General features: G+C 42.0%; 13 non-coding genes and 1 pseudogene across 13 annotated transcripts in view; 11 read left to right on the forward strand and 3 right to left on the reverse strand.

The window, feature by feature from the left end:
- Nucleotides 1–3,167: 3,167 nt before the first annotated feature.
- On the reverse strand, nt 3,168–3,274 carry LOC140275884 (U5 spliceosomal RNA; annotated as a pseudogene).
- Nucleotides 3,275–12,163: 8,889 nt separating this feature from the next.
- On the forward strand, nt 12,164–12,277 carry LOC140275747 (U5 spliceosomal RNA). Its single transcript, XR_011908465.1, has one exon. It is a non-coding gene; the product is annotated as a U5 spliceosomal RNA (small nuclear RNA).
- Nucleotides 12,278–12,585: 308 nt separating this feature from the next.
- LOC140276055 (U2 spliceosomal RNA) lies at nt 12,586–12,769 on the forward strand. Its single transcript, XR_011908744.1, has one exon. It is a non-coding gene; the product is annotated as a U2 spliceosomal RNA (small nuclear RNA).
- A 2,197-nt stretch (nt 12,770–14,966) lies between these two features.
- On the forward strand, nt 14,967–15,080 carry LOC140275748 (U5 spliceosomal RNA). The gene has a single exon (XR_011908466.1). It is a non-coding gene; the product is annotated as a U5 spliceosomal RNA (small nuclear RNA).
- A 308-nt stretch (nt 15,081–15,388) lies between these two features.
- LOC140276056 (U2 spliceosomal RNA) lies at nt 15,389–15,572 on the forward strand. Its single transcript, XR_011908745.1, has one exon. It is a non-coding gene; the product is annotated as a U2 spliceosomal RNA (small nuclear RNA).
- Nucleotides 15,573–17,840: 2,268 nt separating this feature from the next.
- Nucleotides 17,841–17,954, forward strand: LOC140275841 (U5 spliceosomal RNA). The gene has a single exon (XR_011908552.1). It is a non-coding gene; the product is annotated as a U5 spliceosomal RNA (small nuclear RNA).
- Nucleotides 17,955–18,262: 308 nt separating this feature from the next.
- On the forward strand, nt 18,263–18,446 carry LOC140276173 (U2 spliceosomal RNA). Its single transcript, XR_011908852.1, has one exon. It is a non-coding gene; the product is annotated as a U2 spliceosomal RNA (small nuclear RNA).
- Nucleotides 18,447–21,692: 3,246 nt separating this feature from the next.
- Nucleotides 21,693–21,806, reverse strand: LOC140276305 (U5 spliceosomal RNA). The gene has a single exon (XR_011908911.1). It is a non-coding gene; the product is annotated as a U5 spliceosomal RNA (small nuclear RNA).
- A 21,817-nt stretch (nt 21,807–43,623) lies between these two features.
- On the forward strand, nt 43,624–43,737 carry LOC140275758 (U5 spliceosomal RNA). The gene has a single exon (XR_011908476.1). It is a non-coding gene; the product is annotated as a U5 spliceosomal RNA (small nuclear RNA).
- A 308-nt stretch (nt 43,738–44,045) lies between these two features.
- LOC140276080 (U2 spliceosomal RNA) lies at nt 44,046–44,229 on the forward strand. The gene has a single exon (XR_011908767.1). It is a non-coding gene; the product is annotated as a U2 spliceosomal RNA (small nuclear RNA).
- Nucleotides 44,230–50,657: 6,428 nt separating this feature from the next.
- On the forward strand, nt 50,658–50,771 carry LOC140276311 (U5 spliceosomal RNA). The gene has a single exon (XR_011908916.1). It is a non-coding gene; the product is annotated as a U5 spliceosomal RNA (small nuclear RNA).
- Nucleotides 50,772–51,079: 308 nt separating this feature from the next.
- On the forward strand, nt 51,080–51,263 carry LOC140276081 (U2 spliceosomal RNA). Its single transcript, XR_011908768.1, has one exon. It is a non-coding gene; the product is annotated as a U2 spliceosomal RNA (small nuclear RNA).
- Nucleotides 51,264–54,512: 3,249 nt separating this feature from the next.
- Nucleotides 54,513–54,626, reverse strand: LOC140275777 (U5 spliceosomal RNA). Its single transcript, XR_011908493.1, has one exon. It is a non-coding gene; the product is annotated as a U5 spliceosomal RNA (small nuclear RNA).
- Nucleotides 54,627–71,116: 16,490 nt separating this feature from the next.
- Nucleotides 71,117–71,191, forward strand: part of LOC140275749 (U5 spliceosomal RNA) — a 114-nt gene continuing 39 nt past the window's right edge. The window contains exon 1 of the small nuclear RNA XR_011908468.1: nt 71,117–71,191. This exon is cut by the window's right edge and continues 39 nt beyond it. This is a non-coding gene — a small nuclear RNA (U5 spliceosomal RNA).

Genomic DNA, 71,191 nt, shown 5'->3' on the forward strand with positions numbered 1-71,191 from the left:
CAGCGGAACACCTCCGCTCCCTCTTTTGATGGTGTATGTTCGGGCATTCAAACCTTTTCTTACCCGCTTTTTCCAAACTATGGTCGGCTATTCACAGCTTCCTCTCCACCATACTTGTATGGTGGAATATTCACACCCACTTGCATCCGAAGACCTCCGCCCCAAATTTTGTTGATATTTAGTCGGACATTCGCACCTTACCCGCTTTTGGAAAACTATGGCCTTCTTGCAGCCAAACACCTCTGATCTCGCTTTTGATGATGTAAGGTTGGGCATTCAGACCTTGCTTCACCTGCTTTTCACCAAATATAGTCGGACATTCACACCTTCTTGCAGCCGAACACTTCCGCTTTTAGTGTTCTATGAGGCATTCACATATTTTTTTTCACCGTATTTTATAGATTATGGTTGGAAATTCTCACCCACTCTCATCCGAAGACCTCTCCTCCCGCTTTTGTTAATATATAGTCGGGCATTCGAACCTTTTCTTACCCGCTTTTTACAAATTATAGTCGAACATTCACACCTACTTGCAGCTGAATACTTCCGCTCCACCTTTTAGGTATGTATGGTTGGCATTTGCACCTCTTTTTATACTGATTGCTGAAGATTAAGTTGTACTTTCTCAAACTACAACATTTTTTTATTTGTTGAAACTTGATTTGAAGTGGATAAATAAGGAGGACAAACAGTTTTAAGTCAGGCTGATAGAAGGAATTCATTTTATAGCAAAATCTGTACTTCGTCATATGTCGAGAGATGCTTATTGCTGAAGAAGTTCTTTCTCATTCTACAAAGTACAACGTTGTTTATCGTTGAAACTTGATTAGACATGAATAAATATGAAGGACAAAGCAGTCTTAACTTGGTTTGAGTTAAGGAATTCGTTTTATAGGAGAATCCGAATTCGTGCATAACTCATAAAATAGAGCTTATTTTCGGATTCCTGAAGAATGATTCTGGTTCTTTCTCATAATACAAAGTTTGTTGTTTATTGTTGAAACTTCATCAGAAGTGAAGAAATAAATGAATGCCTATCAACAAATGTGGGATCTAAACTCTAGTGCTTCCTCTAAAATAATTTCCTTTCTCAATTTAGAAATGTGTGTGTGTAAGTCACAACACCCGTGACACCAAAACGGCTTTCTTTTCTCTACACTCTGCACTATGAGCACACACACCAAATCAGAAAGGCTTTTTTCTCTCTTTTCTACATTATGGACTGTGGGGACACAAAACCGCTCTCTCTCTTTTTTTTTTTTATCGTGTGCCAGGGCGTTGTCTCATGTATTAGATTATGCTTAAGATACGAATGGGTTTATCAGTCACATCAGAATCCATACATACTGATCCTCCCGTAATAAAATGGTCGGATCTTATCAAACACACTTTGTTTCTTGTGACAATCAAGTCAGCGAAACAGCGTATACACGTCAAGACACTGAATCAAGTTTGCCACAAGAACTCATAAGTTTGGCAGTATTGCTCTGCCATCAGCAATGATACACCCATTTTATTTTCGTGAGACATGTGCAAGCACCTGTTCATCTACTGTTCTATCACTATGAATTAGTGATCTATTATCAATAAGGATACTTCTACAACTACTATCAAAGTATGTCCGGACTTCTTATGTTGTCAGTTGCTATATATGAATAAGTGGGTAGCTACTGACAAGCATTAAGCATGTCACACAGCCCAAACATATAACATTTCAGGACACACCACACAGTTAACAACCACAGTGAAGCGTGTCAAAGCCCAAACATGTAACATTCAACAGGACACTTACACAACACATTCAAATCAAACAGTCAGACAACATACAAGAACATATACCCCAGCCGGCATTGCTCCCTGCCTATTTTCGTACAGCACACTATGTGTGCGCACACCTTTATTCACAAACTCTTCAACTTATACTCTTTTACCGAAGCTGCTACAGCTTGATTACCACCTTTTAGGTATGTATGGTTGGCATTTGCACCTCTTTTTATACTGATTGCTGAAGATTAAGTTGTACTTTCTCAAACTACAACATTTTTTTATTTGTTGAAACTTGATTTGAAGTGGATAAATAAGGAGGACAAACAGTTTTAAGTCAGGCTGATAGAAGGAATTCATTTTATAGCAAAATCTGTACTTCGTCATATGTCGAGAGATGCTTATTGCTGAAGAAGTTCTTTCTCATTCTACAAAGTACAACGTTGTTTATCGTTGAAACTTGATTAGACATGAATAAATATGAAGGACAAAGCAGTCTTAACATGGTTTGAGTTAAGGAATTCGTTTTATAGGAGAATCCGAATTCGTGCATAACTCATAAAATAGAGCTTATTTTCGGATTCCTGAAGAATGATTCTGGTTCTTTCTCATAATACAAAGTTTGTTGTTTATTGTTGAAACTTCATCAGAAGTGAAGAAATAAATGAATGCCTATCAACAAATTGACCTTCTGTTGACCTTCGGGGAGGTGAGTATCTTCACTAGACTCACCTGTCTGCTCTTCCTCCTCATTTAGCGTAGCTCCACCCTCTGCCTGTGAATTCTCACAGACTTCAACACTGAGTGGTGAGGCCTCTACAGGCCCCTCCCCTTTTTGCTCCTCACTTCCAATCCAAGCTTTTGGCGGGAAGTTTGAATTTATTGGGTCAACCTCTTCACTTTGTTCACCAACTGCCACCTTTGGTCCTTCTCTTTGTTGGCTTGACTGTGGCTTTACCGTCTTTAATTTGTTTGCAAAAGATTTAGGGCAATCTCTGAAGAGGTGATTTAATTCTCCACAGAGATTACATTTCCTGCCATTTGGACACTCTCCAAAAGTTTGCCCAATTTCTCTGCTCTTCCCACATAACACCTTGGTACAAGCCTCAACCAGGTGCCCATGCTCACCACACTTGCGGCAGAACTTGGGCTGCCCCTGGTAGTGGATGTAACCTCGGTTTTCAAGGTGGCCAGAGTGTCGCCCACCCGCTGCACTGAGCACTCTTCAGCCCTTTTAAATGGTATAACTTTGCACTCCCGCACGCTCCAGCAAGCACCATTCAAGCAGCAACTTTGCACTCCAGCTTCGAACATCGGCACAGTCGCAACAAGTAAGGCGACTCTACTCAGAGAAGTCACTCTGCACAGTAAGAAGATTTATTTTGCACAGACAGAAAGGGCTTCACCCGCAAAGGTAAAGCCTGCCAAAAGTAGAAACAACTCATTAGTGCTGCTCTCCACAGAAATCTTTAGTAAAAGGCGAAAGACTTATGAAGAGAAACCAGAGTACGATTATCCATCACTGCGGGAGCAGGGCATCAGGCTAGTTGGCATAGCCACCTTCCCCATGGTGAGCTTTGCTTGGTTGAGACGCTTGCTCCCCCCCCTTGCTCCTCGGCTGACCAAGTAGGAACATAATTTGTAAAAAGTGGGTAAGAAAAGGTTCGAATGCCCGACTAAATATTAACAAAAGCGGGAGGAGAGGTCTTCGGATGAGAGTGGAATTTCCTACCATACAAGTATGGTGGAGAGGAAGCTGTGATTGGCCGACAATAGTAAAAAGCAGGTGAGAAAAGGTGCGAATGTCAAAACATACATGATCAAAACAGGGAGCGGAGGTGTTTGGCTGCGACAAGGTGTGAATGTCCACCCATAATTAATGAAAAACGGGCAACAAGTAGGTTCGAATGCCCAACCATACATCATCAAAAGCAGGAGTGGATGTGTTCGGCTTCAAGAAGGTATGAATGTCCATCAATAATTGCTATAAAACATGAAAGAAAATTTTCGAATATCAAACCGCACATAATCATAAGCGGGAGAGGAGGTGTTCCGCTGCAAGAAGGTGTGAATATCCACCCATAATTACTGAAAAATGGGTAAGAAAAGGTGCGAATGCCCAACCATACATCATCAAAAGCAGGAGTGGATGTGTTCGGCTACAAGAAGGTTTGAATGTCCGACCATAGTTTGTAAAAAGCGGGTAAGAACAGGTTTGTATGCCCGACTGTACACAATCAAAAGAGGGAGCGGAGTTGTTCAGCTACAAGAAGGTGTGAAAGTCCGACCATGGTTTGTAAAAAGCGGGTAAGAACAGGTTCGTATGCCCGAATATACACCTTCAAATGCGGGAGCGGAGGTGTTCGGCTGTGAGTAGGTGTGAATCTCCAACCATAATTGCTGAAAAATGTGTTAGAAAAGGTAAGAATGCCGGTCCATACATCATCAAAAGCGGGAGAGGTGGTGTTCGGCTGCAAGTAGGTGTGAATGTCCAGCCATAATTACTCACAAATGGGTAAGAAAAGGTAGTATTGCCAGACCATACATGATCAAAACAGGGAGCGGAGGTGGTTAAGCTGCAAGAAGGTGTTAATATCCGACTAAGGTTTGTAAAAAGCGGGTAAGAAAAGGTGCGAATGCCCGACAATGTATGATCAAAAGAGGGAGCGGAGGTTTTCGGCTGAAAGAAGGTCTGAATGTCCAACCATAATTTGTAAAAACCGGGGAAGAAAAGGCTCGAAAGCCCGACTATACACCATCAAAAGCTGGAGCGGAGGTGTTCAGCTGCAAGAAGGTCTGAATGTCCATCAATAATTGCTAGAAAACATGAAAGAGAATTTTCGAATATCAAACCGCACATGATAATAAGCGGGAGAGGAGGTGTTCAGCTGCAAGAAGGTGTGAATGTCCACCCATAATTACTGAAAAATGGGTAAGAAAAGGTGCGAATTCCCAACCATACAGTTCTGACCGCTCATTCGGTGTCGCGTTTCTTTCAAGCAATTCTCCCGGTTAGCCGACACTCGGCTCGCTCCCATAGCCGTGTTAAAGTCTACTTCGCATTCACTCTCTTTTCTCTGCAGACTCTTGGGATTTTATCTATAAAATTAATTCCTTCACTCAAACTATGTGAAAACTGCTTTGTCGTTCATATTTACCATGTCTAGAAAGATTTAAACAAAAAAAACAACGTTGTACTTTGCAGTAAAAGAAAGAGCAAATCTAAAGTTTCAGGAATCCAAGAATAAGCTTACTTTCATGAGTGCTTCACGATTTCGGATTTTGCTATAAAATGAATTCCTTCACTCAAACTAAATTAAAACTGCTAAACCGCTAATCTGTTACATGTAAGGCAGATGTCAAATTCACGGAAATAGGATCTAAGGGTATTCGGCCAATCGAGCTGTAGCAGCTTCGGTAAAAGAGTATAAGTTGAAGAGTTTGTGAATAAAGGTGTGCGCACACATAGTGAGCTGTACGAAAATAGGCAGGGAGCAATGCCGGCTGGGGTATATGTTCTTGTATGTTGTCTGACTGTTTGATTTGAATGTGTTGTGTAAGTGTCCTGTTGAATGTTTGGGCTTTGACACTTCACTGTGGTTGTTAACTGTGTGGTGTGTCCTGAAATGTTATATGTTTGGGCTGTGTGACATGCTTAATGCTTGTCAGTAGCTACCCACTTATTCATATATAGCAACTGACAACATAAGAAGTCTGGACATACTTTGATAGTAGTTGTAGAAGTATCCTTATTGATAATAGATAAACTAATTCATAGTGATAGAACAGTAGATGAACAGGTGCCTGCACGTCTCACGAAAATAAAATGGGTGTATGATTGCTGACGGCAGAGCAATACTGCCAAACTTATGAGTTCTTGTGGCAAACTTGATTCAGTGTCTTGACATGTATACGCTGTTTCGCTGACTTGATTGTCACAAGAAACAAAGTGTGTTTGATAAGATCCGACCATTTTATTACGGGAGGATCAGTATGTATGGATTCTGATGTGACTGATAAACCCATTCGTATCTTAAGCATAATCTAATACATGAGACAACGCCCTGGCACACAATCAAAAAAAAAAAGAGAGAGCGGTTTTGTGTCCCCACAGTCCATAATGTAGAAAAGAGAGAAAAAAGCCTTTCTGATTTGGTGTGTGTGCTCATAGTGCAGAGTGTAGAGAAAAGAGAGAAAAGAAAGCCGTTTTGGTGTCACGGGTGTTGTGACTTACACACACACATTTCTGAATTGAGAAAAGAAATTATTTTAGAGGAAGCAGTAGAGTTTAGATCCCACATTTGTTGATAGGCATTCATTTATTTCTTCACTTCTGATGAAGTTTCAACAATAAACAACAAACTTTGTATTATGAGAAAGAACCAGACTCATTCTTCAGGAATCCGAAAATAAGCACGAATTCGGATTCTCCTATAAAACGAATTAATTAACTCAAACCAAGTTAAGACTGCTTTGTCCTTCATATTTATTCATGTCTAATCAAGTTTCAATGATAAACAACGTTGTACTTTGTAGAATGAGAAAGAACTTCTTCAGCAATAAGCATCTCTCGACATATGACGAAATACAGATTTTGCTATAAAATTAATTTCTTCTATCAGCGTGACTTAAAACTGTTTGTCCTCCTTATTTATCCACTTCAAATCAAGTTTCAACAATTAAAAAAAAATTGTAGTTTGAGAAAGAACAACTTAATCTTCAGCAATCAGTATAAAAAGAGGGTAACAAAAGGTGCAAATGCCAACCATACATCACTAAAAGGTGGAGCGGATGTATTCAGCTGCAAGTAGGTGTGAATGTTCGACCATAATTTGTAAAAAGTGGGTAAGAAAAGGTTCGAATGCCCGACTAAATATTAACAAAAGCGGGAGGAGAGGTCTTCGGATGAGAGTGGGTGAGAATTTCCTACCATACAAGTATGGTGAAGAGGAAGCTGTGATTGGCCGACAATAGTAAAAAGCAGGTGAGAAAAGGTGCGAATGTCAAAACATACATGATCAAAACAGGGAGCGGAGGTGTTTGGCTGCGACAAGGTGTGAATGTCCACCCATAATTAATGAAAAACGGGCAACAAGTAGGTTCGAATGCCCAACCATACATCATCAAAAGCAGGAGTGGAAGTGTTCGGCTTCAAGAAGGTATGAATGTCCATCAATAATTGCTATAAAACATGAAAGAAAATTTTCGAATCCGCTGCAAGAAGGTGTGAATATCCACCCATAATTACTGAAAAATGGGTAAGAAAAGGTGCGAATGCCCAACCATACATCATCAAAAGCAGGAGTGGATGTGTTCGGCTACAAGAAGGTTTGACTGTCCGACCATAGTTTGTAAAAAGCGGGTAAGAACAGGTTCGTATGCCCGAATATACACCATCAAATGCGGGAGCGGAGGTGTTCGGCTGTGAGTAGGTGTAAATCTCCAACCATAATTGCTGAAAAATGTGTTAGAAAAGGTAAAAATGCCGGTCCATACATCATCAAAAGCGGGAGAGGTGGTGTTCGGCCGCAAGTAGGTGTGAATGTCCAGCCATAATTACTCACAAACGGGTAAGAAAAGGTAGTATTGCCAGACCATATATGATCAAAACAGGGAGCGGAGGTGGTTAAGCTGCAAGAAGGTGTTAATGTCCGACTAAAGTTTGTAAAAAGCGGGTAAGAAAAGGTGCGAATGCCAGACAATGTATGATCAAAAGAGGGAGCGGAGGTTTTCGGCTGAAAGAAGGTCTGAATGTCCAACCATAATTTGTAAAAACCGGGGAAGAAAAGGCTCGAAAGCCCGACTATACACCATCAAAAGCTGGAGCGGAGGTGTTCAGCTGCAAGGTCTGAATGTCCATCAATAATTGCTAGAAAACATGAAAGAGAATTTTCGAATATCAAACCGCACATGATAATAAGCGGGAGAGGAGGTGTTCATATGCAAGAAGGTGTGAATGTCCACCCATAATTACTGAAAAATGGGTAAGAAAAGGTGCGAATTCCCAACCATACATCATCAAATGCACGAGTGGATGTGTTCGGCTACAAGATGGTTTGAATGTCCGACCATAGTTTGTAAAAAGCGGGTAAGAAAAGGTTCGAATGCCCAAACATACACCATCAAAAGAGGGAGCGGAGGTGTTCCGCTGTAAGAAGGTGTGAATGTCCGACCATAGTTGGTAAAAAGCGGGTAAGAAAAGGTTAAAATACCCGACTGTACACAATCAATAGCGGGAGCGGAGTTGTTCGGCTACTAAAAGGTGTGAAAGTCCGACCCTAGTTTTAAAAAGCGGGTAAGAAAAGGTTCGAATGCCCGAACATACATCATCAAAAGAGGTAGCGGAGGTGTTCCGCTGTAAGACGGTGTGAATGTCCGATCATAGTTGGTAAAAAGCGGGTAAGAAAAGGTTAAAATACCCGACTGTACACAATCAAAAGAGGGAGCGGAGTTGTTCAGCTAAGAGAAGGTGTGAAAGTCCGACCATGGTTTGTAAAAAGCGGGTAAGAAAAGGTTCGTATGCCCGAATATACACTATCAAAACCGGAAGCGTAGGTGTTCGGCTGCAAGAAGGTGTGAACGTCCGACCAAAGTTTGTGAAAAAGCAGTTAAGAAAAGGTTCGAATATCTAACCAAACATAATCAAAAGCGGGAGCAGAGCTGTTCGACTGCAAGTAGGTGTGAATGTCAGAGAATAATTTGCAAAAAGCTGATGAGAAAGGGTGAGAAATCCCGACTATACACCATCAAATGCGGTAGCGGAGTTGTTCGGCTGTGAGTAGGTGTGATTCTCCAACCATAATTGCTGAAAAATGTGTTAGAAAAGGTAAGAATGCCGGTCCATACATCATCAAAAGCGGGAGAGGTGGTGTTCGGCTGCAAGTAGGTGTGAATGTCCATTAATAATTGCTTTAAAACATGAAAGAAAATTTTCGAATATCAAACCTTACATGATCATTAGCGGGAGAGGAGGTGTTCAGCTGCAAGAAGGTGTGAATATCCACCCATAATTACTGAAAAATGGGTAGGAAAAGATGCGATTGTCCAACCATAAATCATCAAAAGCAGGAGTGGAGTTGTTCAGCTACAAGAAGGTATGAAAGTCCAACCATGGTTTGTAAAAAGCGGGTAAGAGAAGGTTCGAATACCCGAATATATACCATCAAAAGCGGAAGCGGAGGTGTTCGGCTGCAAGAAGGTGTGAACGTCCGACCAAAGTTTGTAAAAAGCAGTTAAGAAAAGGTTTGAATATCCAACCGAACATAATCAAAAGCGGGAGCAGAGCTGTTCGACTGCAAGTAGGTGTGAATGTCAGATCATAATTGCTGAAAAATGTGATAGAAAAGACTAGAATAACGGACAATACATCATCAAAAGCGGGAGAGGTGGTTTTTCGGCTGCAAGTAGGTGTGAATGTCCAGCCATAATTACTCACAAACGGGGGAAGAAAAGGTAGTATTTCCAGACCACACATGATCAAAACAGGGAATGGAGGTGGTTCAGCTGCAAGGTGTGAATGTCTGACTAAAGTTTGTAAAAACCGTGTAAGACAAGGGGCGAATGCCCGACAATGTATGATCAAAAGAGGGAACGGAGGTTTTCGGCTGCAAGGTCTGAATGTCCAACCATAATTTGTAAAAATCGGGGAAGAAAAGGCTCGAAAGCCCGACTATACACCATCAAAAGCGGGAGCAGAGGTGTTCAGGTGCAAGAAGGTCTGAATGTCCGACCAATAATTACTGAAAAATGGGTAAGAAAAGGTGCGAATGCCAAATCATACATCATCAAAAGCAGGAGCGGATGTGTTCGGCTACAAGAAGGTTTGAATGTCCACCCATAGTAAGTAATAGGTGGGTAAGAAAAGGCTCGAATGCCCGACTATACACCATCAAAAGCGGAAGCGGAGGTGTTCTGCTGGAAGACGGTGTGAACGTCCGACCAAAGTTTGTAAAAAGCATTAAGAAAATGTTCGAATATCCAACCAAACATAATCAAAAGCGGGAGCTCGACTTCAAGTAGGTGTGAATATCAGATCTTAATTTGCAAAAAGCTGATGAGAAAGGGTGAGAATGCCCGACTATACACTATCAAATGTGGGAGCGGAGGTGTTCGTCTGTGAGTAGGTGTGAATGTCCGACCATAATTGCTGAAAAATGTGTTAGAAAAGGTAAGAAGGCCGGACCATATATCATCAAAAGCGGGAGAGGTTGTGTTCGGCTGCAAGAAGGTGTGAATGTCATGCCAAATATTACTCACAAACGGGTAAGAAAAGGTACTATTGCCAGACCATATATGATCAAAACAGGGAGCGGAGGTGGTTCAGCTTCAAGAAGGTTTGAATGTCCGACTAAAGTTTGTAAAAAGCGGGTAAGACAAGGTGTGAATGCCCGACAATGTATGATCCAAAGAGGAGCGGAGGTTTTCGGCTGCAAGAAGGTCTGAATGTCCACCCATAATTACTGAAAAATGGGTAAGAAAAGGTGCGAAAGCCCAACCGCACATGATCATAAGTGGATGAGAAGGTGTTCGACTGCAAGTAGGTGTGAATGTAATCAATGTCTAGATAGATTTCAACAAAAAACAACGTTGTACTTTGCAGTAAAAGAAAGTGCAAATCAAAAGTTTTAGGAATCCGAGAATAAGCTTATTTTCATGAGTTCTGCACGATTTCGGATTTTATGTATAAAATGAATTTCTTCACGCAAACTAAGTTAACACTGCTTTGTCCTTCATATGTACCCATTTCTACATATATTTCAAGCATAAACTTCCTCATATTACCCTGAATGAGAAAGAGCCACACTTGTGATTAAGCCATACCTCCCTTTTGAGGAGTTCTGCATGATTTGGGATTTTATCTATAAAATTAATTCCTTCACTCAAACTATGTTAAAACGGCTTTTACCTTCATATATATCAATGTCTCGATAGATTTAAACAAAAAAAACAACGTTGTACTTTGCAATAAAAGAAAGAGCAAATCAAAAGTTTTAGGAATCCGAGAATAAGCTTATTTTCATGAGTTCTGCACGATTTCGGATTTTATGTATAAAATGAATTCATTCACTCAAACCAAGTTAAAACTGCTTTTTCCTTCATATTTATCAATGTCTAGATCGACTTCAACAAAGAACAACATTGTATTTTGCAGTAGAAGAAAGAGCAAAACTGAAGGATCAGGAATCCGAGAATAAGCTTCTTTTCATACGTTCTGCATGATTTGGGATTTTATGTATAAAATGAATTCCTTCACTCAAACTAAGTTAACACTGCTTTGTCCTTCATATGTACCCATTTCTACATATATTTCAAGCATAAACTTCCTCATACTACCCTGAATGAGAAAGAACCACACTTGTGATTAAGCCATACGCCCCTTTTGAGGAGTTCTGCATGATTTGGGATTTTATCTATAAAATCAATTCCTTCACTCAAACTATGTTAAAACGGCTTTTACCTTCATATTTATCAATGTCTCGATAGATTTAAACAAAAAAAACAACGTTGTACTTTGCAGTAAAAGAAAGAGCCAATCAAAAATTTTAGGAATCCGAGAATAAGCTTATTTATATGAGTTCTGCACGATTTCGGATTTTATGTATAAAATGAATTAATTCACTCAAACCAAGTTAAAACTGCTTTTTCCTTCATGTTTATCAATGTCTAGATCGACTTCAAAAAAGAACAACATTGTATTTTGCAGTAGAAGAAAGAGCAACACTGAAAGATCAGGAATCCGAGAATAAGCTTATTTTCTTATGGGCAAGTGGGAACTGCTTTGTCCTTCATATTTATCAATGTGTAGATGGATTTCAACTTCTTCTACTGCAAAGTCCAATGTTTTTCTTTGTTGAAGTCGATCTAGACATTGATGAATATGGAAGGACAAAGCAGTTTTAACTTGGTTTGAGCAAAGCAATTCATTTTATAGCAAAATCCGAAATCGTGCAGAACTCATGAAAGCAGGCTTATACTCGGATTCCTGAAACTTTAGATTTGCTCTTTCTTTTACTGCAAAGTACAACGTTGTTTTTTTGTTTAAATCTTTCTAGACATGGTAAATATGAAGGACAAAGCAGTTTTAACATAGTTTGAGTGAAGGAATTCATTTTATAGATAAAATCCCAAGAGTCTGCTGAGAAAAGAGAGTGAATGCGAAGTAGACTTTAACACGGCTCTGGGAGCGAGCCGAGTGTGGGCTAACCAGGAGAATTGCTTGAAAGAAACGCGACACCGAATGAGCGGTCAGAACAAAGCCTCAATACGGTGTTCCCGTGGTGTTTTTGTTGCTGCCTTGTCGATTGCACAGGGGCAAGCGTTTCAACCAAGCAACGCTCACCATGGGGAAGGTGGCTATGGCAACTAGCCTGATGCCCTGCTCCCGCAGTGACGGATAATCGTACTCTGGTTTCTCTTCATAACATACAAGTCTTTCGCCTTTTACTAAAGACTTTCGTGGAGAGCAGCACTAATGAGTTGTTTCTATTTTTGGCAGGCTTTACCTTTGCGGGTGAAGCCCTTTCTGTCTGTGCAAAAGAAATCTTGTTACTGTGCAGAGTGACTTCTCTGAGTAGAGTCGCCTTACTTGTTGCGACTGTGCCGATGTTCGAAGCTGGAGTGCAAAGTTGTTGCTTGAATGGTGCTTGCTGGAGCATGCGGGAGTGCAAAGTTATACCATTTAAAAGGGCTGAAGAGTGCTCAGTGCAGCGGGTGGGCGGAGGTGCAACGTGACACTCTGGCCACCTATGGCCATAAAAAGAACACTGCTACAAGTGCGCATTGTGCCAGCAAGGGCCCTCGGACCTGAAACAGTGGACAGTTATCGCTTCTCGGCCTTTTGGCTAAGATCAAGTGTAGTATCTGTTCTTATCAGTTTAATATGTCCTCTATACGAGGACTACATATTAAATGGATTTTTAAGAATAGGAGTTGAAAAAGAAGCTTGCTCCGTTCACTCCAAGCATCGACCCGGTACTGCAGTGCCGCTGGGAACGGTGCGCTCTTCTCTGCTCTTGTGAAAAAGCAAACAGCGGTGCAGGATGGAAGTTTCAGGGAGCCCAAGATGAAACTTTCTTTTAATCTGCTGAGAAAAGAGAGTGAATGCGAAGTAGACTTTAACACAGCTCTGGGAGCGAGCCGAGTGTGGGCTAACCGGGAGAATTGCTTGAAAGAAACGCGACACCGAATGAGTGGTCAGAACAAAGCCTCAATACGGTGTTCCCGTGGTGTTTGTGGCTGCCTTGTCTTTTGCACAGAGTAAAAGACAAGGCAGCCATCGAATAGGGCCCGATTGTTCCTACTTGGTCAGCCGAGGAGCAAGGGGGGGGAGCAAGCGTCTCAACCAAGCAAATCTCACCAAGTAGGAACAATCGGGCCCTATTCGATGGCTGCAACACCTGAAAGAGATATTGATGCGAGACCCGATCAAAAGCTTTTTAAAAGTCTAAATTTAAGATGACAAGCCGGGTGTTTCTGTCTCTAGCGTAATCAATGATGTCTCGAATCAGTACGAGGCTGTCGGTGAGTTGTCTCTCTGAGATGGCACAAGCCTGGTCTGGGTGAATTACCTCCTCTAAAACAGAGGACATCCGTGTCGTTAAAACCTTGCTAAAAAGTTTACAGTCAAAGTTTAAAAGTGTGATGGGCCTCCAATTCTTTAGGTCAGTCTTATCATTTTTATCAGAAGTGAAGAAATAAATGAATGCCTATCAACAAATGTGGGATCTAAACTCTAGTGCTTCCTCTAAAATAATTTCCTTTCACAATTTAGAAATGTGTGTGTGTAAGTCACAACACCCGTGACACCAAAACGGCTTTCTTTTCCCTACACTCTGCACTATGAGCACACACACCAAATCAGAAAGGCTTTTTTCTCTCTTTTCTACATTATGGACTGTGGGGACACAAAACCGCTCTCTCTTTTTTTTTTTGATTGTGTGCCAGGGCGTTGACTCACGTATTAGATTATGCTTACGATACGAATGGGTTTATCAGTCACATCAGAATCCATACATACTGATCCTCCCGTAATAAAATGGTCGGATCTTATCAAACACACTTTGTTTCTTGTGACAATCAAGTCAGCGAAACAGCGTATACACGTCAAGACACTGAATCAAGTTTGCCACAAGAACTCATAAGTTTGGCAGTATTGCTCTGCTGTCAGCAATCATACACCCATTTTATTTTCGTGAGACATGTGCAGGCACCTGTTCATCTACTGTTCTATCACTATGAATTAGTTTATCTATTATTAATAAGGATACTTCTACAACTACTATCAAAGTATGTCCAGACTTCTTATGTTGTCAGTTGCTATATATGAATAAGTGGGTAGCTACTGACAAGCATTAAGCATGTCACACAGCCCAAACATATAACATTTCAGGACACACCACACAGTTAACAACCACAGTGAAGTGTCAAAGCCCAAACATGTAACATTCAACAGGACACTTACACAACACATTCAAATCAAACAGTCAGACAACATACAAGAACATATACCCCAGCCGGCATTGCTCCCTGCCTATTTTCCTACAGCTCACTATGTGTGCGCACACCTTTATTCACAAACTCTTCAACTTATACTCTTTTACCAAAGCTGCTACAGCTCGATTGGCCGAATACCCTTAGATCCTATTTCGGTGAATTTGACATCTGCCTTACATGTAACAGATTAGCGGTTTAGCAGTTTTAATTTAGTTTGAGTGAAGGAATTCATTTTATAGCAAAATCCGAAATCGTGAAGAACTAATGAAAGTAAGCTTATTCTCGGATTCCTGAAACTTTAGATTTGCTCTTTCTTTTACTGCAAAGTACAACGTTGTTTTTTTTTTGTTTAAATCTTTCTAGACATGGTAAATATGAAGGACAAAGCAGTTTTAACATAGTTTGAGTGAAGGAATTCATTTTATAGATAAAATCCCAAGAGTCTGCTGAGAAAAGAGAGTGAATGCGAAGTAGACTTTAACACGGCTCTGGGAGCGAGCCGAGTGTGGGCTAACCAGGAGAATTGCTTGAAAGAAACGCGACACCGAATGAGCGGTCAGAACAAAGCCTCAATACGGTGTTCCCGTGGTGTTTTTGTTGCTGCCTTGTCGATTGCACAGGGGCAAGCGTTTCAACCAAGCAACGCTCACCATGGGGAAGGTGGCTATGGCAACTAGCCTGATGCCCTGCTCCCGCAGTGACGGATAATCGTACTCTGGTTTCTCTTCATAACATACAAGTCTTTCGCCTTTTACTAAAGACTTTCGTGGAGAGCAGCACTAATGAGTTGTTTCTATTTTTGGCAGGCTTTACCTTTGCGGGTGAAGCCCTTTCTGTCTGTGCAAAAGAAATCTTGTTACTGTGCAGAGTGACTTCTCTGAGTAGAGTCGCCTTACTTGTTGCGATTGTGCCGATGTTCGAAGCTGGAGTGCAAAGTTGTTGCTTGAATGGTGCTTGCTGGAGCATGCGGGAGTGCAAAGTTATACCATTTAAAAGGGCTGAAGAGTGCTCAGTGCAGCGGGTGGGCGGAGGTGCAACGTGACACTCTGGCCACCTATGGCCATAAAAAGAACACTGCTACAAGTGCGCATTGTGCCAGCAAGGGCCCTCGGACCTGAAACAGTGGACAGTTATCGCTTCTCGGCCTTTTGGCTAAGATCAAGTGTAGTATCTGTTCTTATCAGTTTAATATGTCCTCTATACGAGGACTACATATTAAATGGATTTTTAAGAATAGGAGTTGAAAAAGAAGCTTGCTCCGTTCACTCCAAGCATCGACCCGGTACTGCAGTGCCGCTGGGAACGGTGCGCTCTTCTCTGCTCTTGTGAAAAAGCAAACAGCGGTGCAGGATGGAAGTTTCAGGGAGCCCAAGATGAAACTTTCTTTTAATCTGCTGAGAAAAGAGAGTGAATGCGAAGTAGACTTTAACACAGCTCTGGGAGCGAGCCGAGTGTGGGCTAACCGGGAGAATTGCTTGAAAGAAACGCGACACCGAATGAGTGGTCAGAACAAAGCCTCAATACGGTGTTCCCGTGGTGTTTGTGGCTGCCTTGTCTTTTGCACAGAGTAAAAGACAAGGCAGCCATCGAATAGGGCCCGATTGTTCCTACTTGGTCAGCCGAGGAGCAAGGGGGGGGAGCAAGCGTCTCAACCAAGCAAATCTCACCAAGTAGGAACAATCGGGCCCTATTCGATGGCTGCAACACCTGAAAGAGATATTGATGCGAGACCCGATCAAAAGCTTTTTAAAAGTCTAAATTTAAGATGACAAGCCGGGTGTTTCTGTCTCTAGCGTAATCAATGATGTCTCGAATCAGTACGAGGCTGTCGGTGAGTTGTCTCTCTGAGATGGCACAAGCCTGGTCTGGGTGAATTACCTCCTCTAAAACAGAGGACATCCGTGTCGTTAAAACCTTGCTAAAAAGTTTACAGTCAAAGTTTAAAAGTGTGATGGGCCTCCAATTCTTTAGGTCAGTCTTATCATTTTTATCAGAAGTGAAGAAATAAATGAATGCCTATCAACAAATGTGGGATCTAAACTCTAGTGCTTCCTCTAAAATAATTTCCTTTCACAATTTAGAAATGTGTGTGTGTAAGTCACAACACCCGTGACACCAAAACGGCTTTCTTTTCTCTACACTCTGCACTATGAGCACACACACCAAATCAGAAAGGCTTTTTTCTCTCTTTTCTACATTATGGACTGTGGGGACACAAAACCGCTCTCTCTTTTTTTTTTTATCGTGTGCCAGGGCGTTGTGTCACGTATTAGATTGTGCTTAAGATACGAATGGGTTTATCAGTCACATCAGAATCCATACATACTGATCCTCCCGTAATAAAATGGTCGGATCTTATCAAACACACTTTGTTTCTTGTGACAATCAAGTCAGCGAAACAGCGTATACACGTCAAGACACTGAATCAAGTTTGCCACAAGAACTCATAAGTTTGGCAGTATTGCTCTGCCATCAGCAATGATACACCCATTTTATTTTCATGAGACATGTGCAGGCACCTGTTCATCTACTGTTCTATCACTATGAATTAGTTTATCTATTATCAATAAGGATACTTCTACAACTACTCTATCAAAGTATGTCCGGACTTCTTACGTTGTCAGTTGCTATATATGAATAAGTGGGTAGCTACTGACAAGCATTAAGCATGTCACACAGCCCAAACATATAACATTTCAGGACACACCACACAGTTAACAACCACAGTGAAGCGTGTCAAAGCCCAAACATGTAACATTCAACAGGACACTTACACAACACATTCAAATCAAACAGTAAGACAACATACAAGAACATATACGCCAGCCGGCATTGCTCCCTGCCTATTTTCCTACAGCTCACTATGTGTGCGCACACCTTTATTCACAAACTCTTCAACTTATACTCTTTTACCGAAGCTGCTACAGCTCGATTGGCCGAATACCGAATAATCCTAATTCGGTGAATTTGACATCTGCCTTACATGTAACAGATTAGCGGTTTAGCAGTTTTAATTTAGTTTGAGTGAAGGAATTCATTTTATAGCAAAATCCGAAATCGTGAAGAACTCATGAAAGTAAGCTTATTCTCGGATTCCTGAAACTTTAGATTTGCTATTTCTTTTACTGCAAAGTACAACGTTGGTTTTTTTGTTTAAATCTTTCAAGACATGGTAAATATGAAGGACAAAGCAGTTTTAACATAGTTTGAGTGAATTTATTCATTTTATTGATAAAATCCCAGGAGTCTGCTGAGAAAAGAGAGTGAATGCGAAGTAGACTTTAACACGGCTCTGGGAGCGAGCCGAGTGCGGGCTAACCGGGAGAATTGCTTGAAAGAAACGCGACACCGAATGAGCGGTCAGAACAAAGCCTCAATACGGGATTCTCGTGGTGTTTTTGTTGCTGCCTTGTCTTTTGCACAGAGTAAAAGACAAGGCAGCCATCGAATAGGGCCCGATTGTTCCTACTTGGTCAGCCGAGGAGCAAGGGGGGGAGCAAGCGTCTCAACCAAGCAAAGCTCACCATGGGGAAGGTGGCTATGGCAACTAGCCTGATGCCCTGCTCCCGCAGTGACGGATAATCGTACTCTGGTTTCTCTTCATAACATACAAGTCTTTCGCCTTTTATTAAAGACTTCCGTGGAGAGCAGCACTAATGAGTTGTTTCTATTATTGGCAGGCTTTACCTTTGCGGGTGAAGCCCTTTCTGTCTGTGCAAAAGAAATCTTGCTACTTTGCAGAGTGACTTCTCTGAGTAGAGTCGCCTTACTTGTTGCGACTGTGCCGATGTTCGAAGCTGGAGTGCAAAGTTGTTGCTTGAATGGTGCTTGCTGGAGCATGCGGGAGTGCAAAGTTATACCATTTAAAAGGGCTGAAGAGTGCTCAGTGCAGCGGGTGGGCGGAGGTGCAACGTGACACTCTGGCCACCTATGGCCATAAAAAGAACACTGCTACAGGTGCGCATTGTGCCAGCAAGGGCCCTCGGACCTGAAACAGTGGACAGTTATCGCTTCTCGGCCTTTTGGCTAATATCAAGTGTAGTATCTGTTCTTATCAGTTTAATATGTCCTCTATACGAGGACAACATATTAAATGGATTTTTAAGAATAGGAGTTGAAAAAGAAGCTTGCTCCGTTCACTCCAAGCCTCGACCCGGTACTGCAGTGCCGCTGGGAACGGTGCGCTCTCCTCTGCTCTTGTGAAAAAGCAAACAGCGGTGCAGGATGGAAGTTTCAGGGAGCCCAAGATGAAACTTTCTTTTAATCTGCTGAGAAAAGAGAGTGAATGCGAAGTGGACTTTAACACGGCTCTGGGAGCGAGCCGAGTGCGGGCTAACCGGGAGAATTGCTTGAAAGAAACGCGACACCGAATGAGTGGTCAGAACAAAGCCTCAATACGGTGTTCCCGTGGTGTTTGTGGCTGCCTTGTCTTTTGCACAGAGTAAAAGACAAGGCAGCCATCGAATAGATTGTTTCTACTTGGTCAGCCGAGGAGCAGGGGGGGGGGGGGCAAGCGTCTCAACCAAGCAAAGCTCACCAAGTAGGAACAATCGGGCCCTTTTCGATGGCTGCAACACCTGAAAGAGATATTGATGCGAGACCCGATCAAATGCTTTTTCAAAGTCTAAATTTAAGATGACAAGCCGGGTGTTTCTGTCTCTAGCGTAATCAATGATGTCTCGAATCAGTACGAGGCTGTCGGTGAGTTGTCTCCCTGAGATGGTACAAGCTTGGTCTGGGTGAATTACCTCCTCTAAAACAGAGGACATCCGTGTCGCTAAAACCTTGCTAAAAAGTTTACAGTCAAAGTTTAAAAGTGTGATTGGCCTCCAATTCTTTAGGTCAGTCTTATCATTTTTTTTATAAAGTAGAGTCACTATTCCCACTCTAAAACTGTCAGGCAGTCGGTCGAGTTTTTCAAAATCTTTAAAAACATCTAAAATGTCTGATGATAAAAGGTCCCAATAGGTCAGATAGAATTCTGCAGGAAGCCCGTCTAAACCCGGAGCTCGACTTCTCTTAAAACCTGTTAGGCATTTTTTTAACTCTAAAGCAGTAAAATTCTGTGTCAAGTGTGCATTCTCTTTTACGGTTTTGTCAACGAATTTTAAGATTTCTGCCGATGTTTCCAAGTGCACTGGTTTCTCTTTGTACATGTTACTATAAAAGGTATGTACAGTTTCAATCATCTCTTGTGTGGATTTTGTTAAAAACCCATCTTCTCTTTTTAGATTTTGATTACACTCCTTTTTATTTATAACTTTCTTTCTTTTTCACCTTCCTCAATTTCCTGCTCCCTGCTTCTTACAAAAATTCCTTTACTCTTTATTTCTGCTAAAACTGACATTTCCTTTTTGACATCTTTGATTTCTTATTTAAAGTCTATGCCACACTGATTTAGTTTAAAGTAGCGCTGTAAGCGTTTATGTAGTCCCATCATACATCTATTCTCTTTCCTTTTTTTACGTTTACCTTGCTGTTTAAAAAAAGTCTGGGTCGTTTCCTTCACCATTTCCCACCATTGTGCATGTGTTTCGTAGAGGTCTTGAAGGGTCTGCCACTCTTTATAACATTCCCTGTACTGACTGACTATGATTTCATCCTCCAACAGGGAACAGTTGAGTTTCCACAGACCACTTCCTACCGTCACACCAGAAGGGGGTGAAAGGGTGCAGGAGAGCATAAGGTGGTCTGAAAAGAAAACAGGGGTTAATCTAACATCAGTGGGTGGGCAATCTCTAGTAAAGAAATAATCAATGCGAGAGGCTCTGGTGCCATCATGACTAAACCAGGTGAAGCCCTCCTCTCTGGGATGCATGGTTTTAAAACAGTCAGTAAGCTTAAAATCCCTGCATATGCCCTGAAGTAAAATCGAAGTCTTATCCACTTTAAAATCTACCCCTGCTCTTTTTCTATCTTTCCTGCTCAAGATACAGTTAAAATCCCCTCCTACAACTAAAGGTACTTGCCCTAGCATGTAAAGCTGTATATCTTCTAAAAGGTCATACCTTTCATTTTTTCCATTGAAACCATAAATATTTAAGAGGTTAAAGTCTTGCCCCATAAAATTCAAGTGTGCTAAAAGTGCCCGTCCGTCTCTCACCACTGTGCTACCTTTCACCAGAACATGCGGATTTTTAATTAGAATGGCCACACCATCATTTTTATTTTGATTTGAGCCACTCCATATCGATAAATGGGGCCACATTTCCTCCCATTGTCTATGGTTTTTTAAAAAAGGTAGTCCACATTCTTGTATTAAAAACACATCTGATTTTATGGAGTCTAAGAAGGATAAAATACTCTGGGCTCTTGTCTTTGATTTCACACTTCTCACATTTAGTGTTGAGAAGGTGAGAACCATTAAAAGCATAAAGGAAAGTAGGTATGTCATTTTCGTTTTTCTAAGTTATCAAAACAAATTACACACAGGTTATTTCTTGGGAAACTAGCTCTTCCTTCATTTCTTTAGGTGAAAAGTGAGTAGGGTGATCTATATTTCCTTTTCGGACTCTCGGTGTTGGCCTCTGACGCAATGTTGCATTTAACTTTGAGTCCCTGGGGGTTGATTGCAGAGCTGAAGTTAAAAAGGAGACCTCATTTGGTGAGTCGGAGGGGAAGACTCTAGGTTCTTCCACTGAAGAACTGTCTGAAAGGGACCTAACCCTTCCCCTCTTCTCTGATACCACTGGGGAATCAGAGGCTCAGATGCCGTCCTCTTCGGCTGTTGACCTTCGGGGAGGTGAGTATCTTCACTAGACTCACCTGTCTGCTCTTCCTCCTCATTTAGCGTAGCTCCACCCTCTGCCTGTGAATTCTCACAGACTTCAACACTGAGTGGTGAGGCCTCTACAGGCCCCTCCCCTTTTTGCTCCTCACTTCCAATCCAAGCTTTTGGCGGGAAGTTTGAATTTATTGGGTCAACCTCTTCACTTTGTTCACCAACTGCCACCTTTGGTCCTTCTCTTTGTTGGCTTGACTGTGGCTTTACCGTCTTTAATTTGTTGGCAAAAGATTTAGGGCAATCTCTGAAGAGGTGATTTAATTCTCCACAGAGATTACATTTCCTGCCATTTGGACACTCTCCAAAAGTTTGCCCAATTTCTCTGCTCTTCCCACATAACACCTTGGTACAAGCCTCAACCAGGTGCCCATGCTCACCACACTTGCGGCAGTACTTGGGCTGCCCCTGGTAGTGGATGTAACCTCGGTTTTCAAGGTGGCCAGAGTGTCGCCCACCCGCTGCACTGAGCACTCTTCAGCCCTTTTAAATGGTATAACTTTGCACTCCCGCACGCTCCAGCAAGCACCATTCAAGCAACAACTTTGCACTCCAGCTTCGAACATCGGCACAGTCGCAACAAGTAAGGCGATTCTACTCAGAGAAGTCACTCTGCACAGTAAGAATATTTCTTTTGCACAGACAGAAAGGGCTTCACCCGCAAAGGTAAAGCCTGCCAAAAATAGAAACAACTCATTAGTGCTGCTCTCCACAGAAGTCTTTAGTAAAAGGCGAAAGACTTGTACGTTATGAAGAGAAACCAGAGTACGATTATCCGTCACTGCGGGAGCAGGGCATCAGGCTAGTTGGCATAGCCACCTTCCCCATGGTGAGCTTTGCTTGGTTGAGACGCTTGCCCCCCCCTTGCTCCTCGGCTGACCAAGTAGGAACAATCGGGCCCTATTCGATGGCTGCCTTGTCTTTTACTCTGTGCAAAAGACAAGGCAGCAACAAAAACACCACGAGAATCCCGTATTGAGGCTTTGTTCTGATCGCTCATTCGGTGTCGCGTTTCTTTCAAGCAATTCTCCCGGTTAGCCCACACTCGGCTCGCTCCCAAAGCCGTGTTAAAGTCTACTTCGCATTCACTCTCTTTTCTCAGCAGACTCTTGGGATTTTATCTATAAAATTAATTCCTTCACTCAAACTATGTGAAAACTGCTTTGTCCTTAATATTTACCATGTATAGAAAGATTTAAACAAAAAAAACAACTCAAACTAAATTAAAACTGCTAAACCGCTAATCTGTTATATGTAAGGCAGATGTCAAATTCACCGAAATAGGATCAAAGGGTATTCGGCCAATCGAGCTGTAGCAGCTTCGGTAAAAGAGTATAAGTTGAAGAGTTTGTGAATTAAGGTGTGCGCACACATAGTGTGCTGTACGAAAATAGGCAGGGAGCAATGCCGGCTGGGGTGTATGTTCTTGTATGTTGTCTGACTGTTTGATTTGAATGTGTTGTGTAAGTGTCCTGTTGAATGTTACATGTTTGGGCTTTGACACGCTTCACTGTGGTTGTTAACTGTGTGGTGTGTCCTGAAATGTTATATGTTTGGGCTGTGTGACATGCTTAATGCTTGTCAGTAGCTACCCACTTATTCATATATAGCAACTGACAACATAAGAAGTCCGGACATACTTTGATAGTAGTTGTAGAAGTATCCTTATTGATAATAGATCACTAATTCATAGTGATAGAACAGTAGATGAACAGGTGCTTGCACATGTCTCACGAAAATAAAATGGGTGTATGATTGCTGACGGCAGAGCAATACTGCCAAACTTATGAGTTCTTGTGGCAAACTTGATTCAGTGTCTTGACGTGTATACGCTGTTTCGCTGACTTGATTGTCACAAGAAACAAAGTGTGTTTGATAAGATCCGACCATTTTATTACGGGAGGATCAGTATGTATGGATTCTGATGTGACTGATAAACCCATTCATATCTTAAGCATAATCTAATACGTGAGACAACGCCCTGGCACACGATAAAAAAAAAAAAAGAGAGAGAGCGGTTTTGTGTCCCCACAGTCCATAATGTAGAAAAGAGAGAAAAAAGCCTTTCTGATTTGGTGTGTGTGCTCATAGTGCAGAGTGTAGAGAAAAGAAAGCCGTTTTGGTGTCACGGGTGTTGTGACTTACACACACACATTTCTAAATTGAGAAAGGAAATTATTTTAGAGGAAGCACTAGAGTTTAGATCCCACATTTGTTGATAGGCATTCATTTATTTCTTCACTTCTGATGAAGTTTCAACAATAAACAACAAACTTTGTATTATGAGAAAGAACCAGACTCATTCTTCAGGAATCCGAAAATAAGCTCTATTTTATGGGTTATGCACGAATTCGGATTCTCCTATAAAACAAATTCATTAACTCAAACCAAGTTAAGACTGCTTTGTCCTTCATATTTATTCATGTCTAATCAAGTTTCAACGATAAACAACGTTGTACTTTGTAGAATGAGAAAGAACTTCTTCAGCAATAAGCATCTCTCGACATATGACGAAATACAGATTTTGCTATAAAATTAATTCCTTCTATCAGCCTGACTTAAAACTTTTTGTCCTCCTTATTTATCCACTTCAAATCAAGTTTCAACAATTAAAAAAAATTTGTAGTTTGAGAAAGAACAACTTAATCTTCAGCAATCAGTATAAAAAGAGGTGCAAATGCCAACCATACATACCTAAAAGGTGGAGCGGAAGTATTCAGCTGCAAGTAGGTGTGAATGTTCGACCATAATTTGTAAAAAGCGGGTAAGAAAAGGTTCGAATGCCCGACTATATATTAACAAAAGCGGGAGGAGAGGTCTTCGGATGAGAGTGGGTGAGAATTTCCAACCATAATCTATAAAATACGGTGAAAAAAAATATGTGAATGCCTCATAGAACACTAAAAGCGGAAGTGTTCGGCTGCAAGAAGGTGTGAATGTCCAACTATATTTGGTGAAAAGCAGGTGAAGCAAGGTCTGAATGCCCAACCTTACATCATCAAAAGCGAGATCAGAGGTGTTTGGCTGCAAGAAGGCCATAGTTTGCCAAAAGCGGGTAAGGTGCGAATGACCGACTAAATATCAACAAAAGTGGGGGCGGAGGTCTTCGGATGCAAGTGGGTGTGAATATCCCACCATACAAGTATGGTGGAGAGGAAGCTGTGAATGGCCGACCATAGTAAAAGGCGGGTGAGAGAAGGTGCGAATGTCAAACCATACATAATCAAAACAGGGAGCGGAGGTGTTCTGCTGTAAGAAGGTGTGAATGTCCAACCATAGTTGGTAAAAAGCGGGTAAGAAAAGGTTAAAATACCCGACTGTACACAATCAATAGCGGGAGCGGAGTTGTTCGGCTACTAAAAGGTGTGAAAGTCCGACCATGGTTTGTAAAAAGCGGGTAAGAAAAGGTGCGAATGCCCGACAATGTATGATCAAAAGAGGGAGTGGAGGTTTTCGGCTGCAAGAAGGTCTGAATGTCCAACCATAATTTGTAAAAACCGGGGAAGAAAAGGCTCGAAAGCCCGACTATACACCATCAAAAGTGGGAGCGGAGGTGTTCAGCTGCAAGACGGTCTGAATGTCCATCAATAATTGCTAGAAAACATGAAAGAAAATTTTGGAATATCAAACTGCACATGATCATAAGCGGGAGAGGAGGTGTTCAGCTGCAAGAAGGTGTGAATGTCTACCCATAATTACTGAAAAATGGGTAAGAAAAGGTGCGAATGCCTAACCATACATCATCAAAAGAGGGAGCGGAGGTGTTCCGCTGTAAGACGGTGTGAATGTCCGACCATAGATGGTAAAAAGCGGGTAAGAAAAGGTTAAATTACCCGACTGTACACAATCAAAAGAGGGAGCGGAGTTGTTCAGCTAAGAGAAGGTGTGAAAGTCCGACCTTGGTTTGTAAAAAGCGGGTAAGAAAAGGTTCGTATGCCCGAATATACACCATCAAAAGCGGAAGCGGAGGTGTTCGGCTGCAAGATATTGTGAACGTCCGACCAAAGTTTGTAAAAAGCAGTTAAGAAAAGGTTCGAATATCTAACCAAACATAATCAAAAGCGGGAGCAGAGCTGTTCGACTGGAAGTAGGTGTGAATGTCAGATCATAATTTGCAAAGAGCTGATGAGAAAGGGTGAGAATGCCCGACTATACACCATCAAATGCGGTAGCGGAGTTGTTCGTCTGTGAGTAGGTGTGAATCTCCAACCATAATTGCTGAAAAATGTGTTAGAAAAGGTAAAAATGCCGGTCCATACATCATCAAAATCGGGAGAGGTGGTGTTCAGCTGCAAGAAGGTCTAAATGTCCATCAATAATTGCTAGAAAACATGAAAGAAAATTTTCGAAAATTAAACCACACATGATCATAAGTGGGAGAGGAGGTGTTCAGCTGCAAGAAGGTGTGAATGTCCACCCAGAATACCTGAAAAATGGGTAAAAAAAAGGTGCGAATGCCCAACCATACATCATCAAAAGCAGGAGTGCATGTGTTCGGCTACAAGAAGGTGTGAACGTCCAACCAAAGTTTGTAAAAAGCAGTTAAGAAAAGGTTCGAATATCCAACCATACATAATCAAAAGCGGGAGCAGAGCTGTTCGACTGCAAGTAGGTGTGAATGTCAGATCATAATTTGCAAAAAGCTGATGAGAAAGGGTGAGAATGCCCGACTATACACCATCAAATGCGGTAGCGGAGTTGTTCGGCTGTGAGTAGGTGTGAATCTCCAACCATAATTGCTGAAAAATGTGTTAGAAAAGGTAAAAATGCCGGTCCATACATCATCAAAATCGGGAGAGGTGGTGTTCAGCTGCAAGAAGGTCTAAATGTCCATCAATAATTGCTAGAAAAGATGAAAGAAAATTTTCGAAAATCAAACCACACATGATCATAAGTGGGAGAGGAGGTGTTCAGCTGCAAGAAGGTGTGAATGTCCACCCATAATACCTGAAAAATGGGTAAAAAAAAGGTGCGAATGCCCAACCATACATCATCAAAAGCAGGAGTGCATGTGTTCGGCTACAAGAAGGTGTGAACGTCCAGCCAAAGTTTGTAAAAAGCAGTTATGAAGAGGTTCGAATATCCAACCATACATAATCAAAAGCGGGAGCAGAGCTGTTCGACTGCAAGTAGGTGTGAATGTCAGATCATAATTTGCAAAAAGCTGATGAGAAAGGGTGAGAATGCCCGACTATACACCATCAAATGCGGGAGCGGAGTTGTTCGGCTGTGAGTAGGTGTGAATCTCCGACCATAATTGCTGAAAAATGTGTTAGAAAAGGTAAGAATGCCGGTCCATACATCATCAAAAGCGAGAGAGGTTGTGTTCGGCTGCAAGTAGGTGTGAATGTCCAGCCATAATTACTCACAAACGGGTAAGAAAAGGTAGTATTGCCAGACCATATATGATCAAAACAGGGAGCGGAGGTGGTTCAGCTGCAAGAAGGTTTGAATGTCCGACTAAAGTTCAAATATATTAACAAAAGCGGGAGGAGAGGTCTTCGGATGAGAGTGGTTGAAAATTTCCAACCATAATGTATAAAATGCGGTGAAAAAAAGGTGTGATAGAACACTAAAAGGTGGAGCGGAAGTGTTCGACTGCAAGAAGGTGTGAATGTCCGACTATATTTGGTGAAAAGCAGGTGAAGCAAGGTCTGAATGCCCAACCTTACATCATCAAAAGCGAGATCAGAGGTGTTTGGCTGCAAGAAGGCCATAGTTTGCCAAAAGCGGGTAAGGTGCGAATGTCCGACTAAATATCAACTAAATTTGGGGCGGAGGTCTTCGGATGCAGGTGGGTGTGAATATCCCACCATACAAGTATGGTGGAGAGGAAGCTGTGAATGGCCGACCATAGTAAAAGGCGGGTGAGAGAAGGTGCGAATGTCAAACCATACATAATCAAAACAGGGAGCGGAGGTGTTCTGCTGTAAGAAGGTGTGAATGTCCAACCATAGTTGGTAAAAAGCGGGTAAGAAAAGGTTAAAATACCCGACTGTACACAATCAATAACGGGAGCGGAGTTGTTCGGCTACTAAAAGGTGTGAAAGTCCGACCATGGTTTGTAAAAAGCGGGTAAGAAAAGGTGCGAATGCCCGACAATGTATGATCAAAAGAGGGAGTGGAGGTTTTCGGCTGCAAGAAGGTCTGAATGTCCAACCATAATTTGTAAAAACCGGGGAAGAAAAGGCTCGAAAGCCCGACTATACACCATCAAAAGTGGGAGCGGAGGTGTTCAGCAGCAAGACGGTCTGAATGTCCATCAATAATTGCTAGAAAACATGAAAGAAAATTTTCGAATATCAAACTGCACATGATCCTGAGCGGGAGAGGAGGTGTTCAGCTGCAAGAAGGTGTGAATGTCTACCCATAATTACTGAAAAATGGGTAAGAAAAGGTGCGAATGCCTAACCATACATCATCAAAAGAGGGAGCGGAGGTGTTCCGCTGTAAGACGGTGTGAATGTCCGACCATAGATGGTAAAAAGCGGGTAAGAAAAGGTTAAATTACCCCGACTGTACACAATCAAAAGAGGGAGCGGAGTTGTTCAGCTAAGAGAAGGTGTGAAAGTCCGACCTTGGTTTGTAAAAAGCGGGTAAGAAAAGGTTCGTATGCCCGAATATACACCATCAAAAGCGGAAGCGGAGGTGTTCGGCTGCAAGATATTGTGAACGTCCGACCAAAGTTTGTAAAAAGCAGTTAAGAAAAGGTTCGAATATCTAACCAAACATAATCAAAAGCGGGAGCAGAGCTGTTCGACTGGAAGTAGGTGTGAATGTCAGATCATAATTTGCAAAAAGCTGATGAGAAAGGGTGAGAATGCCCGACTATACACCATCAAATGCGGTAGCGGAGTTGTTCGGCTGTGAGTAGGTGTGAATCTCCAACCATAATTGCTGAAAAATGTGTTAGAAAAGGTAAAAATGCCGGTCCATACATAATCAAAATCGGGAGAGGTGGTGTTCAGCTGCAAGAAGGTCTACATGTCCATCAATAATTGCTAGAAAACATGAAAGAAAATTTTCGAAAATCAAACCACACATGATCATAAGTGGGAGAGGAGGTGTTCAGCTGCAAGAAGGTGTGAATGTCCACCCATAATACCTGAAAAATGGGTAAAAAAAAGGTGCGAATGCCCAACCATACATCATCAAAAGCAGGAGTGCATGTGTTCGGCTACAAGAAGGTGTGAACGTCCACTCAAAGTTTGTAAAAAGCAGTTAAGAAAAGGTTCGAATATCCAACCATACATAATCAAAAGCGGGAGCAGAGCTGTTCGACTGCAAGTAGGTGTGAATGTCAGATCATAATTTGCAAAAAGCTGATGAGAAAGGGTGAGAATGCCCGACTATACACCATCAAATGCGGTAGCGGAGTTGTTCGGCTGTGAGTAGGTGTGAATCTCCAACCATAATTGCTGAAAAATGTGTTAGAAAAGGTAAAAATGCCGGTCCATACATAATCAAAATCGGGAGAGGTGGTGTTCAGCTGCAAGAAGGTCTAAATGTCCATCAATAATTGCTAGAAAACATGAAAGAAAATTTTCGAAAATCAAACCACACATGATCATAAGTGGGAGAGGAGGTGTTCAGCTGCAAGAAGGTGTGAATGTCCACCCATAATACCTGAAAAATGGGTAAAAAAAAGGTGCGAATGCCCAACCATACATCATCAAAAGCAGGAGTGCATGTGTTCGGCTACAAGAAGGTGTGAACGTCCAACCAAAGTTTGTAAAAAGCAGTAAAGAAAAGGTTCGAATATCCAACCATACATAATCAAAAGCGGGAGCAGAGCTGTTCAACTGCAAGTAGGTGTGAATGTCAGATCATAATTTGCAAAAAGCTGATGAGAAAGGGTGAGAATGCCCGACTATACACCATCAAATGCGGGATCGGAGTTGTTCGGCTGTGAGTAGGTGTGAATCTCCGACCATAATTGCTGAAAAATGTGTTAGAAAAGGTAAGAATGCCGGTCCATACATCATCAAAAGCGAGAGAGGTTGTGTTCGGCTGCAAGTAGGTGTGAATGTCCAGCCATAATTACTCACAAACGGGTAAGAAAAGGTAGTATTGCCAGACCATATATGATCAAAACAGGGAGCCGAGGTGGTTCAGCTGCAAGAAGGTTTGAATGTCCGACTAAAGTTCAAATATATTAACAAAAGCAGGAGGAGAGGTCTTCGGATGCACGTGGGTGTGAATGTCCGACTATATTTGGTGAAAAGCAGGTGAAGCAAGGTCTGAATGCCCAACCTTACATCATCAAAAGCGAGATCAGAGGTGTTGGGCTGCAAGAAGGCCATAGTTTGCCAAAAGCGGGTAAGGTGCGAATGACCGACTAAATATCAACAAAAGTGGGGGCGGAGGTCTTCGGATGCAGGTGGGTGTGAATATCCCACCATACAAGTATGGTGGAGAGGAAGCTGTGAATGGCCGACCATAGTAAAAGGCGGGTGAGAGAAGGTGCGAATGTCAAACCATACATAATCAAAACAGGGAGCAGAGGTGTTCTGCTGTAAGAAGGTGTGAATGTCCAACCATAGTTGGTAAAAAGCGGGTAAGAAAAGGTTAAAATACCCGACTGTACACAATCAATAACGGGAGCGGAGTTGTTCGGCTACTAAAAGGTGTGAAAGTCCAACCATGGTTTGTAAAAAGCGGGTAAGAAAAGTTGCGAATGCCCGACAATGTATGATCAAAAGAGGGAGTGGAGGTTTTCGGCTGCAAGAAGGTCTGAATGTCCAACCATAATTTGTAAAAACCGGGGAAGAAAAGGCTCGAAAGCCCGACTATACACCATCAAAAGTGGGAGCGGAGGTGTTCAGCTGCAAGACGGTCTGAATGTCCATCAATAATTGCTAGAAAACATGAAAGAAAATTTTCGAATATCAAACTGCACATGATCCTGAGCGGGAGAGGAGGTGTTCAGCTGCAAGAAGGTGTGAATGTCTACCCATAATTACTGAAAAATGGGTAAGAAAAGGTGCGAATGCCTAACCATACATCATCAAAAGAGGGAGCGGAGGTGTTCCGCTGTAAGACGGTGTGAATGTCCGACCATAGATGGTAAAAAGAGGGTAAGAAAAGGTTAAATTACCCGACTGTACACAATCAAAAGAGGGAGCGGAGTTGTTCAGCTAAGAGAAGGTGTGAAAGTCCGACCTTGGTTTGTAAAAAGCGGGTAAGAAAAGGTTCGTATGCCCGAATATACACCATCAAAAGTGGAAGCGGAGGTGTTCGGCTGCAAGATATTGTGAACGTCCGACCAAAGTTTGTAAAAAGCAGTTAAGAAAAGGTTCGAATATCTAACCAAACATAATCAAAAGCGGGAGCAGAGCTGTTCGACTGGAAGTAGGTGTGAATGTCAGATCATAATTTGCAAAAAGCTGATGAGAAAGGGTGAGAATGCCCGACTATACACCATCAAATGCGGTAGCGGAGTTGTTCGGCTGTGAGTAGGTGTGAATCTCCAACCATAATTGCTGAAAAATGTGTTAGAAAAGGTAAAAATGCCGGTCCATACATAATCAAAATCGGGAGAGGTGGTGTTCAGCTGCAAGAAGGTCTACATGTCCATCAATAATTGCTAGAAAACATGAAAGAAAATTTTCGAAAATCAAACCACACATGATCATAAGTGGGAGAGGAGGTGTTCAGCTGCAAGAAGGTGTGAATGTCCACCCATAATACCTGAAAAATGGGTAAAAAAAAGGTGCGAATGACCAACCATACATCATCAAAAGCAGGAGTGCATGTGTTCGGCTACAAGAAGGTGTGAACGTCCACTCAAAGTTTGTAAAAAGCAGTTAAGAAAAGGTTCGAATATCCAACCATACATAATCAAAAGCGGGAGCAGAGCTGTTCGACTGCAAGTAGGTGTGAATGTCAGATCATAATTTGCAAAAAGCTGATGAGAAAGGGTGAGAATGCCCGACTATACACCATCAAATGCGGTAGCGGAGTTGTTCGGCTGTGAGTAGGTGTGAATCTCCAACCATAATTGCTGAAAAATGTGTTAGAAAAGGTAAAAATGCCGGTCCATACATAATCAAAATCGGGAGAGGTGGTGTTCAGCTGCAAGAAGGTCTAAATGTCCATCAATAATTGCTAGAAAACATGAAAGAAAATTTTCGAAAATCAAACCACACATGATCATAAGTGGGAGAGGAGGTGTTCAGCTGCAAGAAGGTGTGAATGTCCACCCATAATACCTGAAAAATGGGTAAAAAAAAGGTGCGAATGCCCAACCATACATCATCAAAAGCAGGAGTGCATGTGTTCGGCTACAAGAAGGTGTGAACGTCCAACCAAAGTTTGTAAAAAGCAGTAAAGAAAAGGTTCGAATATCCAACCATACATAATCAAAAGCGGGAGCAGAGCTGTTCAACTGCAAGTAGGTGTGAATGTCAGATCATAATTTGCAAAAAGCTGATGAGAAAGAGTGAGAATGCCCGACTATACACCATAAAATGCGGGATCGGAGTTGTTCGGCTGTGAGTAGGTGTGAATCTCCGACCATAATTGCTGAAAAATGTGTTAGAAAAGGTAAGAATGCCGGTCCATACATCATCAAAAGCGAGAGAGGTTGTGTTCGGCTGCAAGTAGGTGTGAATGTCCAGCCATAATTACTCACAAACGGGTAAGAAAAGGTAGTATTGCCAGACCATATATGATCAAAACAGGGAGCGGAGGTGGTTCAGCTGCAAGAAGGTGTGAATGTCCGACTAAAGTTCAAATATATTAACAAAAGCGGGAGGAGAGGTCTTCGGATGCAAGTGGGTGTGAATGTCCGACTATATTTGGTGAAAAGCAGGTGAAGCAAGGTCTGAATGCCCAACCTTACATCATCAAAAGCGAGATCAGAGGTGTTGGGCTGCAAGAAGGCCATAGTTTGCCAAAAGCGGGTAAGGTGCGAATGACCGACTAAATATCAACAAAAGTGGGGGCGGAGGTCTTCGGATGCAGGTGGGTGTGAATATCCCACCATACAAGTATGGTGGAGAGGAAGCTGTGAATGGCCGACCATAGTAAAAGGCGGGTGAGAGAAGGTGCGAATGTCAAACCATACATAATCAAAACAGGGAGCAGAGGTGTTCTGCTGTAAGAAGGTGTGAATGTCCAACCATAGTTGGTAAAAAGCGGGTAAGAAAAGGTTAAAATACCCGACTGTACACAATCAATAACGGGAGCGGAGTTGTTCGGCTACTAAAAGGTGTGAAAGTCCAACCATGGTTTGTAAAAAGCGGGTAAGAAAAGTTGCGAATGCCCGACAATGTATGATCAAAAGAGGGAGTGGAGGTTTTCGGCTGCAAGAAGGTCTGAATGTCCAACCATAATTTGTAAAAACCGGGGAAGAAAAGGCTCGAAAGCCCGACTATACACCATCAAAAGTGGGAGCGGAGGTGTTCAGCTGCAAGACGGTCTGAATGTCCATCAATAATTGCTAGAAAACATGAAAGAAAATTTTCCAATATCAAACTGCACATGATCATAAGCGGGAGAGGAGGTGTTCAGCTGCAAGAAGGTGTGAATGTCTACCCATAATTACTGAAAAATGGGTAAGAAAAGGTGCGAATGCCTAACCATACATCATCAAAAGAGGGAGCGGAGGTGTTCCGCTGTAAGACGGTGTGAATGTCGGACCATAGAAGGTAAAAAGCGGGTAAGAAAAGGTTAAATTACCCGAATGTACACAATCAAAAGAGGGAGCGGAGTTGTTCAGCTAAGAGAAGGTGTGAAAGTCCGACCTTGGTTTGTAAAAAGCGGGTAAGAAAAGGTTCGTATGCCCGAATATACACCATCAAAAGCGGAAGCGGAGGTGTTCGGCTGCAAGATATTGTGAACGTCCGACCAAAGTTTGTAAAAAGCAGTTAAGAAAAGGTTCGAATATCTAACCAAACATAATCAAAAGCGGGAGCAGAGCTGTTCAACTGGAAGTAGGTGTGAATGTCAGATCATAATTTGCAAAAAGCTGATGAGAAAGGGTGAGAATGTCCGACTATACACCATCAAATGCGGTAGCGGAGTTATTCGGCTGTGAGTAGGTGTGAATCTCCAACCATAATTGCTGAAAAATTTGTTAGAAAAGGTAAAAATGCCGGTCCATACATCATCAAAATCGGGAGAGGTGGTGTTCAGCTGCAAGAAGGTCTAAATGTCCATCAATAATTGCTAGAAAACATGAAAGAAAATTTTCGAAAATCAAACCACACATGATCATAAGTGGGAGAGGAGGTGTTCAGCTGCAAGAAGGTGTGAATGTCCACCCATAATACCTGAAAAATGGGTAAAAAAAAGGTGCGAATGCCCAACCATACATCATCAAAAGCAGGAGTGCATGTGTTCGGCTACAAGAAGGTGTGAACGTCCAACCAAAGTTTGTAAAAAGCAGTAAAGAAAAGGTTCGAATATCCAACCATACATAATCAAAAGCGGGAGCAGAGCTGTTCAACTGCAAGTAGGTGTGAATGTCAGATCATAATTTGCAAAAAGCTGATGAGAAAGAGTGAGAATGCCCGACTATACACCATAAAATGCGGGATCGGAGTTGTTCGGCTGTGAGTAGGTGTGAATCTCCGACCATAATTGCTGAAAAATGTGTTAGAAAAGGTAAGAATGCCGGTCCATACATCATCAAAAGCGAGAGAGGTTGTGTTCGGCTGCAAGTAGGTGTGAATGTCCAGCCATAATTACTCACAAACGGGTAAGAAAAGGTAGTATTGCCAGACCATATATGATCAAAACAGGGAGCGGAGGTGGTTCAGCTGCAAGAAGGTGTGAATGTCCGACTAAAGTTCAAATATATTAACAAAAGCGGGAGGAGAGGTCTTCGGATGCAAGTGGGTGTGAATGTCCGACTATATTTGGTGAAAAGCAGGTGAAGCAAGGTCTGAATGCCCAACCTTACATCATCAAAAGCGAGATCAGAGGTGTTGGGCTGCAAGAAGGCCATAGTTTGCCAAAAGCGGGTAAGGTGCGAATGACCGACTAAATATCAACAAAAGTGGGGGCGGAGGTCTTCGGATGCAGGTGGGTGTGAATATCCCACCATACAAGTATGGTGGAGAGGAAGCTGTGAATGGCCGACCATAGTAAAAGGCGGGTGAGAGAAGGTGCGAATGTCAAACCATACATAATCAAAACAGGGAGCAGAGGTGTTCTGCTGTAAGAAGGTGTGAATGTCCAACCATAGTTGGTAAAAAGCGGGTAAGAAAAGGTTAAAATACCCGACTGTACACAATCAATAACGGGAGCGGAGTTGTTCGGCTACTAAAAGGTGTGAAAGTCCAACCATGGTTTGTAAAAAGCGGGTAAGAAAAGTTGCGAATGCCCGACAATGTATGATCAAAAGAGGGAGTGGAGGTTTTCGGCTGCAAGAAGGTCTGAATGTCCAACCATAATTTGTAAAAACCGGGGAAGAAAAGGCTCGAAAGCCCGACTATACACCATCAAAAGTGGGAGCGGAGGTGTTCAGCTGCAAGACGGTCTGAATGTCCATCAATAATTGCTAGAAAACATGAAAGAAAATTTTCCAATATCAAACTGCACATGATCATAAGCGGGAGAGGAGGTGTTCAGCTGCAAGAAGGTGTGAATGTCTACCCATAATTACTGAAAAATGGGTAAGAAAAGGTGCGAATGCCTAACCATACATCATCAAAAGAGGGAGCGGAGGTGTTCCGCTGTAAGACGGTGTGAATGTCGGACCATAGAAGGTAAAAAGCGGGTAAGAAAAGGTTAAATTACCCGAATGTACACAATCAAAAGAGGGAGCGGAGTTGTTCAGCTAAGAGAAGGTGTGAAAGTCCGACCTTGGTTTGTAAAAAGCGGGTAAGAAAAGGTTCGTATGCCCGAATATACACCATCAAAAGCGGAAGCGGAGGTGTTCGGCTGCAAGATATTGTGAACGTCCGACCAAAGTTTGTAAAAAGCAGTTAAGAAAAGGTTCGAATATCTAACCAAACATAATCAAAAGCGGGAGCAGAGCTGTTCAACTGGAAGTAGGTGTGAATGTCAGATCATAATTTGCAAAAAGCTGATGAGAAAGGGTGAGAATGTCCGACTATACACCATCAAATGCGGTAGCGGAGTTATTCGGCTGTGAGTAGGTGTGAATCTCCAACCATAATTGCTGAAAAATTTGTTAGAAAAGGTAAAAATGCCGGTCCATACATCATCAAAATCGGGAGAGGTGGTGTTCAGCTGCAAGAAGGTCTAAATGTCCATCAATAATTGCTAGAAAACATGAAAGAAAATTTTCGAAAATCAAACCACACATGATCATAAGTGGGAGAGGAGGTGTTCAGCTGCAAGAAGGTGTGAATGTCCACCCATAATACCTGAAAAATGGGTAAAAAAAAGGTGCGAATGCCCAACTATACACCATCAAAAGCGGAAGCGGAGGTGTTCGGCTGCAAGACGGTGTGAACGTCCGACCAAAGTTTGTAAAAAGCATTAAGAAAATGTTCGAATATCCAACCAAACATAATCAAAAGCGGGAGCAGAGCTGTTCGACTGCAAGTAGGTGTGAATATCAGATCATAATTTGCAAAAAGCTGATGACAAAGGGTGAGAATGCCGGACCATATATCATCAAAAGCGGGAGAGGTGGTGTTTGGCTGCAAGAAGGTGTGAATGTCCAGCCATAATTACTCACAAATGGGTAAGAAAAGGTACTATTGCCAGACCAAATATGATCAAAACAGGGAGCGGAGGTGGTTCAGCTGCAAGAAGGTTTGAATGTCCGACTAAAGTTTGTAAAAAGCGGGTAAGACAAGGTGTGAATGCCCGACAATGTATGATCAAAAGAGGAGCGGAGGTTTTCGGCTGCAAGAAGGTCTGAATGTCCACCCATAATTACTGAAAAATGGGTAAGAAAAGGTGCGAAAACCCAACCGCACATGATCATAAGTGGATGAGAAGGTGTTCGACTGCAAGTAGGTGTGAATGTAAGATCATAATTTGTAAAAAGCGGGTAAGAAAAGGTAAGAATGCCCAACCATAAATTATCAAAAGCGGCAGCAGAGTTTCAGCTGGTATTTATCAATGTCTAGATAGATTTAAACAAAAAACAACGTTGTACTTTGCAGTAAAAGAAAGTGCAAATCAAAAGTTTTAGGAATCCGAGAATAAGCTTATTTTCATGAGTTCTGCACGATTTCGGATTTTATGTATAAAATGAATTTCTTCACGCAAACTAAGTTAACACTGCTTTGTCCTTCATATGTACCCATTTCTACATATATTTCAAGCATAAACTTCCTCATATTACCCTGAATGAGAAAGAGCCACACTTGTGATTAAGCCATACCTCCCTTTTGAGGAGTTCTGCATGATTTGGGATTTTATCTATAAAATTAATTCCTTCACTCAAACTATGTTAAAACGGCTTTTACCTTCATATTTATCAATGTCTCGATAGATTTAAACAAAAAAAACAACGTTGTACTTTGCAATAAAAGAAAGAGCAAATCAAAAGTTTTAGGAATCCGAGAATAAGCTTATTTTCATGAGTTCTGCACGATTCCGGATTTTATGTATAAAATAAATTCATTCACTCAAACCAAGTTAAAACTGCTTTTTCCTTCATATTTATCAATGTCTAGATCGACTTCAACAAAGAACAACATTGTATTTTGCAGTAGAAGAAAGAGCAACACTGAAGGATCAGGAATCCGAGAATAAGCTTATTTTCTTATGGGCAAGTGGGAACTGCTTTGTCCTTCATATTTATCAATGTGTAGATGGATTTCAACTTCTTCTACTGCAAAGTCCAATGTTTTTCTTTGTTGAAGTCGATCTAGACATTGATGAATATGGAAGGACAAAGCAGTTTTAACTTGGTTTGAGCAAAGCAATTCATTTTATAGCAAAATCCGAAATCGTGCAGAACTCATGAAAGCAGGCTTATACTCGGATTCCTGAAACTTTAGATTTGCTCTTTCTTTTACTGCAAAGTACAACGTTATTTTCTTGTTTAAATATTTCTAGACATGGTAAATATGAAGGACAAATCAGTTTTAACATAGTTTGAGTGAAGTAATGCATTTTATAAGCAAAATCCCAAATCATGCAGAACTCACGAAATGCTTTTTCTCGCTTTTCACTGCTTTTTACAAACTTTGGTCGGACGTTCACACCTTCTTGCATCCGAACACCTCCGCTTCCGCTTTTGATGATGTATATTCGGGCATTCGAACCTTTTTTTACCCGCTTTTTACAAACCATTGTCGGACTTTCACACATTCTTGCAGCCGAACACCATCTCTCCCGCTTTTGATGATGTATGGTCCAGTATTCTTACCTTTTCTAACACATTTTTCAGCAATTATGGTCGGACATTCACACCTACTCACAGCTGGACACCTCCGCTCCCGCTTTTGATGATGTATAGTCGGGCTTTCGAGCCTTTTCTTACCCGGTTTTTACAAATTATGGTTGGACATTCAGACCTTGCAGCCGAACACCTCCGCTCTCTCTTTTGATCATACATTGTTGGGCATTCGCACCTTGTCTTACCCGCTTTTTACAAACTATAGTCAGACATTCACACCTTGCAGCTGAACCTCCGCTCCCTGTTTTGATCATGTATGGTCTGGCAATACTACCTTTTCTTCCCCCGTTTGTGAGTAATTATGGCTGGACATTCACACCTACTTGCAGTCGAACAGCTCTGCTCCCGCTTTTGATTATGTTTGGTTGGATATTCAAACCTTTTCTTAACTGCTTTTTACAAACCATGGTCGGACTTTCACACCTTCTTGTAGCCGAACAACTCCGCTCCCGCTATTGATTGTGTACAGTCGGGTATTTTAACCTTTTCTTACCCGCTTTTTACCAACTATGGTCGGACATTCACACCTTCGTACAGCGGAACACCTCCGCTCCCGCTTTTTATGGTGTATAGTCGGGCATTCAAACCTTTTCTTACCCGCTATTTACAAACTATGGTAGGACATTCAAACCTTCGTGTATCCGAAAACCTCCGCTCTCTCTTTTGATCATACATTGTCGGACATTCGCACCTTTTCTTACCCGCTTTTTACAAACCATGGTCAGACTGTCACACCTGCTTTTGATAATGTATTGTTAGGCATTCGCACCTTTTTTTTTACCCATTTTTCATGAATTATGGGTGGACATTCAAACCTTCTTGCAGCCGAACACCACCTCTCCCGCTTTTGATGATATATGGTCCGGCATTCTTACCTTTTCTAACACATTTTTCAGCAATTATGGTCGGACATTCACACCTACTCACAGACGAACACCTCCGCTCCCACATTTGATAGTGTATAGTCGGGCATTCTCACCCTTTCTCAACAGCTTTTTGCAAATTATGATCTGATATTCACACCTACTTGCAGTCGAACAGCTCTGCTCCCGCTTTTGATTATGTTTGGTTGGATATTCGAACATTTTCTTAACTGCTTTTTACAAACTTTGGTCGGACGTTCACACCGTCTTGCAGCCGAATACCTCCGCTTCCGCTTTTGATGGTATATAGTCGGGCATTCGAGCCTTTTCTTACCCGCCTATTACTTACTATGGTTGGACATTCAAACCTTCTTGTAGCCGAACACATCCGCTCCTGCTTTTGATGATGTATGATTTGGCAATCGCACCTTTTCTTACCCATTTTTCAGTAATTTTTGGTCGGACATTCAGACCTTCTTGCACCTGAACACCTCTGCTCCCGCTTTTGATGGTGTATAGTCGGGCTTTCGAGCCTTTTCTTACACGGTTTTTACAAACTTTAGTCAGACATTCACACCTTGCAGCTGAACCACCTCCATTCCCTGTTTTGATCATGTGTGGTCTGGAAATACTACCTTTTCTTCCCCCGTTTGTGAGTAATTATGGCTGGACATTCACACCTACTTGCAGCCGAAAAACCACCTCTCCCGCTTTTGATGATGTATTGTCCGGCATTCTAGTCTTTTCTATCACATTTTTCAGCAATTATGATCTGACATTCACACCTACTTGCAGTCGAACAGTTCTGCTCCCGCTTTTGATTATGTTCGGTTGGATATTCAAACCTTTTCTTAACTGCTTTTTACAAACATTGGTCGGACGTTCACACCTTCTTGCAGCCGAACACCTCCGCTTCCGCTTTTGATGGTATATATTCGGGTATTCAAACCTTCTCTTACCCGCTTTCTACAAACCATGGTTGGACTTTCATACCTTCTTGTAGCTGAACAACTCCACTCCTGCTTTTGATGATTTATGGTTGGACATTCGCATCTTTTCCTACGCATTTTTCAGTAATTATGGGTGGATATTCACACCTTCTTGCAGCTGAACACCTCCTCTCCCGCTAATGATCATGTAAGGTTTGATATTCGAAAATTTTCTTTCATGTTTTAAAGCAATTATTAATGGACATTCACACCTACTTGCAGCCGAACACCACCTCTCCCGCTTTTGATTATGTATGGACCGGCATTCTTACCTTTTCTAACACATTTTTCAGCAATTATGGTTGGAGAATCACACCTACTCACAGCCGAACAACTCCGCTACCGCATTTGATGGTGTATAGTCGGAATTTCTCACCCTTTCTCATCAGCTTTTTGCAAATTATTCTCTGACATTCACACCTACTTGCAGTCGAACAGCTCTGCTCCCGCTTTTGATTATGTTTGGTTAGATATTCGAACCTTTTCTTAACTGCTTTTTCACAAACTTTGGTCGGACCTTCACACCTTCTTGCAGCGGAACACCTACGCTTCCGGTTTTGATAGTGTATATTCTGGCATACGAACCTTTTCTTACCCGCTTTTTACAAACCATGGTCGGACTTTCACACCTTCTCTTAGCTGAACAACTCCGCTCCCTCTTTTGATTGTGTACAGTCGGGTATTTTAACCTTTTCTTACCCGCTCTTTACCAACTAAGATCGGACATTCACACCGTCTTACAGCCGAACACCTACGCTTCCGGTTTTGATAGTGTATATTCGGGCATACGAACCTTTTCTTACCCGCTTTTTAAAACCAGGGTCGGACTTTCACACCCTTTAGTAGCCGAACAACTCCGCTCCCGCTATTGATTGTGTACAGTCGGGTATTTTAACCTTTTCTTACCCGCTTTTTACCAACTATGGTCGGACATTCACACCTTCTTACAGCGGAACACCTCCGCTCCCTCTTTTGATGGTGTATGTTTGGGCATTCGAACCTTTTCTTACCCGCTTTTTACAAACTATGGTCGGACATTCAAACCTTCTTGTAGCCGAACACATCCACTCGTGCATTTGATGATGTATGGTTGGGAATTCGCACCTTTTCTTACCCATTTTTCAGTAATTATGGGTGGACATTCACACCTTCTTGCAGCTGAACACCTCCGCTCCAGCTTTTGATGGTGTATAGTCGGGCTTTCGAGCCTTTTCTTCCCCGGTTTTTACAAATTATGGTTGGACATTCAGACCTTCTTTCAGCCGAAAACCTCCGCTCCCTCTTTTGATCATACATTGTTGGGCATTCGCACCTTTTCTTACCCGCTTTTTACAAACCTTAGTTGGACATTAACACCTTCTTGCAGCTTAACCACCTCCGCTCCCTGTTTTGATCATGTATGGTCTGGCAATACTACCTTTTCTTACCCATTTGTGAGTAATTATGGCTGGACATTCACACCTACTTGCAGCCGAACACCACCTCTCCCGCTTTTGATGATGTATGGACCGGCATTCTTACCTTTTCTAACACATTTTTCAGCAATTATGGTTGGAGATTCACACCTACTCAAAGCCGAACACCTCCGCTCCCGCATTTGATGGTGTATATTCGGGCATACGAACCTGTTCTTACCCGCTTTTTACAAACCATGGTCGGACTTTCACACCTTCTTGTAGCTGAACAACTCCGCTCCCTCTTTTGATTGTGTACAGTCGGGCATACAAACCTGTTCTTACCCGCTTTTTACAAACTATGGTCGGACATTCAAACCTTCTTGTAGCCGAACACATCCACTCCTGCTTTTGATGATGTATGGTTGGGCATTCGCACCTTTTCTTACCCATTTTTCAGTAATTATGGGTGGATATTCACACCTTCTTGCAGCGGAACACCTCCTCTCCCGCTTATGATTATGTGCGGTTTGATATTCGAAAATTTTCTTTCATGTTTTATAGCAATTATTGATGGACATTCATACCTTCTTGAAGCCGAACACATCCACTCCTGCTTTTGATGATGTATGGTTGGGCATTCGAACCTACTTGTTGCCCGTTTTTCATTAATTATGGGTGGACATTCACACCTTGTCGCAGCCAAACACCTCCGCTCCCTGTTTTGATCATGTATGTTTTGACATTCGCACCTTTTCTCACCTGCTTTTTACTATTGTCGGCCAATCACAGCTTCCTCTCCACCATACTTGTATGGTAGGAAATTCTCACCCACTCTCATCCGAAGACCTCTCCTCCCGCTTTTGTTAATATTTAGTCGGGCATTCGAACCTTTTCTTACCCACTTTTTACAAATTATGGTCGAACATTCACACCTACTTGCAGCTGAATACTTCCGCTCCACCTTTTAGTGATGTATGGTTGGCATTTGCACCTTTTGTTACCCTCTTTTTATACTTATTGCTGAAGATTAAGTTGTTCTTTCTCAAACTACAATTTTTTTTTAATTGTTGAAACTTGATTTGAAGTGGATAAATAAGGAGGACAAACAGTTTTAAGTCACGCTGATAGAAGAAATTAATTTTATAGCAAAATCTGTATTTCGTCATATGTCGAGAGATGCTTATTGCTGAAGAAGTTCTTTCTCATTCTACAAAGTACAACGTTGTTTATCGTTGAAACTTGATTAGACATGAATAAATATGAAGGACAAAGCAGTCTTAACTTGGTTTGAGTTAATTAATTCGTTTTATAGGAGAATCCGAATTCGTGCTTATTTTCGGATTCCTGAAGAATGAGTCTGGTTCTTTCTCATAATACAAAGTTTGTTGTTTATTGTTGAAACTTCATCAGAAAGTGAAGAAATAAATGAATGCCTATCAACAAATGTGGGATCTAAACTCTACTGCTTCCTCTAAAATAATTTCTTTTCTCAATTCAGAAATGTGTGTGTGTAAGTCACAACACCCGTGACACCAAAACGGCTTTCTTTTCTCTCTTTTCTCTACACTCTGCACTATGAGCACACACACCAAATCAGAAAGGCTTTTTTCTCTCTTTTCTACATTATGGACTGTGGGGACACAAAACCGCTCTCTCTTTTTTTTTTTGATTGTGTGCCAGGGCGTTGTCTCACGTATTAGATTATGCTTAAGATACGAATGGGTTTATCAGTCACATCAGAATCCATACATACTGATCCTCCCGTAATAAAATGGTCGGATCTTATCAAACACACTTTGTTTCTTGTGACAATCAAGTCAGCGAAACAGCGTATACACGTCAAGACACTGAATCAAGTTTGCCACAAGAACTCATAAGTTTGGCAGTATTGCTCTGCCATCAGCAATCATACACCCATTTTATTTTCGTGAGACATGTGCAGGCACCTGTTCATCTACTGTTCTATCACTATGAATTAGTTTATCTATTATCAATAAGGATACTTCTACAACTACTATCAAAGTATGTCCAGACTTCTTATGTTGTCAGTTGCTATATATGAATAAGTGGGTAGCTACTGACAAGCAATAAGCATGTCACACAGCCCAAACATATAACATTTCAGGACACACCACACAGTTACCAACCACAGTGAAGTGTCAAAGCCCAAACATTCAACAGGACACTTACACAACACATTCAAATCAAACAGTCAGACAACATACAAGAACATATACCCCAGCCGGCATTGCTCCCTGCCTATTTTCCTACAGCTCACTATGTGTGCGCACACCTTTATTCACAAACTCTTCAACTTATACTCTTTTACCGAAGCTGCTACAGCTCGATTGGCCGAATACCCTTAGATCCTATTTCGGTGAATTTGACATCTGCCTTACATGTAACAGATTAGCGGTTTAGCAGTTTTAATTTAGTTTGAGTGAAGGAATTCATTTCATAGCAAAATCCGAAATCGTGAAGCACTCATGAAAGTAAGCTTATTCTCGGATTCCTGAAACTTTAGATTTGCTCTTTCTTTTACTGCAAAGTACAACGTTGTTTTTTTTGTTTAAATCTTTCTAGACATGGTAAATATGAACGACAAAGCAGTTTTAACATAGTTTGAGTGAAGGAATTCATTTTATAGATAAAATCCCAAGAGTCTGCAGAGAAAAGAGAGTGAATGCGAAGTAGACTTTAACACGGCTATGGGAGCGAGCCGAGTGTGGGCTAACCGGGAGAATTGCTTGAAAGAAACGCGACACCGAATGAGCGGTCAGAACAAAGCCTCAATACGGGATTCTCGTGGTGTTTTTGTTGCTGCCTTGTCTTTTGCATAGAGTAAAAGACAAGGCAGCCATCGAATAGGGCCCGATTGTTCCTACTTGGTCAGCCGAGGAGCAAGGGGGGGGGGGGGCAAGCGTCTCAACCAAGCAAAGCTCACCATGGGGAAGGTGGCTATACCAACTAGCCTGATGCCCTGCTCCCGCAGTGACGGATAATCGTACTCTGGTTTCTCTTCATAACATACAAGTCTTTCGCCTTTTACTAAAGACTTCCGTGGAGAGCAGCACTAATGAGTTGTTTCTATTATTGACAGGCTTTACCTTTGCGGGTGAAGCCCTTTCTGTCTGTGCAAAAAAAATCTTGCTACTTTGCAGAGTGACTTCTCTGAGTAGAGTCGCCTTACTTGTTGCGACTGTGCCGATGTTCGAAGCTGGAGTGCAAAGTTGTTGCTTGAATGGTGCTTGCTGGAGCATGCGGGAGTGCAAAGTTATACCATTTAAAAGGGCTGAAGAGTGCTCAGTGCAGCGGGTGGGCGGAGGTGCAACGTGACACTCTGGCCACCTATGGCCATAAAAAGAACACTGCTACAAGTGCGCATTGTGCCAGCAAGGGCCCTCGGACCTGAAACAGTGGACAGTTATCGCTTCTCGGCCTTTTGGCTAAGATCAAGTGTAGTATCTGTTCTTATCAGTTTAATATGTCCTCTATACGAGGACAACATATTAAATGGATTTTTAAGAATAGGAGTTGAAAAAGAAGCTTGCTCCGTTCACTCCAAGCCTCGACCCGGTACTGCAGTGCCGCTGGGAACGGTGCGCTCTCCTCTGCTCTTGTGAAAAAGCAAACAGCGGTGCAGGATGGAAGTTTCAGGGAGCCCAAGATGAAACTTTCTTTTAATCTGCTGAGAAAAAAGAGTGAATGCGAAGTGGACTTTAACACGGCTCTGGGAGCAAGCCGAGTGCGGGCTAACCGGGAGAATTGCTTGAAAGAAACGCGACACCGAATGAGTGGTCAGAACAAAGCCTCAATACGGTGTTCCCGTGGTGTTTGTGGCTGCCTTGTCTTTTGCACAGAGTAAAAGACAAGGCAGCCATCGAATAGATTGTTTCTACTTGGTCAGCCGAGGAGCAGGGGGGGGGGGCAAGCGTCTCAACCAAGCAAAGCTCACCAAGTAGGAACAATCGGGCCCTTTTCGATGGCTGCAACACCTGAAAGAGATATTGATGCGAGACCCGATCAAATGCTTTTTCAAAGTCTAAATTTAAGATGACAAGCCGGGTGTTTCTGTCTCTAGCGTAATCAATGATGTCTCGAATCAGTACGAGGCTGTCGGTGAGTTGTCTCCCTGAGATGGCACAAGCTTGGTCTGGGTGAATTACCTCCTCTAAAACAGAGGACATCCGTGTCGCTAAAACCTTGCTAAAAAGTTTACAGTCAAAGTTTAAAAGTGTGATGGGCCTCCAATTCTTTAGGTCAGTCTTATCATTTTTTTTTATAAAGTAGAGTCACTATTCCCACTCTAAAACTGTCAGGCAGTCGGTCGAGTTTTTCAAAATCTTTAAAAACATCTAAAATGTCTGATGATAAAAGGTCCCAATAGGTCAGATAGAATTCTGCAGGAAGCCCATCTAAACCCGGAGCTCGACTTCTCTTAAAACCTGTTAGGCATTTTTTTAACTCTAAAGCAGTAAAATTCTGTGTCAAGTGTGCATTCTCTTTTACGGTTTTGTCAACGAATTTTAAGATTTCTGCCGATGTTTCCAAGTGCACTGGTTTCTCTTTGTACATGTTACTATAAAAGGTATGTACAGTTTCAATCATCTCTTGTGTGGATTTTGTTAAAAACCCATCTTCTCTTTTTAGATTTTGAATACACTCCTTTTTATTTATAACTTTCTTTCTTTTTCACCTTCCTCAATTTCCTGCTCCCTGCTTCTTACAAAAATTCCTTTACTCTTTATTTCTGCTAAAACTGACATTTCCTTTTTGACATCTTTGATTTCTTCTTTAAAGTCTATGCCACACTGATTTAGTTTAAAGTAGCGCTGTAAGCGTTTATGTAGTCCCATCATACATCTATTCTCTTTCCTTTTTTTACGTTTACCTTGCTGTTTAAAAAAAGTCTGGGTCGTTTCCTTCACCATTTCCCACCATTGTGCATGTGTTTCGTAGAGGTCTTGAAGGGTCTGCCACTCTTTATAACATTCCCTGTACTGACTGACTATGATTTCATCCTCCAACAGGGAACAGTTGAGTTTCCACAGACCACTTCCTACCGTCACACCAGAAGGGGGTGAAAGGGTGCAGGAGAGCATAAGGTGGTCTGAAAAGAAAACAGGGGTTAATCTAACATCAGTGGGTGGGCAATCTCTAGTAAAGAAATAATCAATGCGAGAAGCTCTGGTGCCATCATGACTAAACCAGGTGAAGCCCTCCTCTCTGGGATGCATGGTTTTAAAACAGTCAGTAAGCTTAAAATCCCTGCATATGCCCTGAAGTAAAATCGAAGTCTTATCCACTTTAAAATCTACCCCTGCTCTTTTTCTATCTTTCCTGCTCAAGATACAGTTAAAATCCCCTCCTACAACTAAAGGTACTTGCCCTAGCATGTAAAGCTGTATATCTTCTAAAAGGTCATACCTTTCATTTTTTCCATTGAAACCATAAATATTTAAGAGGTTAAAGTCTTGCCCCATAAAATTCAAGTGTGCTAAAAGTGCCCGTCCGTCTCTCACCACTGTGCTACCTTTCACCAGAACATGCGGATTTTTAATTAGAATTGCCACACCATCATTTTTATTTTGATTTGAGCCACTCCATATCGATAAATGGGGCCACATTTCCTCCCATTGTCTATGGTTTTTTAAAAAAGGTAGTCCACATTCTTGTATTAAAAACACATCTGATTTTATGGAGTCTAAGAAGGATAAAATACTCTGGGCTCTTGTCTTTGATTTCACACTTCTCACATTTAGTGTTGAGAAGGTGAGAACCATTAAAAGCATAAAGGAAAGTAGGTATGTCATTTTCGTTTTTCTAAGTTATCAAAACAAATTACACACAGGTTATTTCTTGGGAAACTAGCTCTTCCTTCATTTCTTTAGGTGAAAAGTGAGTAGGGTGATCTATATTTCCTTTTCGGACTCTCGGTGTTGGCCTCTGACGCAATGTTGCATTTAACTTTGAGTCCCTGGGGGTTGATTGCAGAGCTGAAGTTAAAAAGGAGACCTCATTTGGTGAGTCGGAGGGGAAGACTCTAGGTTCTTCCACTGAAGAACTGTCTGAAAGGGACCTAACCCTTCCCCTCTTCTCTGATACCACTGGGGAATCAGAGGCTCAGATGCCGTCCTCTTCGGCTGTTGACCTTCGGGGAGGTGAGTATCTTCACTAGACTCACCTGTCTGCTCTTCCTCCTCATTTAGCGTAGCTCCACCCTCTGCCTGTGAATTCTCACAGACTTCAACACTGAGTGGTGAGGCCTCTACAGGCCCCTCCCCTTTTTGCTCCTCACTTCCAATCCAAGCTTTTGGCGGGAAGTTTGAATTTATTGGGTCAACCTCTTCACTTTGTTCACCAACTGCCACCTTTGGTCCTTCTCTTTGTTGGCTTGACTGTGGCTTTACCGTCTTTAATTTGTTGGCAAAAGATTTAGGGCAATCTCTGAAGAGGTGATTTAATTCTCCACAGAGATTACATTTCCTGCCATTTGGACACTCTCCAAAAGTTTGCCCAATTTCTCTGCTCTTCCCACATAACACCTTGGTACAAGCCTCAACCAGGTGCCCATGCTCACCACACTTGCGGCAGAACTTGGGCTGCCCCTGGTAGTGGATGTAACCTCGGTTTTCAAGGTGGCCAGAGTGTCGCCCACCCGCTGCACTGAGCACTCTTCAGCCCTTTTAAATGGTATAACTTTGCACTCCCGCATGCTCCAGCAAGCACCATTCAAGCAACAACTTTGCACTCCAGCTTCGAACATCGGCACAGTCGCAACAAGTAAGGCGACTCTACTCAGAGAAGTCACTCTGCACAGTAAGAAGATTTCTTTTGCACAGACAGAAAGGGCTTCACCCGCAAAGGTAAAGCCTGCCAAAAATTATGGTTGGACATTCAGACCTTCTTTCAGCCGAAAACCTCCGCTCCCTCTTTTGATCATACATTGTCGGGCATTCGCACCTTTTCTTACCCGCTTTTTACAAACCTTAGTCGGACATTAACACCTTCTTGCAGCTTAACCACCTCCGCTCCCTGTTTTGATCATGTATGGTCTGGCAATACTACCTTTTCTTACCCATTTGTGAGTAATTATGGCTGGACATTCACACCTACTTGCAGCCGAACACCACCTCTCCCGCTTTTGATGATGTATGGACCGGCATTCTTACCTTTTCTAACACATTTTTCAGCAATTATGGTTGGAGATTCACACCTACTCACAGCCGAACACCTCCGCTCCCGCATTTGATGGTGTATATTCGGGCATACGAACCTGTTCTTACCCGCTTTTTACAAACCATGGTCGGACTTTCACACCTTCTTGTAGCTGAACAACTCCGCTCCCTCTTTTGATTGTGTACAGTCGGGCATACAAACCTGTTCTTACCCGCTTTTTACAAACTATGGTCGGACATTCAAACCTTCTTGTAGCCGAACACATCCACTCCTGCTTTTGATGATGTATGGTTGGGCATTCGCACCTTTTCTTACCCATTTTTCAGTAATTATGGGTGGATATTCACACCTTCTTGCAGCGGAACACCTCCTCTCCCGCTTATGATTATGTGCGGTTTGATATTCGAAAATTTTCTTTCATGTTTTATAGCAATTATTGATGGACATTCATACCTTCTTGAAGCCGAACACATCCACTCCTGCTTTTGATGATGTATGGTTGGGCATTCGAACCTACTTGTTGCCCGTTTTTCATTAATTATGGGTGGACATTCACACCTTGTCGCAGCCAAACACCTCCGCTCCCTGTTTTGATCATGTATGTTTTGACATTCGCACCTTTTCTCACCTGCTTTTTACTATTGTCGGCCAATCACAGCTTCCTCTCCACCATACTTGTATGGTAGGAAATTCTCACCCACTCTCATCCGAAGACCTCTCCTCCCGCTTTTGTTAATATTTAGTCGGGCATTCGAACCTTTTCTTACCCACTTTTTACAAATTATGGTCGAACATTCACACCTACTTGCAGCTGAATACTTCCGCTCCACCTTTTAGTGATGTATGGTTGGCATTTGCACCTTTTGTTACCCTCTTTTTATACTTATTGCTGAAGATTAAGTTGTTCTTTCTCAAACTACAATTTTTTTTTAATTGTTGAAACTAATAAATAAGGAGGACAAACAGTTTTAAGTCACGCTGATAGAAGAAATTAATTTTATAGCAAAATCTGTATTTCGTCATATGTCGAGAGATGCTTATTGCTGAAGAAGTTCTTTCTCATTCTACAAAGTACAACGTTGTTTATCGTTGAAACTTGATTAGACATGAATAAATATGAAGGACAAAGCAGTCTTAACTTGGTTTGAGTTAATTAATTCGTTTTATAGGAGAATCCGAATTCGTGCTTATTTTCGGATTCCTGAAGAATGAGTCTGGTTCTTTCTCATAATACAAAGTTTGTTGTTTATTGTTGAAACTTCATCAGAAGTGAAGAAATAAATGAATGCCTATCAACAAATGTGGGATCTAAACTCTACTGCTTCCTCTAAAATAATTTCTTTTCTCAATTCAGAAATGTGTGTGTGTAAGTCACAACACCCGTGACACCAAAACGTCTTTCTTTTCTCTCTTTCCTCTACACTCTGCACTATGAGCACACACACCAAATCAGAAAGGCTTTTTTCTCTCTTTTCTACATTATGGACTGTGGGGACACAAAACCGCTCTCTCTTTTTTTTTTTATTGTGTGCCAGGGCGTTGTCTCACGTATTAGATTATGCTTAAGATACGACTGGGTTTATCAGTCACATCAGAATCCATACATACTGATCCTCCCGTAATAAAATGGTCGGATCTTATCAAACACACTATGTTTCTTGTGACAATCAAGTCAGCGAAACAGCGTATACACGTCAAGACACTGAATCAAGTTTGCCACAAGAACTCATAAGTTTGGCAGTATTGCTCTGCCGTCAGCAATCATACACCAATTTTATTTTCGTGAGACATGTGCAGGCACCTGTTCATCTACTGTTCTATCACTATGAATTAGTTTATCTATTATCAATAAGGATACTTCTACAACTACTATCAAAGTATGTCCAGACTTCTTATGTTGTCAGTTGCTATATATGAATAAGTGGGTAGCTACTGACAAGCAATAAGCATGTCACACAGCCCAAACATATAACATTTCAGGACACACCACACAGTTAACAACCACAGTGAAGTGTCAAAGCCCAAACATTCAACAGGACACTTACACAACACATTCAAATCAAACAGTCAGACAACATACAAGAACATATACCCCAGCCGGCATTGCTCCCTGCCTATTTTCCTACAGCTCACTATGTGTGCGCACACCTTTATTCACAAATTCTTCAACTTATACTCTTTTACCGAAGCTGCTACAGCTCGATTGGCCGAATACCCTTAGATCCTATTTCGGTGAATTTGACATCTGCCTTACATGTAACAGATTAGCGGTTTAGCAGTTTTAATTTAGTTTGACTGAAGGAATTCATTTTATAGCAAAATCCGAAATCGTGAAGCCCTCATGAAAGTAAGCTTATTCTCGGATTCCTGAAACTTTAGATTTGCTCTTTCTTTTACTGCAAAGTACAACGTTGTTTTTTTTGTTTAAATCTTTCTAGACATGGTAAATATGAACGACAAAGCAGTTTTAACATAGTTTGAGTGAAGGAATTCATTTTATAGATAAAATCCGAAGAGTCTGCTGAGAAAAGAGAGTGAATGCGAAGTAGACTTTAACACGGCTATGGGAGCGAGCCGAGTGTCGGCTAACCGGGAGAATTGCTTGAAAGAAACGCGACACCGAATGAGCGGTCAGAACAAAGCCTCAATACGGGATTCTCGTGGTGTTTTTGTTGCTGCCTTGTCTTTTGCATAGAGTAAAAGACAAGGCAGCCATCGAATAGGGCCCGATTGTTCCTACTTGGTCAGCCGAGGAGCAAGGGGGGGGGGGGGCAAGCGTCTCAACCAAGCAAAGCTCACCATGGGGAAGGTGGCTATACCAACTAGCCTGATGCCCTGCTCCCGCAGTGACGGATAATCGTACTCTGGTTTCTCTTCATAACATACAAGTCTTTCGCCTTTTACTAAAGACTTCCGTGGAGAGCAGCACTAATGAGTTGTTTCTATTATTGGCAGGCTTTACCTTTGCGGTTGAAGCCCTTTCTGTCTGTGCAAAATAAATCTTGCTACTTTGCAGAGTGACTTCTCTGGGTAGAGTCGCCTTACTTGTTGCGACTGTGCCGATGTTCGAAGCTGGAGTGCAAAGTTGTTGCTTGAATGGTGCTTGCTGGAGCATGCGGGAGTGCAAAGTTATACCATTTAAAAGGGCTGAAGAGTGCTCAGTGCAGCGGGTGGGCGGAGGTGCAACGTGACACTCTGGCCACCTATGGCCATAAAAAGAACACTGCTACAAGTGCGCATTGTGCCAGCAAGGGCCCTCGGACCTGAAACAGTGGACAGTTATCGCTTCTCGGCCTTTTGGCTAAGATCAAGTGTAGTATCTGTTCTTATCAGTTTAATATGTCCTCTATACGAGGACAACATATTAAATGGATTTTTAAGAATAGGAGTTGAAAAAGAAGCTTGCTCCGTTCACTCCAAGCCTCGACCCGGTACTGCAGTGCCGCTGGGAACGGTGCGCTCTCCTCTGCTCTTGTGAAAAAGCAAACAGCGGTGCAGGATGGAAGTTTCAGGGAGCCCAAGATGAAACTTTCTTTTAATCTGCTGAGAAAAGAGAGTGAATGCGAAGTGGACTTTAACACGGCTCTGGGAGCGAGCCGAGTGCGGGCTAACCGGGAGAATTGCTTGAAAGAAACGCGACACCGAATGAGTGGTCAGAACAAAGCCTCAATACGGTGTTCCCGTGGTGTTTGTGGCTGCCTTGTCTTTTGCACAGAGTAAAAGACAAGGCAGCCATCGAATAGATTGTTTCTACTTGGTCAGCCGAGGAGCAGGGGGGGGGGGGCAAGCGTCTCAACCAAGCAAAGCTCACCAAGTAGGAACAATCGGGCCCTTTTCGATGGCTGCAACACCTGAAAGAGATATTGATGCGAGACCCGATCAAATGCTTTTTCAAAGTCTAAATTTAAGATGACAAGCCGGGTGTTTCTGTCTCTAGCGTAATCAATGATGTCTCGAATCAGTACGAGGCTGTCGGTGAGTTGTCTCCCTGAGATGGCACAAGCTTGGTCTGGGTGAATTACCTCCTCTAAAACAGAGGACATCCGTGTCTCTAAAACCTTGCTAAAAAGTTTACAGTCAAAGTTTAAAAGTGTGATGGGCCTCCAATTCTTTAGGTCAGTCTTATCATTTTTTTTTATAAAGTAGAGTCACTATTCCCACTCTAAAACTGTCAGGCAGTCGGTCGAGTTTTTCAAAATCTTTAAAAACATCTAAAATGTCTGATGATAAAAGGTCCCAATAGGTCAGATAGAATTCTGCAGGAAGCCCATCTAAACCCGGAGCTCGACTTCTCTTAAAACCTGTTAGGCATTTTTTTAACTCTAAAGCAGTAAAATTCTGTGTCAAGTGTGCATTCTCTTTTACGGTTTTGTCAACGAATTTTAAGATTTCTGCCGATGTTTCCAAGTGCACTGGTTTCTCTTTGTACATGTTACTATAAAAGGTATGTACAGTTTCAATCATCTCTTGTGTGGATTTTGTTAAAAACCCATCTTCTCTTTTTAGATTTTGAATTTATTATTATTTATTTATAACTTTCTTTCTTTTTCACCTTCCTCAATTTCCTGCTCCCTGCTTCTTACAAAAATTCCTTTACTCTTTATTTCTGCTAAAACTGACATTTCCTTTTTGACATCTTTGATTTCTTCTTTAAAGTCTATGCCACACTGATTTAGTTTAAAGTAGCGCTGTAAGCGTTTATGTAGTCCCATCATACATCTATTCTCTTTCCTTTTTTTACGTTTACCTTGCTGTTTAAAAAAAGTCTGGGTCGTTTCCTTCACCATTTCCCACCATTGTGCATGTGTTTCGTAGAGGTCTTGAAGGGTCTGCCACTCTTTATAACATTCCCTGTACTGACTGACTATGATTTCATCCTCCAACAGGGAACAGTTGAGATTCCACAGACCACTTCCTACCGTCACACCAGAAGGGGGTGAAAGGGTGCAGGAGAGCATAAGGTGGTCTGAAAAGAAAACAGGGGTTAATCTAACATCAGTGGGTGGGCAATCTCTAGTAAAGAAATAATCAATGCGAGAAGCTCTGGTGCCATCATGACTAAACCAGGTGAAGCCCTCCTCTCTGGGATGCATGGTTTTAAAACAGTCAGTAAGCTTAAAATCCCTGCATATGCCCTGAAGTAAAATCGAAGTCTTATCCACTTTAAAATCTACCCCTGCTCTTTTTCTATCTTTCCTGCTCAAGATACAGTTAAAATCCCCTCCTACAACTAAAGGTACTTGCCCTAGCATGTAAAGCTGTATATCTTCTAAAAGGTCATACCTTTCATTTTTTCCATTGAAACCATAAATATTTAAGAGGTTAAAGTCTTGCCCCATAAAATTCAAGTGTGCTAAAAGTGCCCGTCCGTCTCTCACCACTGTGCTACCTTTCACCAGAACATGCGGATTTTTAATTAGAATGGCCACACCATCATTTTTATTTTGATTTGAGCCACTCCATATCGATAAATGGGGCCACATTTCCTCCCATTGTCTATGGTTTTTTAAAAAAGGTAGTCCACATTCTTGTATTAAAAACACATCTGATTTTATGGAGTCTAAGAAGGATAAAATACTCTGGGCTCTTGTCTTTGATTTCACACTTCTCACATTTAGTGTTGAGAAGGTGAGAACCATTAAAAGCATAAAGGAAAGTAGGTATGTCATTTTCGTTTTTCTAAGTTATCAAAACAAATTATAACACACAGGTTATTTCTTGGGAAACTAGCTCTTCCTTCATTTCTTTAGGTGAAAAGTGAGTAGGGTGATCTATATTTCCTTTTCGGACTCTCGGTGTTGGCCTCTGACGCAATGTTGCATTTAACTTTGAGTCCCTGGGGGTTGATTGCAGAGCTGAAGTTAAAAAGGAGACCTCATTTGGTGAGTCGGAGGGGAAGACTCTAGGTTATTCCACTGAAGAACTGTCTGAAAGGGACCTAACCCTTCCCCCTTTCTCTGATACCACTGGGGAATCAGAGGCTCAGATGCCGTCCTCTTCGGCTGTTGACCTTCGGGGAGGTGAGTATCTTCACTAGACTCACCTCTCTGCTCTTCCTCCTCATTTAGCGTAGCTCCACCCTCTGCCTGTGAATTCTCACAGACTTCAACACTGAGTGGTGAGGCCTCTACAGGCCCCTCCCCTTTTTGCTCCTCACTTCCAATCCAAGCTTTTGGCGGGAAGTTTGAATTTATTGGGTCAACCTCTTCACTTTGTTCACCAACTGCCACCTTTGGTCCTTCTCTTTGTTGGCTTGACTGTGGCTTTACCGTCTTTAATTTGTTGGCAAAAGATTTAGGGCAATCTCTGAAGAGGTGATTTAATTCTCCACAGAGATTACATTTCCTGCCATTTGGACACTCTCCAAAAGTTTGCCCAATTTCTCTGCTCTTCCCACATAACACCTTGGTACAAGCCTCAACCAGGTGCCCATGCTCACCACACTTGCGGCAGAACTTGGGCTGCCCCTGGTAGTGGATGTAACCTCGGTTTTCAAGGTGGCCAGAGTGTCGCCCACCCGCTGCACTGAGCACTCTTCAGCCCTTTTAAATGGTATAACTTTGCACTCCCGCATGCTCCAGCAAGCACCATTCAAGCAACAACTTTGCACTCCAGCTTCGAACATCGGCACAGTCGCAACAAGTAAGGCGACTCTACTCAGAGAAGTCACTCTGCACAGTAAGAAGATTTCTTTTGCACAGACAGAAAGGGCTTCACCCGCAAAGGTAAAGCCTGCCAAAAATAGAAACAACTCATTAGTGCTGCTCTCCACAGAAATCTTTAGTAAAAGGCGAAAGACTTGTACGTTATGAAGAGAAACCAGAATTCCTTCACTCAAACTATGTGAAAACTGCTTTGTCCTTAATATTTACCATGTCTAGAAAGATTTAAACAAAAAAAACAACGTTGTACTTTGCAGTAAAAGAAAGAGCAAATCTAAAGTTTCAGGAATCCGAGAATAAGCTTACTTTCATGAGTTCTTCACGATTTCGGATTTTGCTATAAAATGAATTCCTTCACTCAAACTAAATTAAAACTGCTAAACCGCTAATCTGTTATATGTAAGGCAGATGTCAAATTCACCGAAATAGGATCAAAGGGTATTCGGCCAATCGAGCTGTAGCAGCTTCGGTAAAAGAGTATAAGTTGAAGAGTTTGTGAATAAAGGTGTGCGCACACATAGTGTGCTGTACGAAAATAGGCAGGGAGCAATGCCGGCTGGGGTATATGTTCTTGTATGTGTTCTGACTGTTTGATTTGAATGTGTTGTGCAAGTGTCCTGTTGAATGTTACATGTTTGGGCTTTGACACGCTTCACTGTGGTTGTTAACTGTGTGGTGTGTCCTGAAATGTTATATGTTTGGGCTGTGTGACATGCTTAATGCTTGTCAGTAGCTACCCACTTATTCATATATAGCAACTGACAACATAAAGAGTCCGGATATACTTTGATAGTAGTTGTAGAAGTATCCTTATTGATAATAGATCACTAATGCCAAACTTATGAGTTCTTGTGGCAAACTTGATTCAGTGTCTTGACGTGTATACGCTGTTTCGCTGACTTGATTGTCACAAGAAACAAAGTGTGTTTGATAAGATCCGACCATTTTATTACGGGAGGATCAGTATGTATGGATTCTGATGTGACTGATAAACCCATTCGTATCTTAAGCATAATCTAATAAGTGAGACAACGCCCTGGCACACGATAAAAAAAAAAAAAGAGAGAGAGCGGTTTTGTGTCCCCACAGTCCATAATGTAGAAAAGAGAGAAAAAAAGCCTTTCTGATTTGGTGTGTGTGCTCATAGTGCAGAGTGTAGAGAAAAGAAAGCCGTTTTGGTGTCACGGGTGTTGTGACTTACACACACACATTTCTAAATTGAGAAAGGAAATTATTTTAGAGGAAGCACTAGAGTTTAGATCCCACATTTGTTGATAGGCATTCATTTATTTCTTCACTTCTGATGAAGTTTCAACAATAAACAACAAACTTTGTATTATGAGAAAGAACCAGACTCATTCTTCAGGAATCCGAAAATAAGCTCTATTTTATGAGTTATGCACGAATTCGGATTCTCCTATAAAACGAATTCATTAACTCAAACCAAGTTAAGACTGCTTTGTCCTTCATATTTATTCATGTCTAATCAAGTTTCAACGATAAACAACGTTGTACTTTGTAGAATGAGAAAGAACTTCTTCAGCAATAAGCATCTCTCGACATATGACGAAATACAGATTTTGCTATAAAATTAATTCCTTCTATCAGCCTGACTTAAAACTGTTTGTCCTCCTTATTTATCCACTTCAAATAGAGTTTCAACAATTAAAAAAAATTTGTAGTTTGAGAAAGAACAACTTAATCTTCAGCAATCAGTATAAAAAGAGGTGCAAATGCCAACCATACATACCTAAAAGGTGGAGCGGAAGTATTCAGCTGCAAGTAGGTGTGAATGTTCGACCATAATTTGTAAAAAGCGGGTAAGAAAAGGTTCGAATGCCCGACTATATATTAACAAAAGCGGGAGGAGAGGTCTTCGGATGAGAGTGGGTGAGAATTTCCAACCATAATCTATAAAATACGGTGAAAAAAAATATGTGAATGCCTCATAGAACACTAAAAGCGGAAGTGTTCGGCTGCAAGAAGGTGTGGATGTCCGACTATATTTGGTGAAAAGCAGGTGAAGCAAGGTCTGAATGCCCAACCTTACATCTTCAAAAGCGAGATCAGAGGTGTTTGGCTGCAAGAAGGCCATAGTTTGCAGAAAGCGGGTAAGGTGCGAAAGACTGACTAAATATCAACAAAAGTGGGGGCGGAGGTCTTCGGATGCAAGTGGGTGTGAATATCCCACCATACAAGTATGGTGGAGAGGAAGCTGTGAATGGCCGACCATAGTAAAAGGCGGGTGAGAGAAGGTGCGAATGTCAAACCATACATAATCAAAACAGGGAGCGGAGGTGTTCTGCTGTAAGAAGGTGTGAATGTCCAACCATAGTTGGTAAAAAGCGGGTAAGAAAAGGTTAAAATACCCGACTGTACACAATCAATAGCGGGAGCGGAGTTGTTCGGCTACTAAAAGGTGTGAAAGTCCGACCATGGTTTGTAAAAAGCGGGTAAGAAAAGGTGCGAATGCCCGACAATGTATGATCAAAAGAGGGAGTGGAGGTTTTCGGCTGCAAGAAGGTCTGAATGTCCAACCATAATTTGTAAAAACCGGGGAAGAAAAGGCTCGAAAGCCCGACTATACACCATCAAAAGTGGGAGCGGAGGTGTTCAGCTGCAAGACGGTCTGAATGTCCATCAATAATTGCTAGAAAACATGAAAGAAAATTTTGGAATATCAAACTGCACATGATCATAAGCGGGAGAGGAGGTGTTCAGCTGCAAGAAGGTGTGAATGTCTACCCATAATTACTGAAAAATGGGTAAGAAAAGGTGCGAATGCCTAACCATACATCATCAAAAGAGGGAGCGGAGGTGTTCCGCTGTAAGACGGTGTGAATGTCCGACCATAGATGGTAAAAAGCGGGTAAGAAAAGGTTAAATTACCCGACTGTACACAATCAAAAGAGGGAGCGGAGTTGTTCAGCTAAGAGAAGGTGTGAAAGTCCGACCTTGGTTTGTAAAAAGCGGGTAAGAAAAGGTTCGTATGCCCGAATATACACCATCAAAAGCGGAAGCGGAGGTGTTCGGCTGCAAGATATTGTGAACGTCCGACCAAAGTTTGTAAAAAGCAGTTAAGAAAAGGTTCGAATATCTAACCAAACATAATCAAAAGCGGGAGCAGAGCTGTTCGACTGGAAGTAGGTGTGAATGTCAGATCATAATTTGCAAAAAGCTGATGAAAAAGGGTGAGAATGCCCGACTATACACCATCAAATGCGGTAGCGGAGTTGTTCGGCTGTGAGTAGGTGTGAATCTCCAACCATAATTGCTGAAAAATGTGTTAGAAAAGGTAAAAATGCCGGTCCATACATCATCAAAATCGGGAGAGGTGGTGTTCAGCTGCAAAAAGGTCTAAATGTCCATCAATAATTGCTAGAAAACATGAAAGAAAATTTTCGAAAATTAAACCACACATGATCATAAGTGGGAGAGGAGGTGTTCAGCTGCAAGAAGGTGTGAATGTCCACCCATAATCCCTGAAAAATGGGTAAAAAAAAGGTGCGAATGCCCAACCATACATCATCAAAAGCAGGAGTGCATGTGTTCGGCTACAAGAAGGTGTGAACGTCCAACCAAAGTTTGTAAAAAGCAGTTAAGAAAAGGTTCGAATATCCAACCATACATAATCAAAAGCGGAAGCAGAGCAGTTCGACTGCAAGTAGGTGTGAATGTCAGATCATAATTTGCAAAAAGCTGATGAGAAAGGGTGAGAATGCCCGACTATACACCATCAAATGCGGGAGCGGAGTTGTTCGGCTGTGAGTAGGTGTGAATCTCCGACCATAATTGCTGAAAAATGTGTTAGAAAAGGTAAGAATGCCGGTCCATACATCATCAAAAGCGAGAGAGGTTGTGTTCGGCTGCAAGTAGGTGTGAATGTCCAGCCATAATTACTCACAAACGGGTAAGAAAAGGTAGTATTGCCAGACCATATATGATCAAAACAGGGAGCGGAGATGGTTCAGCTGCAAGAAGGTTTGAATGTCCGACTAAAGTTAAAATATATTAAAGAAAGCGGGAGGAGAGGTCTTCGGATGAGAGTGGTTGAAAATTTCTGACCATAATGTATAAAATGCGGTGAAAAAAAGGTGTGATAGAACACTAAAAGGTGGAGCGGAAGTGTTCGGCTGCAAGAAGGTGTCAATGTCCGACTATATTTGGTGAAAAGCAGGTGAAGCAAGGTCTGAATGCCCAACCTTACATCATCAAAAGCGAGATCAGAGGTGTTTGGCTGCAAGAAGGCCATAGTTTGCCAAAAGCGGGTAAGGTGCGAATGTCCGACTAAATATCAACAAAATTTGGGGCAGAGGTCTTCGGATGCAAGTGGGTGTGAATATCCAACCATACAAGTATGGTGGAGAGGAAGCTGTGAATAGCCGACCATAGTTTGGAAAAAGCGGGTAAGAAAAGGTTTGAATACCCGAACATACACCATCAAAAGAGGGATCGGAGGTGTTCCGCTGTACGAAGGTGTGAATGTCTGACCATAGTTCGTAAAATGCGGGTAAGAAAAGGTTTGAATGCCCGAACATACACCATCAAAAGAGGGAGCGGAGGGTTTCCGCTGTAAGACGGTGTGAATGTCCAAAAATAGTTGGTAAAAAGCGGGTAAGAAAAGGTTAAAATACCCGACTGTACACAATCAATAGCGGGAGCGGATGTGTTCGGCTACAAGAAGGTGTGAAAGTCCGACCATGGTTTGTAAAAAGCGGGTAAGAAAAGGTGCGAATGTCCGACAATGTATGATCAAAAGAGAGAGCGGAGGTTTTCGGATACAAGAAGGTTTGAATGTCCAACCATAGTAAGTAATAGGTGGGTAAGAAATGGCTCGAATGCCCGACTATACACCATCAAAAGCGGAAGCGGAGGTGTTCGGCTGCAAGACGGTGTGAACATCCGACCAAAGTTTGTAAAAAGCATTAAGAAAATGTTCGAATATCCAACCAAACATAATCAAAAGCGGGAGCAGAGCTGTTCGACTGCAAGTAGGTGTGAATATCAGATCATAATTTGCAAAAAGCTGATGAGAAAGGGTGTGAATGCCCGACTATACACTATCAAATGTGGGAGCGGAGGTGTTCGTCTGTGAGTAGGTGTGAATGTCCGACCATAATTGCTGAAAAATGTGTTAGAAAAGGTAAGAATGCCGGACCATATATCATCAAAAGCGGGAGAGGTTGTGTTCGGCTGCAAGAAGGTGTGAATGTCCAGCCATAATTACTCACAAACGGGTAAGAAAAGGTACTATTGCCAGACCATATATGATCAAAACAGGGAGCGGAGGTGGTTCAGCTGCAAGAAGGTTTGAATGTCCGACTAAAGTTTGTTAAAAGCGGGTAAGACAAGGTGTGAATGCCCGACAATGTACGATCAAAAGAGGAGCGGAGGTTTTCGGCTGCAAGAAGGTCTGAATGTCCACCCATAATTACTGAAAAATGGGTAAGAAAAGGTGCGAAAGCCCAACCGCACATGATCATAAGTGGATGAGAAGGTGTTCGACTGCAAGTAGGTGTGAATGTAAGATCATAATTTGTAAAAAGCGGGTAAGAAAAGGTAAGAATGCCCAACCATAAATTATCAAAAGCGGCAGCAGAGTTTCGGCTGGTATTTATCAATGTCTAGATAGATTTCAACAAAAAACAACGTTGTACTTTGCAGTAAAAGAAAGTGCAAATCAAAAGTTTTAGGAATCCGAGAATAAGCTTATTTTCATGAGTTCTGCACGATTTCGGATTTTATGTATAAAATGAATTTCTTCACGCAAACTAAGTTAACACTGCTTTGTCCTTCATATGTACCCATTTCTACATATATTTCAAGCATAAACTTCCTCATATTACCCTGAATGAGAAAGAGCCACACTTGTGATTAAGCCATACCTCCCTTTTGAGGAGTTCTGCATGATTTGGGATTTTATCTATAAAATTAATTCCTTCACTCAAACTATGTTAAAACGGCTTTTACCTTCATATTTATCAATGTCTCGATAGATTTAAACAAAAAAACAACGTTGTACTTTGCAATAAAAGAAAGAGCAAATCAAAAGTTTTAGGAATCCGAGAATAAGCTTATTTTCATGTGTTCTGCACGATTTCGGATTTTATGTATAAAATGAATTCATTCACTCAAACCAAGTTAAAACTGCTTTTTCCTTCATATTTATCAATGTCTAGATCGACTTCAACAAAGAACAACATTGGATTTTGCAGTAGAAGAAAGAGCAACACTGAAGGATCAGGAATCCGAGAATAAGCTTATTTTCTTATGGGCAAGTGGGAACTGCTTTGTCCTTCATATTTATCAATGTGTAGATGGATTTCAACTTCTTCTACTGCAAAGTCCAATGTTTTTCTTTGTTGAAGTCGATCTAGACATTGATGAATATGGAAGGACAAAGCAGTTTTAACTTGGTTTGAGCAAAGCAATTCATTTTATAGCAAAATCCGAAATCGTGCAGAACTCATGAAAGCAGGCTTATACTCGGATTCCTGAAACTTTAGATTTGCTCTTTCTTTTACTGCAAAGTACAACGTTGTTTTTTGTTTAAATATTTCTAGACATTGTAAATATGAAGGACTAATCAGTTTTAACATAGTTTGAGTGAAGTAATGCATTTTATAAGCAAAATCCCAAATCATGCAGAACTCACGAAATGCTTTCTCTCGCTTTTCACTGGTTTTTACAAACTTTGGTCGGACGTTCACACCTTCTTGCATCCGAACACCTCCGCTCCCGCTTTTGATGATGTATATTCGGGCATTCGAACCTTTTTTTACCCGCTTTTTAAAAACCATTGTCGGACTTTCACACCTTCTTGCAGCCGAACACCATCTCTCCCGCTTTTGATGATGTATGGTCCAGTATTCTTACCTTTTCTAACACATTTTTCAGCAATTATGGTCGGACATTCACACCTACTCACAGCTGGACACCTCCGCTCCCGCTTTTGATCATACAATGTCGGGACATCGCTCCTTGTCTTACCAGCTTTTTACAAACTTTAGTCGAACATTCACACCTTCTTGCAGCTGAACACCTCCGCTCCCGCTTTTGATGATGTATAGTCGGGCTTTCGAGCCTTTTCTTACCCGGTTTTTACAAATTATGGTTGGACATTCAGACCTTGCAGCCGAACACCTCCGCTCTCTCTTTTGATCATACATTGTTGGGCATTCGCACCTTGTCTTACCTGCTTTTTACAAACTATAGTCAGACATTCACACCTTGCAGCTGAACCTCCGCTCCCTGTTTTGATCATGTATGGTCTGGCAATACTACCTTTTCTTCCCCCGTTTGTGAGTAATTATGGCTGGACATTCACACCTACTTGCAGTCGAACTGCTCTGCTCCCGCTTTTGATTATGTTTGGTTGGATATTCGCACCTTTTCTTAACTGCTTTTTACAAACCATGGTCGGACTTTCACACCTTCTTGTAGCCGAACAACTCCGCTCCCGCTATTGATTGTGTACAGTCGGGTATTTTAACCTTTTCTTACCCGCTTTTTACCAACTATGGTCGGACATTCACACCGTCTTACAGCGGAACACCTCCGCTCCCGCTTTTTATGGTGTATAGTCGGGCATTCGAACCTTTTCTTACCCGCTATTTACAAACTATGGTAGGACATTTAAACCTTAGTGTATCCGAAAACCTCCGCTCTCTCTTTTGATCATACATTGTCGGACATTCGCACCTTTTCTTACCCGCTTTTTACAAACCATGGTCGGACTGTCACACCTTCTTGTAGCCGAACACATCCGCTCCCGCTATTGATTGTGTACAGTCGGGTATTTTAACCTTTTCTTACCCGCTTTTTACCAAGTATGGTCGGACATTCACACCTTCGTACAGCGGAACACCTCCGCTCCCTCTTTTGATGGTGTATGTTCGGGCATTCAAACCTTTTCTTACCCGCTTTTTCCAAACTATGGTCGGCTATTCACAGCTTCCTCTCCACCATACTTGTATGGTGGGATATTCACACCCACTTGCATCCGAAAACCTCCGCCCCAAATTTTGTTGATATTTAGTCGGACATTCGCACCTTACCCGCTTTTGGCAAACTATGGCCTTCTTGCAGCCAAACACCTCTGATCTCGCTTTTGATGATGTAAGGTTGGGCATTCAGACCTTGCTTCACCTGCTTTTCACCAAATATAGTCGGACATTCACACCTTCTTGCAGCCGAACACTTCCGCTCCACCTTTTAGTGTTCTATCACACCTTTTTTTTTCACCGCATTTTATACATTATGGTTGGAAATTTTCAACCACTTTCATCCGAAGACCTCTCCTCCCGCTTTTGTTAATATATTTGAAATTTAGTTTGAAATTCAAACCTTCTTGCAGCTGAACCACCTCCGCTCCCTGTTTTGATCATATATGGTCTGGCAATACTACCTTTTCTTACCCGTTTGTGAGTAATTATGGCTGGACATTCACACCTACTTGCAGCCGAACACAACCTCTCTCGCTTTTGATGATGTATGGACCGGCATTCTTACCTTTTCTAACACATTTTTCAGCAATTATGGTCGGAGATTCACACCTACTCACAGCCGAACAACTCCGCTCCCGCATTTGATGATGTATAGTCGGGCATTCTCACCCTTTCTCATCAGCTTTTTGCAAATTATGATCTGACATTCACACCTACTTGCAGTCGAACAGCTCTGCTCCCGCTTTTGATTATGTTTGGTTGGATATTCAAACCTTTTCTTAACTTCTTTTTACATATTTTGGTTGGACGTTCACACCTTCTTGTAGCCGAACACTTCCACTCCTGCTTTTGATGATGTATGGTTGGGCATTCACACCTTTTTTTTGCCCATTTTTCAGGAATTATGGGTGGACATTCACACCTTCTTGCAGCTGAACACCTCCTCTCCCGCTTATGATCATGTGCGGTTTGATTTTCGAAAAGTTTCTTTCATGTTTTCTAGCAATTATTGATGGACATGTAGATCTTCTTGCAGCTGAACACCTCCGCTCCCGCTTTTGATCATACATTGTCAGGCATTCGCACCTTGTCTTACCCACTTTTTACAAACTTTAGTCGAACAGTCACACCTTTTTGCAGCCGAACACCACCTCTACCGCTTTTGATGATGTATGGTCCAGCATTCTTACCTTTTCTAACACATTCTTCAGCAATTATGGTCGGACATTCACACCTACTCAGAGCCGAACACCTCCGCTCCCGCATTTGATGGTCTATAGTCGGGCATTCTACAGCGGAAAAGACTCATTCTTATGTTTGGTTAGATATTCGAACCTTTTCTTAACTGCTTTTTACGAACTTTTGTCGGACGTTCACAATATCTTGCAGCCGAACACCTCCGCTTCCGCTTTTGATGGTGTATATTCGGGCATACGAACCTTTTCTTACCCGCTTTTTACAAACCAAGGTCGGACTTTCACACCTTCTCGTAGCTGAACAACTCCGCTCCCTCTTTTGATTGTGTACAGTCGGGTAATTTAACCTTTTCTTACCCGCTTTTTACCATCTATGGTTGGACATTCACACCGTCTTACAGCGGAACACCTCCGCTCCCTCTTTTGATGATGTATGGTTAAGCATTCGCACCTTTTCTTACCCATTTTTCAGTAATTATGGGTAGACATTCACACCTTCTTGCAGCTGAACACCTCCTCTCCTGCTTATGATCATGTGCAGTTTGATATTCGAAAATTTTCTTTCATGTTTTCTAGCAATTATTCAATTATTGATGGACATTCAGACCGTCTTGAAGCTGAACACCTCCGCTCCCACTTTTGATGGTGTATAGTCGGGCTTTCGAGCCTTTTCTTCCCCGGTTTTTACAAATTATGGTTGGACATTCAGACCTTCTTGCAGCCGAAAACCTCCACTCCCTCTTTTGATCATACATTGTCGGGCATTCGCACCTTTTCTTACCCGCTTTTTACAAACCATGGTCGGACTTTCATACCTTCTTATAGCCGAACAACTCCGCTCCCGCTATTGATTGTGTACAGTCGGGTATTTTAACCTTTTCTTACCCGCTTTTTACCAACTATTGTTGGACATTCACACCGTCTAACAGCGGAACACCTCCGCTCCCTCTTTTGATGGTGTATGTTCGGGCACTCGAACCTTTTCTTACCCGCTTTTTACAAACTATGGTCAGACATTCAAAGCTTCTTGTAGCCGAACACATCCACTCCTGCTTTTGATGATGGGTATTCAAACCTACTTGTTGCCCGCTTTTCATTAATTATGGGTGGACATACACACCTTGTCGCAGCCAAACACCTCCGCTCCCTGTTTTGATCATGTATGATTGGACATTCGCACCTTTTCTCACCCGCTTTTTACTATGGTGAGCCATTCACAGCTTCCTCTCCACCATCCTTGTATGGTGGGATATTCACACCCACTTGCATCCGAAGACCTCCGCCCCCACTTTTGTTGATATTTAGTCGGTCATTCGCAGCTTACCCGCTTTTGGCAAACTATGGCCTTCTTGCAGCCAAACACCTCTGATCTCGTTTTTGATGATGTAAGGTTGGGCATTCAGACCTTGCTTCACCTGCTTTTCACCAAATATAGTCGAACAGTCACACCTTCTTGCAGCCGAACACTTCTGCTCCACCTTTTAGTGTTCTATGGGGTATTCACACCTTTTTTTTCACCGCATTTTATTGATTATGGTTGGAAATTCTCACCCACTCTTATCCGAAGACCTCTCCTCCTGCTTTTGTTAATATATAGTCGGGCATTCAAACCTTTTCTTACCCGCTTTTTACAAATTATGGTCGAACATTCACACCTACTTGCAGCCGAACACCTCCGCTCCCGCTTTTGATGGTGTATAGTCGGGCTTTCGAGCCTTTTCTTACCCGGTTTTTACAAATTATGGTTGGACATTCAGACCTTGCAGCCGAACACCTCCGCTCTCTCTTTTGATCATACATTGTTGGGCATTCGCACCTTGTCTTACCTGCTTTTTACAAACTATAGTCAGACATTCACACCTTGCAGCTGAACCTCCGCTCCCTGTTTTGATCATGTATGGTCTGGCAATACTACCTTTTCTTCCCCCGTTTGTGAGTAATTATGGCTGGACATTCACACCTACTTGCAGTCGAACTGCTCTGCTCCCGCTTTTGATTATGTTTGGTTGGATATTCGAACCTTTTCTTAACTGCTTTTTACAAACCATGGTCGGACTTTCACACCTTCTTGTAGCCGAACAACTCCGCTCCCGCTATTGATTGTGTACAGTCGGGTATTTTAACCTTTTCTTACCCGCTTTTTACCAACTATGGTCGGACATTCACACCGTCTTACAGCGGAACACCTCCGCTCCCGCTTTTTATGGTGTATAGTCGGGCATTCGAACCTTTTCTTACCCGCTATTTACAAACTATGGTAGGACATTCAAACCTTCGTGTATCCGAAAACCTCCGCTCTCTCTTTTGATCATACATTGTCGGACATTCGCACCTTTTCTTACCCGCTTTTTACAAACCATGGTCGGACTGTCACACCTTCTTGTAGCCGAACACATCCGCTCCCGCTATTGATTGTGTACAGTCGGGTATTTTAACCTTTTCTTACCCGCTTTTTACCAAGTATGGTCGGACATTCACACCTTCGTACAGCGGAACACCTCCGCTCCCTCTTTTGATGGTGTATGTTCGGGCATTCAAACCTTTTCTTACCCGCTTTTTCCAAACTATGGTCGGCTATTCACAGCTTCCTCTCCACCCTACTTGTATGGTGGGATATTCACACCCACTTGCATCCGAAAACCTCCGCCCCAAATTTTGTTGATATTTAGTCGGACATTCGCACCTTACCCGCTTTTGGCAAACTATGGCCTTCTTGCAGCCAAACACCTCTGATCTCGCTTTTGATGATGTAAGGTTGGGCATTCAGACCTTGCTTCACCTGCTTTTCACCAAATATAGTCGGACATTCACACCTTCTTGCAGCCGAACACTTCCGCTCCACCTTTTAGTGTTCTATCACACCTTTTTTTTTCACCGCATTTTATACATTATGGTTGGAAATTTTCAACCACTTTCATCCGAAGACCTCTCCTCCCGCTTTTGTTAATATATTTGAAATTTAGTTTGAAATTCAAACCTTCTTGCAGCTGAACCACCTCCGCTCCCTGTTTTGATCATATATGGTCTGGCAATACTACCTTTTCTTACCCGTTTGTGAGTAATTATGGCTGGACATTCACACCTACTTGCAGCCGAACACAACCTCTCTCGCTTTTGATGATGTATGGACCGGCATTCTTACCTTTTCTAACACATTTTTCAGCAATTATGGTCGGAGATTCACACCTACTCACAGCCGAACACCTCCGCTCCCGCATTTGATGATGTATAGTCGGGCATTCTCACCCTTTCTCATCAGCTTTTTGCAAATTATGATCTGACATTCACACCTACTTGCAGTCGAACAGCTCTGCTCCCGCTTTTGATTATGTTTGGTTGGATATTCGAACCTTTTCTTAACTTCTTTTTACATATTTTGGTTGGACGTTCACACCTTCTTGTAGCTGAACACTTCCACTCCTGCTTTTGATGATGTATGGTTGGGCATTCACACCTTTTTTTTGCCCATTTTTCAGGAATTATGGGTGGACATTCACACCTTCTTGCAGCTGAACACCTCCTCTCCCGCTTATGATCATGTGCGGTTTGATTTTCGAAAAGTTTCTTTCATGTTTTCTAGCAATTATTGATGGACATGTAGACCTTCTTGCAGCTGAACAACTCCGCTCCCGCTTTTGATCATACATTGTCAGGCATTCGCACCTTGTCTTACCCACTTTTTACAAACTTTAGTCGAACAGTCACACCTTTTTGCAGCCGAACACCACCTCTACCGCTTTTGATGATGTATGGTCCAGCATTCTTACCTTTTCTAACACATTCTTCAGCAATTATGGTCGGACATTCACACCTACTCAGAGCCGAACACCTCCGCTCCCGCATTTGATGGTCTATAGTCGGGCATTCTACAGCGGAAAAGACTCATTCTTATGTTTGGTTAGATATTCGAACCTTTTCTTAACTGCTTTTTACGAACTTTTGTCGGACGTTCACAATATCTTGCAGCCGAACACCTCCGCTTCCGCTTTTGATGGTGTATATTCGGGCATACGAACCTTTTCTTACCCGCTTTTTACAAACCAAGGTCGGACTTTCACACCTTCTCGTAGCTGAACAACTCCGCTCCCTCTTTTGATTGTGTACAGTCGGGTAATTTAACCTTTTCTTACCCGCTTTTTACCATCTATGGTTGGACATTCACACCGTCTTACAGCGGAACACCTCCGCTCCCTCTTTTGATGATGTATGGTTAAGCATTCGCACCTTTTCTTACCCATTTTTCAGTAATTATGGGTAGACATTCACACCTTCTTGCAGCTGAACACCTCCTCTCCTGCTTATGATCATGTGCAGTTTGATATTCGAAAATTTTCTTTCATGTTTTCTAGCAATTATTGATGGACATTCAGACCGTCTTGAAGCTGAACACCTCCGCTCCCACTTTTGATGGTGTATAGTCGGGCTTTCGAGCCTTTTCTTCCCCGGTTTTTACAAATTATGGTTGGACATTCAGACCTTCTTGCAGCCGAAAACCTCCACTCCCTCTTTTGATCATACATTGTCAGGCATTCGCACCTTTTCTTACCAGCTTTTTACAAACCATGGTCGGACTTTCATACCTTCTTGTAGCCGAACAACTCCGCTCCCGCTATTGATTGTGTACAGTCGGGTATTTTAACCTTTTCTTACCCGCGTTTTACCAACTATTGTTGGACATTCACACCGTCTTACAGCGGAACACCTCCGCTCCCTCTTTTGATGGTGTATGTTCGGGCACTCGAACCTTTTCTTACCCGCTTTTTACAAACTATGGTCAGACATTCAAAGCTTCTTGTAGCCGAACACATCCACTCCTGCTTTTGATGATGGGTATTCAAACCTACTTGTTGCCCGCTTTTCATTAATTATGGGTGGACATACACACCTTGTCGCAGCCAAACACCTCCGCTCCCTGTTTTGATCATGTATGATTGGACATTCGCACCTTTTCTCACCCGCTTTTTACTATGGTGAGCCATTCACAGCTTCCTCTCCACCATCCTTGTATGGTGGTATATTCACACCCACTTGCATCCGAAGACCTCCGCCCCCACTTTTGTTGATATTTAGTCCGTCATTCGCAGCTTACCCGCTTTTGGCAAACTATGGCCTTCTTGCAGCCAAACACCTCTGATCTCGTTTTTGATGATGTAAGGTTGGGCATTCAGACCTTGCTTCACCTGCTTTTCACCAAATATAGTCGAACAGTCACACCTTCTTGCAGCCGAACACTTCTGCTCCACCTTTTAGTGTTCTATGGGGTATTCACACCTTTTTTTTCACCGCATTTTATTGATTATGGTTGGAAATTCTCACCCACTCTTATCCGAAGACCTCTCCTCCTGCTTTTGTTAATATATAGTCGGGCATTCAAACCTTTTCTTACCCGCTTTTTACAAATTATGTTCGAACATTCACACCTACTTGCAGCCGAAAACCTCCGGTCCCTCTTTTGATCATACATTGTCAGGCATTCGACAATGCCTGCAACTTGCAGCCGAATACTTCCGCTCCACCTTTTAGTGATGTATGGTTGGCATTTGCACCTTTTCTTACCCTTTCTTACCCTACTGATTGCTTAAGATTAAGTTGTTTTTTCTCAAACTACAACATTTTTTTAATTGTTGAAACTTGATTTGAAGTGGATAAATAAGGAGGACAAACAGTTTTAAGTCAGGCTGATAGAAGGAATTAATTTTATAGCAAAATCTGTATTTCGTCATATGTCGAGAGATGCTTATTGCTGAAGAAGTTCTTTCTCATTCTACAAAGTACAACGTTGTTTATCGTTGAAACTTGATTAGACATGAATAAATATGAAGGACAAAGCAGTCTTAACTTGGTTAGAGTTAAGGAATTCGTTTTATAGGAGAATCCGAATTCGTGCATAACTCGTAAAATAGAGCTTATTTTCGGATTCCTGAAGAATGAGTCTGGTTCTTTCTCATAATACAAAGTTTGTTGTTTATTGTTGAAACTTCATCAGAAGTGAAGAAATAAATGAATGCCTATCAACAAATGTGGGATCTAAACTCTAGTGCTTCCTCTAAAATAATTTCCTTTCTCAATTCAGAAATGTGTGTGTGTAAGTCACAACACCCGTGACACCAAAACGGCTTTCTTTTCTCTCTTTTCTCTACACTCTGCACTGTGAGCACACACACCAAATCAGAAAGGCTTTTTTCTCTCTTTTCTACATTATGGACTGTGGGGACACAAAACCGCTCTCTCTTTTTTTTTTTGATTGTGTGCCAGGGCGTTGTCTCACGTATTAGATTATGCTTACGATACGAATGGGTTTATCAGTCACATCAGAATCCATACATACTGATCCTCCCGTAATAAAATGGTCGGATCTTATCAAACACACTTTGTTTCTTGTGACAATCAAGTCAGCGAAACAGCGTATACACGTCAAGACACTGAATCAAGTTTGCCACAAGAACTCATAAGTTTGGCAGTATTGCTCTGCCGTCAGCAATCATACAGCCATTTTATTTTCGTGAGACATGTGCAGGCACCTGTTCATCTACTGTTCTATCACTATGAATTAGTTTATCTATTATCAATAAGGATACTTCTACAACTACTATCAAAGTATGTCCAGACTTCTTATGTTGTCAGTTGCTATATATGAATAAGTGGGTAGCTACTGACAAGCATTAAGCATGTCACACAGCCCAAACATATAACATTTCAGGACACACCACACAGTTAACAACCACAGAAAAGTGTCAAAGCCCAAACATGTAACATTCAACAGGACACTTACACAACACATTCAAATCAAACAGTCAGACAACATACAAGAACATATACCCCAGCCGGCATTGCTCCCTGCCTATTTTCGTACAGCACACTATGTGTGCGCACACCTTTATTCACAAACTTTTCAACTTATACTCTTTTACCAAAGCTGCTACAGCTCGATTGGCCGAATACCCTTAGATCCTATTTCGGTGAATTTGACATCTGCCTTACATGTAACAGATTAGCGGTTTAGCAGTTTTAATTTAGTTTGAGTGAAGGAATTCATTTTATAGCAAAATCCGAAATCGTGAAGCACTCATGAAAGTAAGCTTATTCTCGGATTCCTGAAACTTTAGATTTGCTCTTTCTTTTACTGCAAAGTACAACGTTGTTTTTTTTTTGTTTAAATCTTTCTAGACATGGTAAATATGAACGACAAAGCAGTTTTAACATAGTTTGAGTGAAGGAATTCATTTTATAGATAAAATCCCAAGAGTCTGCTGAGAAAAGAGAGTGAATGCGAAGTAGACTTTAACACGGCTCTGGGAGCGAGCCGAGTGTGGGCTAACCGGGAGAATTGCTTGAAAGAAACGCGACACCGAATGAGCGGATAGAACAAAGCCTCAATACGGTGTTCCCGTGGTGTTTTTGTTGAGGCCTTGTCGATCGCACAGGGGCAAGCGTTTCAACCAAGCAACGCTCACCATGGGGAAGGTGGCTATGGCAACTAGCCTGATGCCCTGCTCCCGCAGTGACGGATAATCGTACTCTGGTTTCTCTTCATAACATACAAGTCTTTCGCCTTTTACTAAAGACTTTCGTGGAGAGCAGCACTAATG

Source organism: Leuresthes tenuis, unplaced genomic scaffold (assembly GCF_036924035.1).
Source record: "Leuresthes tenuis unplaced genomic scaffold, fLeuTen1.0.hap1 SCAF_18, whole genome shotgun sequence".
Classification (NCBI taxonomy): Eukaryota; Metazoa; Chordata; class Actinopteri; order Atheriniformes; family Atherinopsidae; genus Leuresthes; species Leuresthes tenuis.